Source organism: Strix uralensis, chromosome 7, assembly GCF_047716275.1.
Source record: "Strix uralensis isolate ZFMK-TIS-50842 chromosome 7, bStrUra1, whole genome shotgun sequence".
In the NCBI taxonomy this organism is placed as follows: Eukaryota; Metazoa; Chordata; class Aves; order Strigiformes; family Strigidae; genus Strix; species Strix uralensis.
Genome location: NC_133978.1, coordinates 35209792 through 35280689, shown reverse-complemented (window position 1 = coordinate 35280689; position 70898 = coordinate 35209792). Strand labels below are relative to the sequence as shown.

The window sequence follows — 70898 nt, the reverse complement described above, 5'->3', positions numbered from 1 at the left end:
ACCTAAGTATTTCAGGAACCTATGGTGTCTGTGCAAGATGGGCAGTTAGTGCTGAAGCGATGCCACAGTGTGGTTTTCAGACAAAATTGTGAAAAATTAATCAGTTTGAATAGATCCGGTCAAAATGAGGGAACATTTTGTACGCCAGATTTATGGGTTTTGTTAGAAGAAGTGAGATTTATTGACTGCAACATATCTTTTCAAAGCACTTTTAAGTGGGGACGTGGTGCTTTCCAATCACTAAATGTTGTTCATGTATGGGGTTTTTTTTCCACTGGCTCTTTTGACTGAAATGCAAAGCTAGTTTCTTGATCCCATGATACTTTTCAAAGTATTAAGTACACAGCTGAAGAAATATGCACCATGAACTAATTAGCTGGTGAAAACAAGCCTATTTTTCTGCTTGTGAACTGTCTCAGCAGAATGTGACTTCTACAAATACAGAAGCTTACAAATCCTAACACTTTGCTCATTTACTGTGCTAACAAGGAAAGACAAGAATCCTTTGATTTAAAAGAAGAATAAGCCTGGGGCTGAGGGCTTTTCCAAACCTTTCTGATGATGCTCAAAGTCCCCAATGACACTCTGTCCACCTCCTGTGCCAGGGACAGTACCAAAGACAGCAGGTCTTCTCCATGGCTGCTCAAGCCCGACGAGCCTTGGTAGGCCACAGGGCTGTGTTTAATTAGTGTGAGAGCAAGACAGAGAGACAAATGCAAGCTCCTTCTCATGTCCAACAGGCTCATCAAATCAAATATGTTACATCCGTTGCACTGGAGTCCTGGTGAGCTACTACGTCATCCAGAAGGAAAAATATTCACATTTGGATCATCCAGATGTAAACCCAGGAGCTTATTAGTGAAATTGTGATTGAAGACGTTGAATCACATTCAGTTACGTCTTCTAACAGTTGCCCAATTGCATATCATACAACTTCAGTCTTGAGGTACTCCACTTAAATGCTTTTGCACTGCTCGTGAAAGCATCAGTTGCTCTGTAAAGGCTAAACAAATACAAAATTGCGTTTCAGTAACGTATTTTTCTCCAAAACAATTCTGAAAAACACTCACAGATAAACCCATTGCCATTAAAACTGTGTATAAAACATGAGTTTTTATTCAGGGTGAAATCCTGGCCCCAAAGAAATCAATGGGAGTTTTGCCATTGACTTCAGTGGGGCCAAGATTTCTCCCTTGATGCACATGATATATTTTTCCTGACATTTAGTATGATGAAACAGCCCTGGTTCTGATTAGCCCAGGGTATAAATAGTATCAGTCAACTGGAGCAAAATTCAAATCAAACCTCAGGCATCTTTGCTGATGCCGCTTTGTTTCGGAGTGCTGTGTACGAGCGAAGAGACCCAAATGGCTATTTGGAGTCAAGGACCTCATCTGAATCACTTTCTGCGGATTTGCATTTAACCATAAATCAATGCACGAGGAGCAAAGGGTTAGTAATCATGGAGGCATCTATTCATATGTCTAGTGACATACATTTTTCCAGCGTGAATTCTTCATTAAAAGAACCCTTGATGTCTCACAGCTTGTTACCAAATTGGGCCTTGACTCTTAATATAATTTAGATGTGTTTAAAATGTTTCTCAAAAAAGCTGCCTCCACATTTATGAAAACTATATACAATATTAGGAAGAAATCTGCTGCTTGTTTTGACAAGTTTTATTTTTTAATATCTTATGAATGAGCATATGAATATATTTTAACCTGTTGCTTTATGTTTGAATCGACGGTACTGCAGGAAGAGGGTAACACAGCTTGTCTTCTGACACCGTTCAACAAATTGCTTGCACATTGAACATCAGAGAAAAACATTCCTAATCTTTCCCTAAAAATTGGATTCCTTTTTTTTGGGATGGGATGGTGTCATCGGAAAGCAAAACTAATGGAGAGGCAGTGGCAGAGATGAATAGATGTTAAATCTAAAGGGAAACGTTGCAATCATGTCATTTACTTTACAGAGTTAATCCACATTTTCTAGGGCCTAATTGCGTAGTTTCCCTGGCCCACGCAATGCCGTCCGTAGACCATCTTCCGGACGGCTCCAGCATGGATGGGAACTCGCCAGCCGGAGGCAGAGCGTCCCCCCGGCAGTGGAGGGCAGTGGTACTGCCCCGCCACACTGCTCGCCTCTCCTCAACTCCCCCTTATCACCGCCCCTTCATTATCTGCCTCTGCAACACGTGTGGGGCTGTGATATTTCATGAGACATGATAGAGAATAAGGACCTGTTATTTGCCTGCTATTCAGGCAAAACTCCCACTGGCATCTATGAGCCCTTAAATAGTACAGTATGTTGCAAGTGGAATTGTTTATTGTGTTCAGTCAGAGCCGGCTACAGCCAGCTCTCACTACTGACTCAACTACATGAAAACTCACCCTCCTGTCATCCCACACTGCAATGTTCACTGGGCCCAGTTCTGTTTCCACTTAAGTGCTGGAATAAATGGAGTCAAGACAGCTCCACCATCTCCTTCTTCTGAATCCCGACACTCTTGAAAAGCAATGAGAGCGCCGGGAAGATGGAGGCGGTGGGTCAGGCGCTGCGTTGGTGCGACGGGCAGCGTGATTTACACAGCCCCGTCAGCAAGGGGTGACCTGAGTGCCTGGGATCTGCTTTTACTGCAGCTCGCCCTTCTGAAAACCAGCACATCAAAATCATCGAGTAGCTCAAAGTGAATATTGGCAGCAGGATTTGGTCTCTAGTGGGCCAAACAGATAAGACCTGCTTTGTGCTCCAGGAGCATCCAGGCACAGCCCCTCACTGTAGATTTATCCCCAGACATCTACAAACATCTAACAGTAGCTGGAATTAGGATTTACAGGTATTGTTGCAATTTACTTGGCTTTTTAAATTCTCCTTGCAGCCTTATTCACACACACTACTTGGGAATGCTGCATGCAGCAGGTTGTATTCTTGTTTTAGCAGTGTTAAAATTCATCTGCTATCTCTTTCTTGCTAAGTGCAGGTAGATACACACTCTTGAGTGAATAGGATATGCTCCACTTGTGAAGTGTAGAAGCAGGTCAATAGACAACTTTCAAAAGGAACCATTTAGGATAATTAAGCAGCACATACACACCAGCAAGAGTTTATTTTGTATTGGAAGGCGTGTGGTTAGGGAAACAATAGCAGTTTTTTCCCTGGAGAATGTTAATTAAATTGAACACCCTGGAAAACTGAACTATTCTTACCACAAATCTATAAATCAAACTGTTCTGTTTGCTTAATATAATGCTTTGCTATTCTAGTCACACTGAAGTGGGCCAGCCGCACAATGCCAAGATATTTCCATGATGAGCACATTAGAAACACTGATTGACTATAGATCTTACGGATGTAAGGCCAAACCCATATCTCATTTACTCCAGAATAACTAAGATCAAAATCTGGCCCACGCTGTTCAGATTAGTACATAAATAACATGAAAGGTTTGTGAGCTCTCTAGCAGATGCATTATGTACTTGTTATTTGTACTGTAGAAGTCCCTGGCAGCTCCAGTAATGGACCAGGACTTTGCTGTGCTAGCTGCTATACAAATACAGAGCAAAAGGATGTCTTTCTGGTTTACCAAACTAGCTTGAAAATACCTGTGAGCAAATATTCATCTCCACTACTTATCTTACCTTAATGAGAGCAACACTCTCTGCCAGAGGGTACCAGAGGGCAGGCATTAGCAGCATGGTCTACTTGGTCCCCTCTTCTCAGACACTAAAAGGGCTCTTTTCATTAAGAGGGATTCTAACTCTGAAGCTCATATTCCCAGTTTTTATACTCTGGCACCAAATTTTCAACAGACATAAACCAAATTTCCCAACCAGACTGAGGCTGGCAGTTGGGGATTTGGCCAGCTCAGTAGCAGTCCCTGAAAGCATCACCCCCAGCAAGGCTCAGTGTCGTGGTGGGACTTCAGCTCAGATCTGTATCACAGGCCATGTCAAAACACACTGTACACATGGGAGTCAGTGCTCGTGTTCTTCTCCTTGCAATACTCTGGCTTGATCCAGAACCTGGTAAAATATTTTCATGTTTTCTTGAGCGCACTGTGACTCAGGTTCCTATGAAAAACACTTGCCTTTCCCATTTACACATAGTTGTTACTCATTGGAAGAAAGGTCATTTTAGTTCCAGCCTGCCAACTTGCTATCTACACCTCACTTAGATGCTAAATAGAGTTTAAGTAGGGAAAAGATCAGAAATTTCAGGTTCTGAAAGGAGCTTTGCATGAGCCGAAGAAATTAGTTTAATATCAGGCTGTGTTCTGCAAAAGCAGTGCACATGAGTGAGCCTGTGTCCCTGAGACAGTGGCAAGTTTTAGGAACGGTCACGTACAGATCACTAGCTGTACAAATCAGCGGTGGATCAGTAACTCTGGAAGAGGTTCTCCTTAAATGGAAATGGTCCAAGAGATGCATAATTGGTAACGGTCTTTGTGGTATACAGAAGATTCTCTGGGACATGTATGGATCACAGAGTCTGTATCAGTCAGCAGCATAAAAATAAAGCAATCTAGACTCAAATAGCCATAGGAATGTGGAATCAGGAGGACATACTTGTACCCTGAGCACCTTAAACTCACCAGTGGCATGTCTGTTGTGCCATTATCTGAAAGGGTCCTCACTGCATGGTCACCTGCATGGCACCCCAGCAGTGAATGTAAAGGCTTCTGGCACCAGTCGTGACTCATTTATCACAATGTGTAAGGCCTGTTCATTGAAAAATTTAAAAAAAGGCGACTTCTTCCACTAGTGTCAGCATGACAGCTAAAAGCTCTGCACAAATTTCTGCATCCTTTCCCAGGCAAAGCTCACTCACTGCCTTTCAATCATACCTCATCCATGGGCCAGAAGTGGAAAGGTTTCCAGCATTTGACCTGATGGCTCCATTCAGAAGAGAAATCTTATCTTGAATTAATAACTCTGTGGTGACAATGGATAGGCAGGTGTTTTGTGACACCCTAAGAAAAAGTGCCAGTGTGAAACAAGGGCTATAAATATGTGCACAGCTCTCACAATTACTGATCTTCATTTGTAAGGTAAAATGTAAAACCTTTATTTTAGAGCATGTAGATTTACTGGTCCTTAATGTACAGCCCAAATATGCTACATACACCCACTGGAATGGTTTTGCTGCTACTTGATTGAAGTTATTTCTTGTAAAAAAAGACAGTTCTTCAGCATTAAAATAGTGTCATGAGATGCACATAGATGGAACTTTCCAAAACATGTTATTTAGGTTTTTTAAGGAAGTTATTTTTAATTCTGTCATGTATTAATCTTCTCACAAGATTCACAGAAGTATATTATATTAAGGGAAACGTCTAATATAAATCACAGTTATTCAGCCGGCCATCAGTCACATTGCAGGAAAAAATGAACACTTCTTTCATTCTCTTTCTTTGACCCCTCCAACATTGTTCCTACTGAGCTGAACATTTTTGCTGATTGTTATATGTAGCAAATACAGAAGCAATTAAACCCATTTGTGTAATTTATTCATTCATTTGAACTCGAATCCAAGTGTGTTCTAGGTAGCTCTTGTCTGTGTGCATGTGTGTGAGAGAGAGACAAGCTCATCAGCAACGAAAAAGTCTTAAACTTACCTGCTTGAAATATTTATGAATAATGAAAAAAACCCTGAATCTCCTTGTGTGTGACCCAGCAGCCATTTCAGAAATGGTTTACTGTTGAGTAAGGGCCACTGGTCTCAGCCCTATATTTGTGGTAAGATCACAAGATCATTTTTTAGGGAGGTCTCCTGATAATCCATTCACTTAAAAAAAAAAAAAAAAAAATCAAGGAAGGCTGGAAAGCTGCAATAAAATAAAGTAAACTCAAACACTTTATGTGTCCTGCTTAGCGCCGAAAAAATACATGGTGCTGGTAGTTCCATGGGTCCCATCTGATTGCCACTTTCTATAAAACAATTTTAATCTGGGGGAGTCATGGTTTCTACCCTGAGCTCTTCAAAACACCAGGTTCCAGGTGACCTGTTAAAAATCTGTTTTCCTTTAAACTACCCAAAGGCCTATCTCTTCTTTCAGACGCAAAGTAACCTTGTGAAGGAATTGTTTTTAAACAGTTGGTTTCAGCCTGTTTAAGTTTCTTTTTTACACCTCCAGCCACTGTGGATGTTTGGTCGGGGATCCAAGGGTTGTACAAAACCTTCCACCCAAACAGTCCCGCCTGCAAGAGCAGGACAGCAACTCCTTCCACATTTATTATGAATGAAGGAGGGAGGTTTATGCGAGCCAAGTTTCTGGAGGGGCGAAGGCCTGCATGTACCTCCCAAACTTTCCGATCACACAGCTGCTTTCTGGCTGGGAAGTGCAAAGGCAGAGCTGCTGAACGGTGCTCCCTGCTCTGCAGAGCCCCTCTGGTTCGTCCTTCCAACAGTCTGGTGCCAAACCTTGTGTGATCCAAATGAAGGAAGGGAAGGAAAAAATCCAAGAAACCTGGTAGAACAAATTAAACCACGGACGATATATTACACTCGGCAAATGGACTAACAGTCTGACTGAACGAAGATAGGGTTCCCCCAGAAACTCTTCTTTCTTGACGAGCTGAACATTAACAAGCTGACCAGGTCTGAGATAAGTCAAAGACTTTTTCTCCATTCTGCAGCTTTTTTTTTTTTTTTTTCTCTCCTGGCTGAGTGCTGGTGGCAACAGATTAACAGGTCACCGGACTGGGTCTGAGAATTGCTGCCAATTACCTCGTCTCTGCTTGTTGCACTACAGTCTAATGGCATCATTTAACATGCGCTTCTCTCCCAACACCCCAGCTGGTGACACCCAATAAAAAGTGTGATTGATAGATAAGTCTGCCTGCGTATACCCAGGGGGGGACCGGGGCTCATCATTTCAGGGGCAAATGCCCTTTCCCCTTCCTTTCAGCTTCTTCCCCATCCAGACAGCGCGTCCAGGAGCCTGCAAAGACTCTGCTGCGGCGGGGGGCAAGCCCTCGGGCCATCCAGCCTGCTCAGCCGGCTGGCCGGGGACATGGGGACAAGCGGGGCCGAGCCCGCCCGGGGAAACCGGCCCCGACCCGGCGCCTCCCTCCCGCACCGGCTGCCAGCCGCGGAGTTTGAGCCGCTGCTCTTCCCCCTCAGACAGCAATTACGGCGAGAAACATCTGAATCAACACAGCATCATTTACTTAAAGAATTGACAGCCCTTCCACTTGAACTGGTTTAAATTAGTCGACGCCACATTCTTTTCCTCCTGTGTGTTTTGTTTTCTGCCTTTTTTTTTTTCTTTCTTTCTTTTAAATAGGAATATATAATTGCAGTAATTCACCCAGCTGAATGCGAAACAGCCCAGTGGGGGAGCGGGGGGAGAGAAAAGAGCCGAGGGCAGGGCTGGAGGGGCCGAGCGAGGGAGGTGCGCACCCGCGGGCGAGCCGGAGCCCAGCGCTCCCCACCTTCCGCGGGAGGCTGCGGAGGGCTCCGCAGGTGCGGAGGGTGCCGGCCTCCACCGGGACACATCCCCCGGGCGAAGGCTGGCCGCGGGAGGGCCGGGGGGGGCGGTGGGGTCCCGGGTTCGGTTGCGGCCGGGATGGGCAGTGTTTCCTAGCCCCGGCTTCCTCACGGGGACTTACCTTCCGGACATGTGCAGATGGAAAAGCGGGGACATTAAAATCAAATTATATACATATATAAAGACAGAGACCTTCCCTGGCAGCAGGAATGATTAAACGGAGCAGCTCGGGAAACCTCCTGTATGAATATTTCATGTGAAATGATGCGATATCCCCCCCCCCCCCCCCCCGAAGGTACAAGAGCCCTCCTTAATTAAACGGGTGTAAACGTTGCCTTTTACTCCTTTTTCATTTAAGTCACGGGGACAAGCGGGGAGACTGCCCGAGTTTTGCTCTTATACCCGAAAAAGAAGAAGCGGCCCCGTCCCACGGGAGGGGGGACCAGCCGGGCCGCGGGTCCCACAGCTCTGGCCGCACCCGCGGGGCCGGGCGCGGGGACAGGGAGCCCGGGGGGACGCGGGGGCCTGGGGCCGGGACGGGCGAAGCTCCCGGGAGAGCAGAGGAGGGCAGGGACCAGCTCTGCCCCGGCATCTGCCGGCCCCGCGTCCTGCCGCCGCGCATCTCCATCCTTTCCCCACGATCCCCCCAGCAAGCTGGGGGGACGAGACAGGAGGGCTGGAGGCCGGCGTCCCTCCCCGTTTTCTGCCGCCCAGCCCGGGGCAACCCCCTGCCCATCTTCTACCCCCGTGCCCAAGGCTGAAAAGGCACCGGAATGGCTCCTCCCGGCAGAGCTGCCCCCAAGCTGCGCTCCTGCCCACCGACGGCCGAAGCCGGGGAAGGTCGTTTCGGGAGGGCTGCGCCCTTCTCCCGGCAGCTGCGGGGCGGTTGGCGGGTCCCTGGTGGGGCACCCGGGGCTGAACCGCCGGGAAACTTTGATCTGCAGCTGCAGCGGTTTCCATGGCAATGCGCGGGGTGGCAGCGGAGGCGTGGGCCCCGCCACGGAGGACAGGGCTGCCCAGCCCGGGCAGCCCCTCTCCTTCCCGCCTGCCCTCCTGAGCCCAGGATCGGGCCCCTGGGTAGGAGAGGAAAGAGGCCCCCCCGCCGTGGGGCTGCCCTGCCCGCCTTGCCCGTGCTGCCCATGCTGCCTGCCCTGACCGCCCTGACCGCCGCCGGTGCTCGGCGCTGCACAGGCGGAACCGCTCCTGCCGCCCGGCCCAGACTCTCCGCTTTGCCGGACGGGGGTCTTGGGGGCTCGCCTTGACTTGCCGGGTCAAACCGACAGAACAGACCGACCCCAACCTCTCAGGACTTTGCCACAATGGTGGAATGAAAGCGGATTTCCGAAAGCCCTTGACTCTCCCAAAGGCAAATCGGCGTGAATTTCCCAGCCGGTCCGACGCTGAACTCACGACCCTTCCCCACACTCCGACAATGTCCCTGCGACACTTTCATTCAGTCCCACACTGCGACCTTGGCTTCTCCTTCCACACATGACATTTTCCTCCCTTCCTTCCTTCCTTCCTTCCTTCCTTCCTTCCTTCCTTCCTTCCTTCCTTCCTTCCTTCCTTCCTTCCTTCCTTCCTTCCTTCCTTCCTTCCTTCCTTCCTTCCCTCCTTCCGTTTTTCATCTTTTTCTTTCTTTCTTCTTTTTCTCTATTCTACTTCTCTTTTTCCTTCTTTATTCCTTTCTGTCCTTCTTGCTTTCTTTCTCTTTCTTTCTCTTTCTTTCTCTCTTTCGCTTTTTTCCTCTATTTTTCCCTTCTCGCTTTCTCATTCTTTCTTCATATTTTTTTCTGTTTCTTTTTCTCTCCCTTTCCTCCTTACAGATCTTAGTCCGTGCTTTAGCGAGGATCTGATTTCCTATTATTTTTCATTCTCCGGGAATTAAAATAAAATAACGCTATTCTTATGAAAAGACCTTTTCGCGTTTTATTTGAACAGTCGTTACTCTTCCAAATCCCGTCTTCTTTTTTCCTCCCTTTTCACGACTCTGAGCCGTGATATTTGGCAGCCCACGGGGAAGCAGGTACGGCTCGGGTTTACAGACCCCAAAGGCAACGTTTGCCGGGACAAGGAGGGTGACACAGGAGATAACTCTCTGAAAGAGGCTGTATCATCATATTTGGATCCTAAACATCCCATCACGGCAAACGACGTCTCCTCTCGACATACATATGCCAAATAAAATAGCAGTGATCGTGTGGATTATAAATGAGTTCACAGAAGAGTTTATCTGGGAAGATCTCACTCTCACAACCCACAAGAATGCACTTTCTTCCCTGCCTCTGATACCAACTTGCTGATCTAAAGATAAAATAACAGCCGTGGCTGTATTCTCCGGCCTGATGGAGAAAGTCGGGACTTCACGCTTTCTGTGAGCACAGCAAAACCACAAAAAGGTTGTTCAAATACTGATAGAGCCCTGAGTGAAACCCGCAGAAACACGGGAATTCAGCAACTTCTTACTACGCAGAGGCTTGGATCAGCTGCTGCTTCCAGACGTTCGGGACTTGACAGATGAGTTTCCACATCTTATCTGAGTTTGTTTGGGGCCAGGTCACCAACACTCATTCAGTCAACACTTTCACTCGGGGAGTGAAATTGTTTTGAATTCCTCCTGGTTTTGTGGTTGTTGGTTTTTGTTTTTTACTTTTAAAATAAAAACCACAATTATATAGGGGAAAAAAAAAAAAAAAAAAAAAAAAAAAAAAGCCAGTGAAGCCGAGCATCGCTGCTCTCTTGGGCTGTTGCTTTCCTGCCTGGGAATCGCTGAGACTTTCCAGAGCTCCGTGTGTCAGGCGGGGGAGAGCGGAGCTGGGAAAGATGGGGCCACCAGTGTATCCTCTCCTTTCCAGGGAAAGACCTCTATTTGTAAAAAGGTTATTTAAGACCAGACAAGAGGCTGGCTAAGATCGTAGTTTCCTGGCGGGGCTGTGGGGCGGCTTTCTGCCCCCTTTCAAGCCCCCAACGAATATTTTCAGGCAATGCAGGAGGCAGGGAGATCCTCCGCTCCCACTTTATAGCCAGGTTGTAAACGCCTCGCGGAGGTTCACTCACACTCCGACGGCTAATTAAGAAAACATTAAGGGTCCAGCTTAAACCAACAAAAGCCAGGCAGCTCCGAGCCGGGTGACTACTTGCCACCCGGCGATTGCGAGCCCCGCTCCCCGCTCGGAGCCGCCGTCCCTCCATCTCCGCCTGCAGCCGGGACCGGCAGAGTGCCCTCCCCTCCTCTTAGGGAGCTACTGCTTCTCCTCTCCTTCCAAGAGGAATCGGCACCCGGTGTCCAAATCCTTCCCCGCTCTGCCCCTCACCCCCCTCCCGGCTCAAACTCAGCCGGGACTCGACGTTTTTTTTGGAACACCCACCCCAGAATGGCAAAGGAAACAGGCACCCCGCGGGAGGGTGTCACCGGAGCGGTGTGGAGAGCATCGCCGAGGGGGGCGTGGGGGGTGTCCTCGCCTCTGCCCGGCCGTTCCCCCCCCACCCGAGCGGAGGACCAGGCGTTTCTACCTGTCCGGGTTAACGGGCCGAGTTTCTTCCCATCTCCCAGGGATGGTGCAACCACGAGCGAGAGGACCGTGCGCCTCCTTGGCTTCCCCCAGCTCCTACCTCTGCCTGCTTCTCATTAATTAACTGTCCCAGGGAAAAAATCGCTCAGTTTTTCTGTCTGTCCAGCCTTAGGGAAGGAAGAAAGATTAATACAGGGGAGGCGACGTGTAGAGCATTGGTGGAAAAGCGTGGATTTTGTTTTAAGACATCGAAAAGGAAAGACAGAAAAGGATGGACACTACCTTCCAATACACTTTAGTTAGCTGGTGACAAAAACTCCGGACATGCACTGAATGCATAATTACCCCCAACTGAAAATTCCCTATCTAATTTGATATTTGGTGCTCAGCAGAAGCTAGCCTTCGTAAATAATATACAAAGTAAGAAACCTAATCCAGCAGGCTAGAATGTTTAATTCATCATTATGCGAGCTAATTGGAAGGTGATTATATGGTAATTGCTCATTAGTGGTGTATATTTATCGCTGTACCTTATGTCAAGGCCATGGGAATTGTGTAGAGTCTGTTCTCTCATTTCAGGGATCAGTTTCAGCAGCAGGAGCAAAGCGGGCGAGATCAAGTTCCTCCTGACGTCAGGTCCAGCCGTGGGCGACGGAGAGCGGGTCTATAAATGCTCGCCCAGAGCCCCCGAAGCATCCAGGGCTCCAGCCGGGCCGTGTAGGGGAGCGGGGGGCTCCCGAGGCAGCAGGGCCGAGCGGCCCCACGACGGGGAGGAGGAGGAAGAAGAAAAGGAGGAGAAGGAGGGAGGCAGAGCCCGCGTTGCCCGCTCCCGGGCCGGGGATGCCACCTGGGAGACGGGCTGAACCCCGGGGGGACCCACGGAGATGGGGCGGCCACGGGTGTCCCGTTCCCCCCACCCCCACGGGGAAAAGGAAACCGAGGGGGCAGCCGGCGGGTCGCCTTCCCTGCAACAGGCGCTAATTGCAAAGGGCCAATTAAAAGCGAGCTAGGGAAGGTGATTAATGGCCCTTTCGCTTTCAAGCGTGGACCGCGGCCTGGGCTTCCCCGGCCCAGAGTGTCCCCGCAGGAGAAGGGATGGGAGGAGAGAGGTTAGGGCTCGGGGTCAGGAGGTCCTCTAAACTCCCGCGTCCCCCCCGCAGCGGGACCCTTTGGAGGAGTAAATCAGTTGCTGTATTAGCTCTGAGCAGTTACCAACCGCTGATGGACACGGGAGCAGAGGCTGGGACAATCCTGGTTATCCAGGAATCCGCTCTTTGCCTGTTTCCGACGAGGCAGGCAGATAGGCTGGGCGTTAATTAGGGGGGACCGTTAATTTCCGCTGAGCCCTCATAAGTAACAGCGCGATCCATCAAAGGGGGGGGAGGTAAATAAACAACGTTTCCAAACACAACAAAGCGAGGACTCCAAAGGCCTCTGGCCTCACCCTGGTCGAGCGGCAAAGAGAGGGGTTGGCGGGTGCGCCGGCGTGGGGGTGCAAATCACACGGCGTGGCGATCGGTGGGAAACGGCCACGGAGGAGCCGGGAGCCGCCGGCTCTGTCCGAAGGGAAGGGGTTAAAAATCCAAGGCCGGAGGGGCCAGATCCTGAACGCGGAGCCGAGCCGGGAAGACGCTGCGCGGAGCCGGCAGAGCTGCAGCGAGGTCAGGATCCGGCCCCTCCGCCTCTGACCTCGCCGTCGGTGGGGACCGGGCCGGGCCGGGGAGGGGGCGACACCGCGGGGAGCCCCCCGGCCCCGCTGCTTGGCGGTGACACGCCTGAGGGGGGCCGGGGGGGGCGAGGGGGGGCGGGGAGGGGTGGGGCGGGTTGCGCCGCCCTTGGTCGATAGACAGAGTAAAGGGATGGAGACGGGAGACGGCGCAAAACCAGCCGCTCCGATTTGCGGTCACCTGCCAGCGCCCGTGCGCGGGGCAGCGCGCACCGCTCCTCGCCCGCGGGCTGCCCCCGCGCAGCGCTGCCGGCGGGCAGGGCCGGGGGGCGGCCCCGGACGGAGAGGGGCGGGGTGTGGGGGTCTCCGCTCGGCCCGCAGGCCCCTGCCCAGCCCGGGGGTCCGCCTAGCCAAATCCCCGGCGAGGGGCGGAGAGCAGCGGATTTTCCGCGGGGCCCGTCCGCCCTCCGCGGGGGGGGGGGGGTTGTGCAGCAGTCCTCCGGCAGCTGGCCCCGAGACTTCCTTCGAAAGAGCGGTAAAAATCCACCCGGGTCTGCAATTCGCCACCCGAAATACACCCTCCCTCCCCCACCCCTCTCAGTTATTTAATATAAAATGTATTTTTAAACACCCGCTCGGATAGCATCTCGCCAATATTTATATTTCCACGTTGCCTGGCATCCACTGTCCCACATTAGACTCTGCCTCTCTCTCCCTCTCTCTAATCCTGCCACTTTAAATAGATGAATTAATAAAGCAAATGAGGGTCTAATAAGCTGACTGTCCTGCCTATTGAGGCAGGGGGAGAGAGACTAGAAAGTGCGCCAAATTTGTTTGCAGTGGATCAAGGCTAGCCGCCTTTGCTTCACTTTCTTTATCTTAATTCCGACTTGAAAAGATATAATTATCTAGTTTGAACAGAGCTGCTATCAAATCCTTCTCTAGGCAAGGCAGGGGAGAGCTGGAGTGGATTGCAGTGTTCTGAGCCGCTTGGTGCAGCCGGAGATAGGGAGTAATGAAGTTGTGGAGTCCTGAGATACAAAGGGCATTAACCTCATTAGCATGAAACCTTTTCTTCTAACCATTGTGGGACCCTTTCAGACTCCTAATCCCCCCTATTTTCAAAGCTTGGTTTGTAATAAAGCTTTTAGGGTTTTTTTTCAAAGCTAATGGCATTCTCTGAAGATTTTATTGCTGTTACGCTACATAGGACGCTTAATTTTTTTCCCTTTCTCCCTCTCTTCCCTCACTTTTTTTTTTTTTTTTTTAAAAAAAAAAAAGTATATGGTTCCTGCAGAAACAAGCCTTTTATCAAGATGGGAAACAATTTCTAGAAAGGCCCAAGTCTGCTGTTCAGCCGCGATCCATTTAATGTTTGCCCATTTGCATGGGTTTGAAGTGGAGCACAAGCCAACTTGGGCGAGTTAAGGTGAAATCTGCGCCCTGCTTGGTTTCAAGATCTGCACCATCAGCTGTTCGAGGAGGGGGGAAACGCAACGAGAAGTTTACCTTGGGAATAGCTCTACTAAATAATTAGCCTAGGTTTAAATGGAAGGGACTGCATTGCGACATGCGTCCTAACCCTGCCTGGGCCTCTCTCATATTTGTAGCACTACTGAATGGAAAGTCACCGAGATTGTATAAGGAGCAATGTTAAATAAAAATAAAATCGGATTTTTTTAAAAAAAAAAATTTACATAGTACCCGATAGAGCCAACACGTGCACAGAATGTCTAATCTTAACTTTTCAAGGCAGGATGTTTAACAAAGCTCGTATTTTCGCGATGCATTGTAACTTCGCCTTATCACAGTGTAAAGGGTAGTCAGATTGTCCTAAATTATGTCCAACTAGCCCCCCTGGATCCACGGATTAAGAGATTAAAGGAGACCACTGGGCAATGCCTCCTCTTTCCCCTTCATATTCCTGGTATGATAATTGCCTAAACTGATTTGCACTTTCACAAAAGCTTGCAGGATTCTTTGTAGCTCGAACAGAGCAGACGAGGTTTCTCTATCAATGGAAATAAAACTGATTAATGCAGTCTATCAGGCTAAGGAGCAAATGAAGCATGCAAAAACAACTGTGTACCCCCAGAAAACCAGCTACTTTCCTCAAGGACCCAGAGCAACTTTTTTTTTTTTTTTTTTTCCCTCCACGTCTTTAATATCAGAGTTTTACCGTGTGCCCAGGATCCCTCCCTTAGAGCGGCGGGGACAGCAGCAGCTGGGGCGCAGTCCCTGCCTCCCAGGACCTGCTCCTCACCGCAACGACCTGGCGAGGGAATTTAAAAGACGGGGAGGGGGGGGGGGAAGAAAAGAAAAAAAATCCCGTCCCGCTAAATAAAATACATATTTTTGCCAAGACAAGCCTCTCTCAGCGGAGCGGGGCTGCTGCGGAGCAGTTTCACCCTCCCGTTACGAGCCGGTTCGCACTTCAGTTTCTAACCAGGGAAGGGGTTGGGTTTGTTGTTAGTTGCCTTTTTTTTTTTTTTTTTTTTTTTTTTAAGGTATTTATTTACAGCAAGTGGGTCTCTGCGGCTTATTTTTAGAGGTCTATATACCAGCCAGTGAATTCATTAAGAAAACGCGCCTATGGCCGCAGGAATGCGCGGCGCGGCCGCGGGAGCGCAGGCTCCGACCGCAGGGGTTCAGCAGCTAAAAACAAGAGGCGGGGGGGGAAACCTACCGGTTTCCGAGAAATTTGGGGGGAAGGGGAAAATATATTGCTTAAAAATTTAGGGCATATTGATAAATCTTTATTGACAAAATATTGACAATGACATACTTCTTGGAAGTATATAGTGTGTTAGAATTCTAACAAATTAAACACAAAACACAAAAATATTTACATTCTGGTATAGAAGACATGAAGGAAACATTTGTCACTTTTTTTTTAGTAGCTCTATGATCTCGGAATATTATAAGGTCAGTGCTTGAAAATTGCCCCAATGAAAATGGCCATTAGAAAAAAAAATAATAGAAAAAAAAAAATCAATCCGCGATTTTAAGTCCCTTTTCTCTGGATCCTCCCAGCTTGGGAGGTGTACCCACCGCCGAACCTGGTCGCTGGGTTTGCACCTTATTAATCTTAAAAAATAATCAGCATCCGGTTTTGCAATGCGGATACAATTGCGGGGGTGGGGGGGGGGGGGGAATAATTTGATTTAAGTTTTTTTTTTTTTGGCAGCAACAGTTATGACCAGCCCCAACCTCCCCCCCCACCCTTTCCCTCCCGTCCCTCCCCTGCCCCACCGTGTTTGTCCATCCGGAAGGAACACTATGCTTTGTTACTGCTACTTCATTTAGCTTTCACAAACACTTTGACGCCAGAAGTTATCATAAAATGTTTACAGACTGCACATTTCTCGTAAAATAAAATTAAAAAGCACACAGAACCTGTCTTAAAGGGAAAAAAATCACAATTCATTTCTGTCTTTAGGAACCGGGGTAATTTTTTTTCTGTTTTTTTCTTTTTTTTTTCCTTTTTTTTTTTTTTTTTTTTTTGCCCAGACGGCTTTACACATGCAATTCAAGTTTCTGAAACAGGTGTGGGTTTTGGCTGCTTATGGAAATTTCTCTTTCAAAGACGGAAAAAACTGTGAAGTGCAAAATGTCCTGTAAGATGGTAATTTTTCTGGTTTGGTTGGGGAGGGGGGGGTGTTGTTTCTTTTTTTTTCTTTTTAGAATTTTTTTCGATTTTTTTTTTTTAATTTTTTGACGTTATGCTTTTAAAAGTGGACTGCGAGAAACGGAATACCTGTCAATCACCTCGTCCCGGTGTTTTGGCTTTGATTGACAGATGCCCCCTTGCCAGAGCGGTGCCGGCAGTGCCACAGTTCGGGCCCCTCGCGGTCTCGCCCTCGCTCGCTCCCAGCTGCCCTCCCAGGCGGGAATCGCGATTTTGATGGAGATCCCCCTTCGTGTACCTTCCCCGCACCGCCACGCCGGGGTGGGGGGGGTGGGGTGAGCCTTTAACACTTTCTGTTGGTGGGGTGCCTGGCTTTGAAAAGTCCCAAAGTGCCAGTTTTTAATCGTCCGACGTGACGTCGATTTCTTCTGGACTGGCTTGTTTGGTGGCGATTCTCCACCGGTTAATGTGATGAGTCCCTTTTTTCTTCTGCTGTGAGTCTGAACCTTCCTCTTCCAACTTTTGCCGCTTGAACTTTGTCCGTCTGTTCTGAAACCATACTTTTACCTGCGGGAGGAAAGGCACCGGGCGTTAGTCCGACGCCTGCCCGGACGCCGGGGCTGTCCGCCGCCCGCTGCCCTGCCAGGGGCTCTGCCTGCCCCGTGCACTGCCCAAACCATGTCCTGCCTGCTCCGTGCCCTGCCTGCACCGCTGCCCAGCCGGGAGCGGGGCGAGCGGAGCCGCGGCCCGTGTGCCGCCTAAACCTCTACGGAAAAGGCGCAGTCACGCTGACCCACGCCCACCGGGCCCCTCCAGAGGATCCACGCGTGCAGCCGCACCGCTGAGTGTGCGCGGCTCCACTCCCCGCAGCCGCGGAGCGGGCAGCGCCGCAGGCGGGCGGGAGGCACCGCGGGCGCATCTGGCGTGGGGGCGCGGACCTTCCGCGCACGAGTATGGCCTCGCGCAATGCCCGCGCGTGGCGCCTGACACCCCACGCGGGGGAAACAAAGCGTGGCTGCGCGGCGGTGGGCGGTCAGCACGCCGGCCCCGCCGTCGGGGCAGCCGCCGGGGCGGCTCTTGTTACCCGCGCCCGCCGGGGTGTCCCGCGGCCGCCGACAGCGGGAAACCGAGCCGGGGCGGCGGCGGGGAGAGGGGGACACACACACACACCACCCCCCCCGAGCGGCACCCTAGGGCCCGGCCCGGCCCGGCCGGGGGGCAAAGCAGAGCGAGGGCCTCGTCCCTCCTATCGGGGCGGCGGGAGGGGGTCAGGGGGGCGGCGGGAGGAGAGCTTTTCCTCTTGGAAAAGCGGATAAAATTAAAGAAAAAGCCCCGAAAAGAAAAACGCCTGGCGCTCCCCGCAGCGTCTCCCCGGGACGCGCCGTCCAGGAGCGATCGTAGTGAGGCGAAACCTGTAAGTGCCGTCGTAAATATCCCTCTGAATTTGTTCTGCGCCGAATAAATCAGACTTAACCATCCGGCAGCTGACTTCAGTGCTTTAATTACAGATAGTATTGATCTGGGAGCTATCTCCAGGGCTGGCCACACTCCTTGTAGCGGCCAAAGGTAAACATTTTTTTTTTTTTTTTTAAAGCAGTTTAAACTCTGGTTCTGTCTGAAAGTGCCTGATAAAGGCCCCAGCAAGGGGGGGAAAGGGAACTGGAGCATTTTAATAAGCTGGTTTAACCCGCTTCGCTGCCTCTTCAGAACAGAGACCTGCCTGGCCGGACACACATCTCTGCCGCATTTTCATATTCTCCAAAAGTCCCCCATTAAAAAGCTGAGCGGGGAACAAGGGGTGAGTTTAATTTGCTTTTAGTTTGCTAATTGAAGGGGAGGACGGTTCATTTCTGCACGCTGATCTCCCAAAAGGGAGCTCATTTGTAGGGGACTGGGGGTTTGACATCCGGACAAAAGACCCCAACCAGCTTCGGAATCAAGCAGCACAAAGACCACCTTAAATACAGCTTTCCAGTGGAAATAAGCCTGTGACCGGTCCCTTGTTCCGAGAACCTCATAAAAGTGGCGATCCCTTTTTATTGTTTTGTTAGGGAGACATTTTAAAACAAAAGCTCCAACCTCTTTATTGCTTCCCCCACGAAAAGGAGTTAAAAAAAAAAAAAAAAGAAAAAAAGTGTTACAACTTAATCCGCCCAGAGAACGCTGTGTTTACTGGGAACTTTGAACTAGGCTGCGGCTGGGTATTTTGGCTTTTTTTTTTTTTTTTTTTTTAAAGTACAGTGCCACATACTGTAGCAGAGACAATCCCCATCTGGAGCCCTCTCTCCACGAGTCTCCTGGAAGGGCACAAAACAAAAGCCCGACACAACAACAACAACAACAACAACGAGCCCCCCAAACCCCAGCCTTTCTTCCAGCGAGGAGAAAACCGCGTGAAAAACGCCCTCGCAGCGGGCCCACCAGCCGTGGGTCCCCGCCGTCGGGGGGGGACCCCGCTCCCAGCCCCGCTCCCCGCCGTCCCACGCGTGTCCGGCCTCGGTACCCGCCGCCGAGACCCTTGCCCCGGGATAACCGGAGCAGAAACGCCGCTAATCGTCCCTTCAGATAGACTGACCGAAATGGTCTCCGATGCGGTTCTGGCCCGCAGCCAGCCAGCGGGGGGGCGGGGGGGGCGGGGGGGGGGATTCCTTGTAGTTAATAATTTCTTTGCTTTTATTTTTCATCTTTATGTCCTCCTGAACCGGCCCCTCACAGCCCCGCTGTCGGACTCGGGACAAGAAACGACTGAAAAAATCATCCGAGAAACTGTATTTCTGCCATAGGGTCCAAAGTGGGGGTTCTCCCCTCCGCCTTCTGGGTTTTTTGGAGGCCTTTTCCCTAACATTCAACCACTATTTGAGGGTCACACTAGTCCCACGGAGAAATAAATGACCAGGAACCGCCTTTCATTTGCCGATCGCAGATCTCGCCGCTCCCCTCCTGGCTCGGGCCGGGGCTCCGGCCGGCTCCCCCCGGGGACACCCCGACCCTGCCCCAGCCCCGCCGCCGCCCGCGCCCGGCCGAGGCCCCGCCACCCCCGGCACAGGCGGTGGAAGGCTCTCACGAACGGGAGAGGGTTTTAGAACACCCAGTCGAGGGGGGGACGCCCCACTCCGCTCCACCGGCTCGGGGCTGGAGGCCTAAACACCCCCAGAATTTGCCTGTATTTTTGCCCGCATCTCCGGGCCGGCCGGGTGGGTTTTCCCAAGGAAATCCCAGTACTTTCTCTTTCCCAGCTGCCCGCTCCCTGCTTCCCCCTTACCTGAGTTTCCGTGAGGCTGAGGCTGTGTGCCAGCTGTTTTCTCTCTGCTCCTACTACATAATGGTTCTTCTCAAAGGCATGTTCCAGTCTCAGTAATTGGGATGGGGAGAAAGCTGTACGGATCCGTTTGGGTTTCCTGGCCAGTGCATTGTGCAATAGGAAGCTCTCCGGGCTGGTTTCATTCCCTGGGCAACAGGGTAGAATACAGATTAGCAAAACACCTTCCCCAAACGCACTCGAGAGGACTTTTTAGGGCAAGAATTTTTGTCTCCCACTATTATCCGCAGGAGAAACCTGGCTATAGTTTCTTTTTCATTTTCAGCGCCTTTTTGTGTTAAAATTTCCTTAGATAAATATGTGGAGGGAATGAGCAGGGGAAGGAGAGGACTGGGTGAAATTCAAATGCTAAAACACAACCAGGAGAGCACTACGGAAGGAAAAAAAAAAAAAAAAAAAAATGCAAAAGAATTGGCCAGAGCCCGGCTGCGGTGTCTGCGGCTTCACCCCGCAGCTGCCCCCCTTCCCCTCGCCCACCGGCAGCCTCACATCTTTCCTTGTTTGTTTGTTATTTACATCCTCCCGGCGGTCGGTGCGGCCCCGGCCGAGCCACCCCCCGTCCCTTCCCCGGTCCCGGCCGGCTGCCGCGCTCCGGGAGCCGCCAGCCCGCTCCCCGGGCCTCTCCCCGCTTCCTTCGCCCAAAACTCCGGCTGAGGCCTTTCTCCGCCCCCCTTCCCCTTCGTTTTGCCGGTCTGCTCCCCGGAGCGGGGGTTCCCGCCTCCGCCGTGCCCCTGCCCGCTGCCCGCTGCGGGAACCAGCGGGGAAATAAAGAAACAAACTTCGGGCAGGCCCCGGGGCAGCCATCGCAGGCGGCCTGCTGCGGGGCGGGGGGGCGGGGGGGTCTCAGCCGGGGCTTTTTGGTGGGTCTCTCCCTCCGGGTTGGCCCTGTGCCGCTTCTCCGGGTCGGTCCTTCCAAGGTGGGAAAGCCACCGTAAGTGCTTTAAAAATCGTTGCAGGAGGAGGGTGTGTTTGAAATCAGGCTGTGGCTCAACACCAGGACATTTCCGCCTTTCATCTACCGCTCTTTACCAATCGCCTGATGACTGCGACAAATAATTTGGTGAGCGAAACCTGTAATTTTATTCTGAGAGGGTAATAATCCATTTTGTATCTCTGTCCGCCTGGCTTCGGAGAGAGTGGCTCCTTTTCCAACCCGAGTGCAACGGCTCGGCTGCAGAAGGCCGGGGAACTGGATATTGCAGGTGGTTTGTTTTCGTTCGGAAATAACAAATAAAAATACAAAAAAACCCACCCAAAAAAGCAGATGGATCCCTCCGAGCGGAGGTTGATTTGTGTGTGTGTGTGTGTGTAACGAAAGAAGCAGGAGCTGGACCCATTACGGGAGAAATCGGCTCACCCCTCGGAGGAGACGCTGCCGGCTGCAAAGGGTTAAACAAGGGGGATTTTATTGATTGTGCGCCATTGGATTTGGTTATTTTCCTTCAGCCGGTTATTAATCGCTTGGCAGCTGGGAGTCCTTGCCTGCCCGCACGGCGGGAATCGCTCCCTCTGCCCCGGCTCTCCTCCGCAGCCCCATCTCCCCGCGCTGCTCCGGCCCTGGGTTTCTTTCTTTTTTTTTTTTTTTTGGTTGGTTGGTTGTTTTTTCCCCCTTCTCCTTTCTCTGGGGTTCGTTTCATGTTTCCCCCGTCCCCGCTAACAAGGGGAGCGGCCGGGTTTGGGGCGGCGGCTGCTCCCCGCGGCCCCGGCAGCCCGGCCCCGGCCGCCCGGCGGGCACGGCCGCCTTCCCGGGGGAACCGAAACCTGGCGACCCCTCCGTTCTCCCTTGGCAGGGCGGCTTCCTTCGGGGGCTCCTCCGTAGCTTTAAACCCACCGGAACAAAAAAAAAAATATCCCCCTTTTTCCCTCCCTGCCTCCCTGTTTTTAATCGGGACGGGAAAGCCGCCGAAGTCCCAGCCGGCCTTGCCTTCCCGCCTGCCCCCTTCCTCCCGGGGAAACCAAAACAAACCGGGAAAAGAAGCAAAGCCAAGCCAAGCCCAAGCCCCTCGGCTCTGACAGCTCCTCGAGTCTGGAGGCGGGGGGGGCGGGCAGGCACAAAAGACCCTCGGCCCGGCCAAGCCGAGCCCGCGGCTCCGGGCAGCGCCCGCCCGCCGTCCCCCCGCACCCGCGCCGCGGGGACCGGCCGGGAGCAGCCGGGGGATGGAGGGGTGGATCGGAGGGAGAAGAAAAGTTGCACGTACCTTGGAACCTGTGGCCCAGATACCGGTAGCGGTGTATTAGCCAGGGGTAGAAGGTGGAGGGATCCCTTTGCTGCGAGGCGAAGAGCGGGTGCGTGGAGTGCGAAGCGGGCAGCGGGTGGGCGGCCAGGGCGTGGGGAGGGGGCACGGGATGGACCGGCACGGCCGGGTTAGGCGGGTGGGAGACGGCCTCTGCAAAGACCAAGTCCGGGTTGGAGTAGACCCCCCTGCCAGTGGAGTGGAAGCCGTTGAGAAAAGGGTTCATCGGACTGGAATTGGCATAGCTGAGCGCCGCCGGCCGGATAGGATCCTCGGAGCGAGACGCGGGCAAGGGGCTGTCTTTGGCCACCAGCGACTCGATGGTGAAACACCGCTTGGGTGTGGGCTGAAACATGCTGCCGCGGCGAGAGTCCCCGACCAAATCTCTGCCTGGCTCTCTCTGGTGCGCGGGAGACGATCCGGGGAAGTTTGCAGCAGGGAGTGACTTGAGGAGGGATAGATACACACATAAATAGACAGGGGCTGGAGGAAAAGGAGGCAGCGGCAGCCAGCGGTACCCAAAAGGGAGACACACACACACACACGCACCACGCACACACACACACACACACACACACACACACAAAAGTTGCTGGGAGAAGTTTCCCTCCTGCAAGGAAAAGGCGGTCGCCCCCCCCCCCCTCCCTCCCTAAGTCCAAAGACAATCCATGGATGTGATCGGCCCCTTCACAAGTTGTGCAAACGATTTGTTAGTTCATGAGCCTAATTAGTGCTGGGATCACATAAACAGCTTCCTCTGAAGCCTGGTAAATGGCTTGATGATTGGTCGCTATTACTCGCCTTGAGGTTGAAGGGGGAGACTCTTTAAAGTGCGTCAGAGGGGAGGCGAGCGCCGGGCAGCGCCATCGGGAGGGATGGAGCCGCGGCGCGGCGCGGATCGGAGTGCGGCGGGAGCGCGCCCGCCAGCGCGGGGGGAGCGCACCGCCCCGCGCAGCCTCGCCCCCGCGCAGCGCAGCGCCGCGCCCGGCCCCGCTCCGCGCCGCTCCGCCGCCGCGCTGCCCTCCCTCCTTCCCTCCTCCCTCCCTCCCCTGCCGCCGCCCGGCGACTAAGGTAGGGGGACGGCGGGGGGGGGGGGGACGGGACGGCGGGGGGGGGGGGGGGGGGGGGCGCAGCGGGGTTGCGCGGGGCGGAGGGCGCCGCATCTCCTCTGGGGGGGGCGGGGGGGGGTTTAGGGCTGCTCCGCCAGCGTGACACCCCTCTCCCTGCCACCTCTCGGGTGCTCTCAGCCCGGCGGGGTTACCTTGATCAGCCCCGGGGCGTCCCGGAGAGATGCCCCGCTCGGGAAAGGTTTCGGCCCGGTGAGAGAGCGGGTCGCCCTCCTCCTCCTCCTTCGAACTTATTTACTCCCCCCTTCGCCTCTCCGCACTCTCCGCACCGCGCGGTGCGGAAAACAAAGCGGAGGGCAGTCGCATTATGCAAAGCTGAGACACGCCGGGCTCTCGCAGACGGGACAGGGGAGCAGGTCTCCGGTTCCAGCCTTGTCCGTATTTTCGCGATTACCTTTGGGTCCGGGGATGATTTTAGGGCTGAGTTCTCCTCCTCCCATTGGCTGGGGCTGCAGAATAATTATGATCACATCCTAATACTCTTGGCTGGTGCTTACTGTTTATTGGTAGTTAAGGATCTATTATCTATTCATCAGCCTCCCATTTTTGCCAATTACATTCTTCTAAAGTGAAGTACCAGCAGGTATTTTGCACATTTACAATTAATGATAAAAAATCTGGCGTACTTTAAATCTATTACGCCTCTGTGTAATTTATCTTGAAGATGCGGAATTGCTAATGTAAATTAATGTTTCTGTTGAACCAAGGGATGGGGGGAGTCTTAAAACCAGTCTAGCGTTTCTTGCCTTCGTTCCCGGACTTTGTTTTCTATTTTCTTTCCACTTTATACACAAAGAATCCGTTACTCCGCTGCATTAAAATATGCTAAAAAATCGCTGTCTAAACGGTCCTCGCTTCTTTCCAGCGATGGGCGAGCTGAACTCTCTTCGCCTTCCCCCCTCTCCCCTAAAAGCGCCTGTTTGCAGCTAGCCGATATTTTTAACACAATACCGAGACGACGGACTAAATATAAGTGACAAAGCAGTGTTGGGCACGCAGGGATGCCGGGGTCTGTGCGCCTTTGTTAGGGGACGGGTTTTCCTTTGTGTACCCCGCGCTGTGTGCACTTTGTGGAGGGAGAAGTTCACTTTCCGTATGAGATGTAAATCTGTTCTCCAGGCGTTGGGCGGCTGTACGTATAGACATCTATACCCACACGTGCATACGATTGCAGAGACAAAGTGAGAGAGATGTTTGTACGGCGTAACTCAAGTCCTCTGACAGATTTTGCAGCGAGGTGCCGTTCTCCCAGGTCTCACACGTTCGGGAAAACCTCTCCCGCCCGCAGACACCCGGGCAGACACGGGCGCAGGGCTGCGGCCCCGCTGGGCTGAGCTTGCTGCGGAGGGGAGAGAGGGGTTCGCCTCCAGCCCCACTCGTGCCCCTCTTGAATCGCTAGTATTTCCACTTTTGAAGTCCCCTCGCCCCTTTTCCGTGTAACTTTTTCCCCCCCCAACCGGCGGTAACGCTCTTCTCGCAGAGATCTGGGGGTACTGACATGAGCGAGGCTGGGAAAGTGCCCTGAATACGACGGGTGTTCGATGTGCTGCTTTCCACTGGGGTCTTGGTTGCTGAGCACTGAAGAGGAAAAAAAGAGAAACTTCTCCTAGGAAGAGCCGTGTTCTGCATCTGCGTATTTACACTTCTCCGGGACTGTAGAATGAATCTGAATTGGAAAAACTTCAACTCTTTCTTTTTTTTCCTTTTTTTTTTTTTTTTTTTTTTTTGTGTGTGTGTTTCCAGACATCCTGACATAATCACAGGGCTCCTTTGAAAACTGCATCAAGTAATTCAGCAGTTGGGGAGGGAGGAATTATAACCGTGTGAAAAAAACAAACAAACAAACAAACCCTCACACGCGCAGAACGAGGATAACCTTCCAAAACGCTCGATAGATTTCCCTCTACCCTCTTTATAGTCGGGGAAATATCCTTTAGCGTAAAACCCCTTCCCGAAGGGGGGGTCCCGTCGCTCTGGAGCCCGGCGGAGGAGGCTGCAGCTGCAGCGGGAGCTCTCCCCGGCCATGTCCGATTTCGCCCGGATGATCCCGGCCACAGCAACCTGGAGGTCCCCGCGCCGCTCCGAGCCCTGCTCGCTCTCCGTGCCTACATGTATACGTGTACATATCTCTGTGTATATATATATGTGTGTGTGTGTGTGTGTCTGGATACATACAGGCAGAGAAACCGCAAGTAGAGCCTGGGGAGCACCAGCTCGCTCTGGGTTTTGTCAGAGAGAAAACAGGCCGGGGACAGTCAGAACAAAAACCATAGGGGACTCGGGATGAGATTTCCCAGGATTTTCCGCTTCCCCCTAAATTTCTGTATCACTCTCCCACTCCTCGCCGCGGCCGTTTCTCGTGGGCGCCTCCCGCGCAGCCCCCGGCCCGTGCGGACCCGGTGGCCGGGGCCGCTGCGCTCCGGCCCGGGCTGCCCCGGGAGCATCTCCCGAAGCTCCTCTCTTGAACTTTTCCTACCCAGCGACTTGACAGGCTGCTCTCGCTGTCCTCTTGGCGTCTACAAGGAGAAAATCTGGCAGGGGCTCCCTTCCCAGCAATCCCCGATCTGCTCCAAGCGCACTTAGCGGCAGCCTCTTTCGGAGGGAGGGGTGCGCTACATTCGCAGTCAAATTACATGGCTGGCCTCAAAGGCACTAGCTTCGGATTTCCAAACTAATACTCATCTTTTAAAAGCCGAGCCAAGAAGAAAATGCGAGGAAGGCCTCAGATGCGGGAGACCTCGGGGTAAGACGGTTGTTTACGGGCTAATCCAAGCTGAACTTCCGCGGGTGGGGGGGGGCGGGGGGTGGCGGTGAGGGAAGTTTCAGCCTCCCCTTAACTTTCTTTTTTCCAGGGGGTACCCGTCTCCCCCTTCTCTCGCCGGTGCCAGGGACCCGTGCCCACAGCGGGGAGGAGAGGTGGCCCAGGCAGGTTGTGTCCGGACGGGGGGGCTGCGTGAGTTAAAGGAGAGGGTGAAATGCCTAATTTAATCCGTTTCTGGACGTCCTAAATCCCAGTCAGTATGTCTAAGCGTGCTGCGAGCCCTCCACAAAAGCGCAATACGTGGCGGGAGAGACGGGAGCCGGGGCCACCAAGCGCAGCCCGGAGCCGGGCTGGGCTGCGGGGCTCCGGGAGAGCCCCGGGCTCCTGCCCCGCCGGGGCACCCCTGGGGCCTCCGCCGAGCAGGTGGATTTCGTCCGAGGGGGTGTCGCTGCCCGGCCCGGCTCCCCCCGAGCCCCCAGAGCCCCTCATGAACAGGGCCTGGCTCTCCACGCAGCCAAGGCTCCCCGAGTGGGGTGCGCACACGGGGTGATTTCCACGGGCCTCACCACGGAGGAGACCAGCCCTGAAATCCTCACGCCCCTATTTCGGCCCTGCGCTGGTGCCACCGGGGGGGCCCATCTCGCCGGCGGGAGGGGGCTGCGGGGAACTGGGAAACGGCCTCGCTGCCCCGGTTCCCTCCCGCCGGCCCCGGGGAACAGCAATCCGGGACCGCCGCTTTAGTTTTTAATTTTCGACTCTAATTCAGAGCATCCTCTCCTCTCGCTCCTGACCCCCCCTCGTCGTCCCCCCCCCCACCTGGCCGCGCACCCCCAGCCGGCGGCCGGGGGCTGCCTGTCTGCGCTCGGCGCTGCACAAGCCCGGCCCGGTCCTCGCCAGCCGCTTTGTTTCGCACGTCTGTTTTCGTCTCGGGGAGGTCGGATTTGCGGTTCCCAAATGACGTTAGTAACGCGGGACACCAAGAAAAAGAGCGAATCCCCGGGTTTACACACGACGCCGTAATCCGCACCCATCAGTGCCAGACTCCGGCTCATCTGAAACGTCAACATGTGCGGAGGGAGCGGGAGAAAATACCGGAGCTGCGTGCGGGAGCGGTGAGCACCGCGGGAACGGCAGCGCGTCCCGCCGGGACGGACCCATCGGCCCCGACGCTCATCCCTGCACGCATCTCTCCCTGCCCGGTCCCTGCCTGTCCTTGCCCGGTCCCCGCCCGCTGCGCGGGGCGCGGTGGCGGCAGCCGCGGGCGCGGGTCCCGCTGCGCATCCGCGGGGCGGCAGCGCCCCCTGCCGGCCGCCGGGCAGCCCCCGCCCCCCCCCCCCCCCCCCCCCCCCCCCCCCCCCGCCGGCAACGGGGTCGGGCAGGGCCCGGCGGTGGCCCCGGGGTGCGGGCAAGCGGCCCGTGGGAGGCCTGCGCTGGCCCACCGCGGGGAAAAAAAGCCACGGGGCGCCTTTGGGACGCTTCATATAGATATATTTATTAAGCACATAAGGGTTTTCGGGTTTGTTTTTTCTTTCTTTGTTGTTTTTTGGGGTTTTTTTTGAAGGACACAGAGTGCACGCACACACCTACACGCACCCCCACGTGTGTATGCACACGCGTCTACGCACTTTAAATCCTCCCCGGTGCGATACCCGTTGGCACAGCGCTCATTCTAAGCCCCGGGATTTAAATATCCCCCAAACAGACCAGTTGCACCTCTCAAAACTGCAACTGCCGGGAAGCCGCCGCGACAGCTGCCAAACGATGGCTCCAGCCCCTGCCGTTTATTTTCACACCTCATTCAAAACCGTGGCTTGCTCCACGCCACGTGTGGCAACTTCTCGCCGTCGTGCGCGGTGCGCTATAGACGAGAGGCGATTTTGAACCGCGCCTGCCTTCCCTGCGCGGCTGGCGGGTTGACCTGCCGGCTCCATCCCGAAAGGGACCGTCCCGTTGGGGCTCCCCTGGCTTGGGAAAAGCTCGGGGTGTCGGCGGTACCGCACACCGGAGTGTTACTGCCCGTTTCCCGCACCCGGGTGCTGAACTTGCAGATAAAACAGGCTTTGCCCAGTACCAGCTACCCGGGGAGCCCCTGAAATTGCGGGGTTCTGACCATACCTCCTCTGTAAAAACCCGTGTCTGCCACGAGGGCTCTCCCTGGATGAAAACTCGCCAGACCCAAAAAAATAAACTAAAACAGAGGCAGAGCTGCAGACCAGGCAGAGGCTGCAGGTGTCCGGGCTCCGGACATCCCACGGGAAAGCGCTGGTCGTCTCGTATGGGAGCGAAAAGGTGCCCGAGCCTCCACCGATGGGGCCGAGGTTGCGTTTGCGTGGGAAGAGCGTGGGGGGGAAGCTCTTGCACCTGGTGTTTATTTTTCTTGGTGGAAGACGATGCATCCCGAACCCGAAACTCACCGTCCGTCACATAAAACCCCGCTCTCCACCTGGGCGGGACGTTAATTGCCCCGAGCGGGGCGGAGGGGGGACACGGGTGGACCCCGGGGGTGCGCAGCATCCGCTGCCCTGCGCGGTGAGGCGCGGAGCTGCCTGATCTCACCGCCTCTGGTCTCCTCGCTCTTTCCCCCGGCTCCTCGACTCCCCAGTTAGTGTTCCCCATCAGTGCCGCTCCTGTGCAGCGCAGCTGGGTTTTTCTTCTGCAGCCGGCAAGAGGGCGCGGAGCTGCCGCCCTGTCCGGGTGCCCCCACAGGTCCCACACCGGAGCCCCCGCAGTTCCCACACCGGAGCCCCCGGCAGCGGCCGAGGCCGGAGCGGCCCGAGGTGGCGGGGGGACTCCCGGGACGGGAGGTTCACCCCCGAGAGGGGGGCTGTAGTTACAAACTTTCCTAAACTTTCCTCCGGACTGAGCGCACCGCTGTCGGTACAGGGAGGGGGGTAAAAAAAAAGCAAACTAAAACATTTCTTCAAAAGCTTTCTTTCTAAGGAAAAATAGAAAATCACACTATTATTTAGCCCTAGTTCCGTTTGGCAGTTTTTGTCGTTACTGCTGTACTTTTAGTTTCTCATTCAGACATTACATTTTGTTAATTATTCCTTTTTAACGTGCTCCTAGAGGGCCCGATCCTGCGGTCCCGCCGACGCACGTTTGCTTTCCATTTCACGAAGCGTTTTGCTGGGCAACAGGGAGGGTCGCCGCTATTTTCTATCGGATCGAGGACTTTTTAATGCAACCGGCGGTGCCATGTGCAGAATTCCCGTGCTGGCCTCCCGCAGCGGGACGCCCCTGCCTGGCCCCGCCGGGGGGAGTCCCCGGGAAACCGCAAACGGGGCGACCGGTGCCGCCTCACCTGGCAGCTTGGGGCCAGTCTGCAGGAAAGTTAGCTCTGCTGGGAGTCAGCTCCCTCTCCTCCCTCTGCTCAACGGTCGGATCGTTGGGGGTTTTTTGTGTTCACTCTCGCCCATCGTTTGGGGAAATTCGAGCTTGCAAAGAGCAGAGAGTTTTCCGGGGCGATTCGCTCTGCACCCCCCACCAGCCCTTCCATCCACCCCAGACATCTATATTTGCATGAGGCAGGAGTTTGCAGTGAAAGAGACGGAACCACTCTCAAATAATTCTCCAAGCTTCTAAAGTATAGTGATTCATTATTAGCACATTAAGTGACATTTAGGATACCAATTAATAAGTATTTCATTTTAAATCATGCATTTTTTTCGAGGACTTGAAGTACGTAATTGCTTGCAGTGGCATCTTGGAATAGAAACATTAGTATCCCCCTCTCTGACACGCATAACCCCGCGGAATGCCTTCCCTAGCTGATGTGTGTTCCCAAATATTCCAGCTCGCAGGGATGTGCGCGCTGTGGAAGTCATACAGAGTGTAATAAAACAGAGCTCCTAAAGCAAAAGCGGCGGCTTCCGTGGATGTTTCAGGCCCCCGAGGCCCGAGGTGGCTTTTTCTACGCGCTTGATGTATGTCAAACAGATACGTGGGGGCTTTTGCTTAAACTGTGTGTGTGATTCCATCGGGCTACCGCTCCGTTACGTTGTGTTGGATGCTCCCATCCAACAACTGCGTTCAGCCTTAGAGTAGTTCCGAACTAAAGGCGCTTTTACAGTCTAATTATTTTTTTTTTCTTTCCTGGAAGGGGAAAAAAAAATAAGGAAAAGCTCGTTTCGGAGTCTTAGAAAACTTCAGCTGGGTGCAGCGCGGAAAGGAGGGGATACCTGGGGCAGGGGTGCCGGCCTTTCCCCGGCTCACTTCGGGGGCCGTTCCCCTCGGGGGGCCGCAGCTCGCCCGCCCCTCGTCCGGCTCTTTTCGCCGCGGGAACAACGCGGAAGGTCAGGCCGCTGCGGGGAGTCACCGCAGACGTGCGGCGCCCGTCTCCGCGCACCCTGCTCCGCGGGCGCGCACCGGGCTGCGAGCGGACATGGACCGCGGTGCTCGGCGGAGCCGTTGGCAGCCGCCAGCCCCTCTCTCCGGAGCACCGAGGCCCAGCAGCCGGTGCCGGGGAGCAGGGCTGCGGGCAGTCAGCAGGACGGCGGCCCCGGGCCCCGGCCGCGCCTGCCCGGGCCGCGCTTTGCCCCCGGGACCGGTGAGCTCGCCCGGGCTCGGTGCAGGGCTGCCGGCGGCAGGCAGGGCGCCTCGGGGGCTGCCGCGGCTCCTCCTACCTCCCCTCTCCGGCCGTTCAGGCGGCGGAATAGCAGCCGGGAATGGACAGTGACCCCCCCCTCTCCCCACTCCTGCCAGGGCCGGGCCGTTTGGTGCTGCAATCCAGCGAGAGTCTGAACTCGAGGGGTAATTTTCTCCATATGGGGCAAGCGAGCGCGCACACGGCGGCTATCTCCCGAAATCGCCCACCTCCAATTGCTTTTCACTTTCCACAGACAGTTACAAGGAGAGGACAAAAAATAATAATGATAACAAAAAGATGATAGGGTAAAGAAAGTGGTTGGGTTTTTTTTAGTCGCAGGTCGCGGAAGGCAGCCGGAGCTGCGGGCGGAGCGGGAGAGCCGCACCGCGCTCCGCCGAGGGCTCCGGCCAGGGGCCGCGGGGGTCCCGGGGAGGGATTGCTCCCCACAGACGAAGGCAAGGGGTCGGCAAGGCAGAGCAGGAGCCTGGACCTCCTTGTAGGAAGGACTGCGTGAGGCTGCGAGGGGTCTGCTCCGCACGCAGCGCCGCAGCGGAGCTTCGCTGCCGAAAATCTGCTCCGCAGCCTCCCCGCGCCCAGCGCAGCGCAGCCAAGCCCCGGGTAGCGCTGCCCGCAGCTCCCCGCATGAGTAGAGCAAAAAACGGGCAACGGAGGCACCGTGGCAGGCAGGCAGGCAGGCAGACAGGCAGGCAGGCAGACAGGCAGGCAGGCAGCGCGCCCCGGGCCGCCGAGGGGGAGACCGGCAACAGGGAGAAGGACCACCCGGTCTCCCCGTCCCACCTCCCCGGGAGGTGAGCGCGGGAGAGTTTGTCCCCCCTTTTGCTGTTATTTCAGAAGAAGAGAGAGGGGAGAGGAAGAGGAGAAGCGTGCGGAGGGTTTGGGGAAGGCTCCAGCCGGGCCGCGGTGTGACATGGCGGAGAGGAGCGGAGCCGCTGCGCGGGCAGCGGAGCGGGGCGCAGTACGTGACCCTCCGGGGGGACGCCCGCAGTCGATATAATGTATTTTTCATTTTTTTTAAGGTATCAGTGAAACTAACAGATTTATTTGCAGTTCGCTCTTTCCAGCCCAGCGAACAAGTCCACGCACCAAGAGGCGAGGATGTTTTACGGAGGTGGCAGATGGTACCTCGCCTAGTTCCCCACTCGTATCACGACGGGACCCAACTGCTCCACGAAGTGATCTTCCAGATTTAGGGAGGTTCCTTACAAACGAGCAAACCCGATGTGTTCATTTGTCTGTTTATTTGTTTGTTTGCAAGAGTTGTGCCGTTTGCCCGCTTGCGCTCTCACTGCGCGCTGCTGCAGGCAAGTCCGCTCCCGGCGACCGCCGCAGTGACGCTGAGTTGAGGAAATACTACAGGTGTTACTGCGGTGTTTGGGAATTAATTCTCCTTCCTTCTCCCCCCTCCTCCGTCCCGGAGTTATTTCCTAGCCTACCCAGATAGCTGGGAAAGGGTCCCACATACCCCGGAGCTGTAAAGTGAGCGCTGAAATACTTGATCTCACTGATCTTTGGAGAATTAAATCTGGCCTCATTTTACAGGAGGAAGCGAAGTCAATCTCGGAGGTTTTGCGAAGAAAGGCTGTTATTTCCTAGCGGATAGGCGTTTAAGTTGTTAAATATTAGTTTTTAATTACATATTGTTCTTTTTAAAAATAATATTTATACTTCGGTGCGTGCAGGTATTCAACTGAATTTTCGAGCCATCGTCTAACTGTTCTTTCCACGACTGATGGAAAATAGCCCATTGTACGAGCGCCCAGCTATGTTTCTTTAGCAGACGGCGCTTGGCGTGTTCACCATTGTCCTCCGTGCCCCTCACCGAGGCCGCCGGGCCCCGTCGGGCCCGGGGCTTCACACGCCCCGCGGGCGCGGAGAGGGCGCCCGCGGTGAGCCCGGCTCTGAACCCGCACCGCTCCGCGCCGGGGCTGCGCGGGGTGTGTGTGGAGGGGGGGCGGCTGAGACGAAACTCAGCCGCGGAGCACGGGTGGGAGCAGGAGAGGAAAAGCCAGAGAGCGAAGAAACTCGGGAACGAGGACTAGTGATGATGAATAAACCCTTCGGTACTAAACGTAGCCGCCAGCCCCACGGGGATGGACGAGCTGCCCCACGAGGTCCCCGCGGCCAACCGCACCTCCCGTCCCCCCGCGACAGGGATCTGGTGGCAGGGTCGCTGCAGGCGCCTCCGGCCCTTGAGGGGCTTCGTGGGCGGCCGAGCTCGGAGCTCAGCCCCGGCTGCGGGGCTGGGGGGGGGGGGGGGGGGGGGCGCGCCCCGGCCGTGATTTACTGCACATGTGGAGGAGGGGGTGTCCCCCCTCGGCTCGGGTCCGAGGGTGCTCTGTGCAAGGGGCTGATCCGGCCCCCCCCAGCACCCTCAGCTCTGCTCCTTATATAGAAACACCACTGCTGCTTTCTTTTCGGCCGAGCCCGTTTGTAAAAACTTCAAACGGAGGTTTTGCGCCCCCCCCCCCACCCCCAGCAGTCTTCCCCCATCTGAGGAGGCCATTCTGCAAAATGGAGCCTTCTTTCCCCCCACCCCGCCGCCCCCAGCCCTCCCCATCTCCCCTCTCTGCACCCCGCTGTCTTTCCCCCCTTTTCCCCGAGCAGTAGGATTTGTACCCCCTCCGGCCTCAGCATCCCCCAGGACTGGGCCACTGCTCCCCCATGCAGCCCCCAGAGCCACAGAGCGGGGGCGAAGGTCCCTTGCAGTGGGTCACACTCTGCTTTACGGAGAGGCACAGGGACCTCTGGCAGGACAGGTAAACCCGCTTTAAAACCAGTGCTACAGACACTTTGCACCGGAGCTGCCTGGTTTGGAAGTCAAGTTTGTGGGTTTGGAGCGGGTGAGAGACTTATTCTGGCGTGTAAATATTTCTGCTCTCCATAAACTGGCAGAGTGGACTAAAATGAACACATGTGGTTCAGCATCTGTTTAGCTAGATGCATCTCACAGAGGAATATTGGCTTTTCACCTCCAGGTCCTAAATGGGAAATAAAAAGAGGTTGGTGTCCTCTATTCTGTTTGCAATTGCCTATCCCAGGATTAAAGAGATCTCCATTTTACTGGCTGTCTTTCATTTAACTGTTTGGAGACCAGAGATGGAAAATATTTGCCGAGAAGAAAAGAATAGCTGCATGGGATCATTTGCAATTCAGTGTGAAAATATTCTACCAAACCCATTTCTATCCCAGTACAGTTGAAAAAATAGCACATAGCCGTCAACAGCCCATTCCGCTCTGCTGGGCAGCACGGAAAGTTTTAGGCAACTAAATTCCTAATGGGAGACAGCAGCAAACAGCACAATCCTGTCTTTGACTGAACTATGTGGCAGCTTTAATTGCTAGAAATGTTAGTAATGGCTAAAATACTACGGTTTTGGTAAATGGGAGACTTCCCATGAATGGTAAATGGTATAGCCTGTATGGACAGAAACCAAGAGAAGCATTAGCTTCAAGTGGCACACTTGGAAGCGCAGAGGAATGAGCACTTGGAAGGGAGTCAGGATAAAAGCAGAGCCGTCCAGCGCCGCACGCAGGGTGTGTGCTTGAGAGAAGCACATCCACAAACAGCTGCTTTTCAAATTGACGCTGACAAAGAAATGAGCGTCATTTATGTTTAAATACCTTTTCGTTGTCACCGCCACCGTGGGCAGAACATTTCATATAAAAATACGCTTCGTCAAGCATGAGCAGAGCTGACCACCCTCGAATGGCCCCCAGAGCCTTGGCTTAGTTCTTGTGGAGAGCTCTGCTCCTGAGGCTGGGAGCAAATCCCTCAGGCCCGAGTTCCCTGGCCTGCTCCCGGCTGTGCTCACCCCGGGCCTGCGGGGATGCCGCAGTTGGACAGTGCCCACTTGTGGCTGACCTTGTTTGAAGCAGAAGATGCAAAAAGGCCCTGCAGGGAGAGGTCAGCCAGAAGACTCTTGGAAAATGCAGTGCTTGGCTTGTCCAAAGCTGATTCTTGCTTGCTTTGGACACCCCAAAATGGAGAGCGAGGGAGGAAGAAGGGAATTACAGGCATCTGCGTATCCACTCTGCATTAGACCTGCATGTGAAGGATCCCGCAGGAGCCCCAGTGCTCATGAATCCCATGGCCGCACTGTTCACTGGAGTCATGTACAGCTCAATGGCACTTTGATACTCTGGCATCTAAAAGCCTTCCTGGAGGAGCGTTTTGTTATGGATTATTTGTTTGCCTTGCAATAGGACTCCATTATGACAGGCTCCTCTTAAATGCACAGATGACAGTTCCTGGCACAGGGGTCTAAGAGGGCAAAGTAAGTGTCTGTGTCTTGAACAAAGCAAGAAGGGAACGTGTCAAAAGTACAGTAAGCAACAGATGAGAAACGGTGAAGCTGAGCACAAAAGCACACTCCTAACTCCAGCGTACTGATTATGAACTCTTTTCTGCTCTGCTAAAGTCAGTGGTAAAAATGTCTCTTGATTCTCAGAGCACAAGATGAAACCTTATTGCACGATGATTTAATGATCACATTTAGCTCTCAAATAGTGTTTCTCACCTTGCTTTTCTCTACAGTCTTATACATTATTTGGTACAGAGACAGAACCATCAGGGATGCCAAAAAGCAAATCACAGGACAAGCTGTAGAAGCAGGACATGCAGCCATGGTGAAGGTGTCTTGCGTACACAATTTAAGACTTACATTGCAACACTTACTCTCTGAGCTACTGCATCACTATGAACAATGCTTCGTTAATACTTCCTATAGAAAATCTCCTTTCATACTTAGAACAATTAAATAGTTAGCAAGTCATCAAAAAATGGCCATGTGAGCTCAGAGGAGGGAGCTTACTACCAAATTCCCTTTCTGAAAATGATGCTGTATAACCCATACTTGTGGTCAAAACAAAGGAAGAAAACTGAGGCCTTAGAGGGAATCAATCACATCAGATTTATTTAGTTTTGTATTTTTCCTGATTTTCCCAACTTTTTCAATAGACTCTGAATCCTCATCTGTTATTCTTCAATTAAGTCTCAGACAAGGGCTAAGGAACTATAGCTCCAGCTACAGCCTCCTACTTCACCTTAATCAAAACTTGCCAGTAGCCAGGGAAGCTCGCTGAAACGAATGGGAAAGGTAAAATGCTTGCAGATACATATCCACTCAGACCTATCCTTCCTCTTCAGCCGCATCAGACTGGAGACTGCACCTTAACCAACGATGAACTCCACCTTCAGCTCCAAGCACGTTTCTTGCTGTCAGACATGTTCTAGAGAAGATGCAGACTGTCATTGTTTCTGAGCAAACTATTCCCTTAAGGCTGTCTGTCGAGCAACTTTCCTGAGCCATAAACATGTTCTGCAATTTAGATCAGAAACATTAGCAACTACCAAACAAAAACATAAAACACACGCAGACAGCCAAAATAGAATAAATAACTGGTCAGGCCTCTGCTATGCAAATACTTTCAGTTAGGTAAAGCAGTGCTACATTACCTTCAAAAAGTTCATTAAAAGGTCCCCTGGAGCTGTGTTTTTTACCCACAGCAGTCAGTTTTCAGGTCACTCGCCATGCAACCTGCCAGAGATTGTTGGGCGCCAGCTGTATTACTTGGCATTACTGTTTGCATTACTGTTGTGCCAGGCAAGCAGACTCTGCAGCAGGAGACAGAAACACAAAACAAAAGGATGGTCCCTGCCCCAGAGCACTTCCAGTCTTAATCTAAGATGTAAAAAAGAGAGGGGGAAAAAAAAAATAAAAAGGGAAAGAAAACAGCAGGTGGAGACAGGGAAGGGAAAAGAAAGGATGAGACAGGACTGATTAGTGTGATACTGAGCGGCCTCAACACAACAGCTGTTATCTGGCATCAAATTCTTCGTGTAAGTGATGGCTGGATGGGGCCTATAGGGAACTTGCCAGCACATTTTACCACATGAGCCATACGTTCTGTGTCACAACTGCCAAAAGCGCTTTGGGGTTGTAAGGATGGTTTGTGGTTGTGGCTTGGCAAAAATTATAAGGAGGCAAGAGTGTGTGTCTTTCAAGTGTACTGATATGCCAAGAATAAAGAAAAAAAATTAGCAAGGCTCTCAAGCCCAGTCCCTGTGACACTATCATGAAAAGAAATGTTTATTTATAACAAGAGAGCAAATTTGTGAATCACAAAACCTAACTGGCAGCCTCAAGTGATTTGGAAGAATCAGTTTGAAAGTCTTTCCCCTCCTCCCCAATCTATTCAAGCTGCAATTGCAGGCTAAGTCACTTTGCGTTGATTAGCAGCCCACACAGAGCTCTGCAAGCCTGATTTTTGAAGGGAGGCTGGGAGCAGCATTTGGGAGCTCCTGGTTCCTGCAAGGGACTGCCAGATGTTCACAGGAGGTTGTCACATGGTCGGGGTAGGAGCTGAACTGCCCCATTTTTAATTTTTTTTTTTTGCTTGCGCGTATCTGGCACAATGCGCACCTCAGTTTGGAAACCTTGACCCATATTAGGTTACACTTCTAGTTAAAAAATCGTTCATGTCAGTTTGAAAACCACATCCTTCAAAACATAATGTACTTTAACATTCTTTCGCTCCCCCCTGCCCCATGGCCTCTAATTTAGTAGGGTTTTAAGAGCATCATGTGCTTGAACTCTGAGCTGCTCCCAGGCATCTAAAAAAGTAATTGGAGTATTTAGGCTTTAAATGGATTCTCTTTTCAATCTAAATAGTATCACACATCAGAGATGTCAGTATGAGTGGTTGAAGAGAGATTAGAAATTCTCCTAAACAGTCTGGTAATTAAATCATCTATCCATCCACATATTTGGTTGAAGAAGCTCTGACTGCCCTAGGCCCCATCTCCTCTGTGCTCCCACCACCTCAGAGTATGAGATAGAAAAAAACAGTCCTGCCTGAAGACACTGGGTGTCAGTCCTGCTATCAGCTGTTCATTTGGGATTTCTCAGGACCTCTCCCTGAAGGAATACTGCTTTCTCAGTGGAGACTCCTGAGCCCAGACCCAGGCAGTTATTTTGGTGCCCAACTCTAGCCAGCAGCTGATGGAATTAGACACTAAAAAACAGTCAGAATTTATGCCTTCATCTTTTTATTCCTCACATACAGTATCTAGTGCCTATCATTCATTGCAAATAGGAATATGGTACGTAGTGGCTAAATTCTGCTCCAAGTTCAGACCTCAAAGCAGTCATTATAATTAAGCCATATTAGTTACTTATTTTTTTAGTTTCTTTTTCTGAGCTCACAAGTTTTTATCTTCTCTTAAAAGAGGCATGAAAAACAGCAGGAATGGCCCTGCCTCACATGGGGTAACGGCTGGTACCACTGCACAAAGTGGCTGAGGATGCACTTGCACTCTGCCCCTCAAGTGTCCCCCTGCCACTGGACAGGTTATCACTGGAAGGACATTACAGCAAGCATCAGATTGCTCAGCAACATGGTGGTATCCTGCACATACACTTTCTGGAAAGTCTAACCTGCCAATATTTACATAGCAAAGATATTTTAAATAAAATCAATCCTTTATCTTTCCGCTTACCTCATTCTAGACCCGCATATTAAGTTTAAAACAGTACACACCTAAAGTAGACTTCATTGATTATGAGTGGCCCAGATGATCACTCTTCAATGTTCTTAACTATATCAGCTTAATTTTCTTTCTTTACTTTACTTACAGAGGAGCTGATACATGGATGTTCTCACTTTCTGTTAGTGGAATAAATATGGACAGCTGTATGCAGAATCAGTCCTGACACAGAAACAGAGATAGGCCCTTTTCCTACTCCTTTCTTTCTAAAAATATCAAAAATATGAAGAGGTCAAGAACTTAGAAGGCAATGCAAAAGTTTTCCTGTACTATCATTGTACTTAGTAATGTGGAAATGGTAACAGCAGCTTTTTTGGCAACTGCACCCTTCTTATTATAGTAATTGCTACAATAACTCAGAAATATACCATCTCAAATACACATGCCTGGCTATAACAATAGATAATAAGATTTTAAAGACACCAGTACTGAATCTAATCATACCAACTAACTCTTAGCAAACATTTTGTCTTAAAAACCTGACAGGGTTCCTCTACTTTGTCGTTATGCCTGTGTGGTCCCCCTTCTGAGCATGACAGAATGAAATGTTAATCCTAAACAATGACATCTCCTGGGTGGATTTTACATTCTGCAAGATCAGTTTCTTTACGCCTGAGAAGGAGTTTGGTGACTCACACCAGCCCAGTAACCAGAGGTAACTATGCAATATATACAGTGACTCCAGCAGATTCCCCAAGGGCACTTGTTCCACACCCTCTGCCACGAGTCTCAAAGCAGCCATGTGCTGCTGACCAGATTTCAGATATTTCATATAAAAGACTGAGACTCACAGTTAGCATGTCTTAGCCACCTGGGCTTGGGGCATGCACATCATCGAGGGAGAAAATTCCTGCACTTTAAGTGCAATTTAAAAATTAGATTAATGTTTTTTTAAACACTCCCCTCCCTTGTTCTGAGGTAACAGCACCAAAGCAGTCATGCCCAATGACTCTGAGGGTCAACTGAAGGGGCATGATGAACCATCTCCCTTCCAAGTGTCTGCAGTCTCTACATTTGCTGTTTTATTTGGACTTTCTGAAAATGATCTTCAATGAACTGAATTACTTTCAGTTGTAAATCTAAGATGGAAAAATGCAATATTAGGCATATCTGGCTCACCATCCCTCAAGTAATATCCATATGCACATTCCTTCCCCTTGCCAATCTCTGTTTGCTCATGATTCTGCTAGATTTTAAGCAAAGGACCTTGCATATGGTAGCAGCACTCCACTGGTCACAATTCAAGGCAGCTGCAGTTTTCTAAATGAAATACAATGTGGAAGTCCTTAAAATAAACAGAGATGCTCGGACTTTTAAGTACAGAAGTGTTTGAGATTCACTAAATATACACAACAGCTCATTCTTTGTGCTTCCAAAGCTCGCTGGAGGAGGCAGGGCTTGTCATTTACTATAGTAATTATAATGATTCATTATTATGATTATTAATTATAATCATATAATCACAGTAATGATTAATAATTATAGTCATTACTATTTCTATTAGAAGAGATCCTAGAGGCCCCAGTCAGAATAGTGGGCCTCATTGTGCTTCATATGGTAAGGACAGATGATTAGGGGCACCCTAATGACATGGGGACTGTGGTCAAGGACCCGGATCCTTCAGATCTGAGCACTGCATTTGCTTCACGCAATAGGCACACTGTGGTGCGGCACCACGCGGGGTGTGGATGGGGATGTGCAGTGTTCTCAGGAGTGGGGTGTCAGAAGGCAGATGATACTCCAGGGAATGGCAATGGGACAGTGACTGGGAAAACACAAAGCGATAGTTACAGCTTAGAGAAGGGACCTGTGGCTGCAGTGTTTGCAAAAACAGCCTGCTTCTATGCATCTCCTGGTCCTCCACTTTGTGACAACCTTGTGCTTGGGTGAGATGGGGTACTGTGACTAGCACTGCCTAACTTCAGTGGTTTCCAACTCATCAGGCTATTTTCGCCTAGTCAGCTCATGTAGATGTACTTCTCTAGGTGTTTTCCTGCCTTGACTTGTGATGGACTTACTCCCTTCTCCCCCCTCTTCCCCACCACTGCCTCCCCATCATCCACGTGATTTAAACTTGGGACTTCGAGATGTAACAATACCACCCATACTTGTGTAAATGTTCATTACATCACATTATACCATAACTTCTGCCAAGCAGGGGACAACAGTTTGTCTTGTCTGCCTAGGCACTGCCTGCAGTAATTGCTGAGCCTGTGACCCTGCGTAGTACACTTTGTTCACTCCTGGAGTTTGCTCTCTGTAGCAGTTTAACACAGTGCATGCTAATGCAATAGTCTAATATTGCATACTCAGAAGCCTTCTGAAGCCCAGGTACTACCAAAATTACTGGGCCTAATCATAAGTGTAAAGATAAGTGTGTGTAAGCCTTTGCAAGATTAAGCCCTTGGCCTTTTGTTCTGCCTAAACGTAAATTGCTGCTTTCTTGCCACCTCCTTGTACGTGTTTGGCTTTGAAGATGCAAAAGGTAGGGAGCTCTGCATCCAGTGCTGCATTTTCTCTGTTCTTCTCCAGTCTGCTCTTAAACTGAAATTTCTCAGGTCTTCTAGTCTAGTCCCAAGTTTCTTGGTTAGCCAGGAAAAGCTATTGGGATTATTTTATTTAGAGACTACAGGGCCGATTCAACTAATGTGTTGTGAGCCAGTCTGACTTAATGAACTTTTAAAGTGTCTATACTAGCTCAAGTGACAGAAACAAGGAAAAAAGTCCTTTTGTAAAATGGGTGAAAATCCATTACTTCAAAAACTGGGGAATAAAAAAATGATGATGCTTTATACATCTCCCCCCAACTCCCCCAAACAGGGGGAAGCACAAGTGATAATAGGCTTACCTTGTTATTATCAAACATTGAAAAGTTGATCTCCTATTGCACAGGCAGATCTGCTGCAAACGTCATTAGGAGAATTAATGAAAGTACATTTGGCATGTGCTCAATGACACAATGCAAAAGAGAAAAACAAGAGCAGCCCTGGAGGTGTGTTGGTTCTTTCAGTAACGCAAGAAAAGGGACTGGCTGGCACTCAGGTACAGATGTCCTTGTTTCTGGGGGACAGTGGTGCTGTTTCATTGCCCAATGTGATGCGATTCTTCAGGGAATTATTTTGCTATTAAAAAGTTTTACATGCCTAGGTATTCTCAGTTAAAACTTCCATGGAAAGAAAATCTGAGGCTGGATAGTGAAGTTTGGAAATGACAAAGTTAAAGCTTTCTTATGATCCAGTCCCTGATTACGTGATCACATATGTATGCTTAACAGGGAGCGAGGCAGAGTTGGATGCTCCAAGTGAGTGAGTTATGGTGGAGCCTTGTCTGATTCACTACAAAGGTTGGATGGTATGCACTCTATGAGACATGTGGCCGCACAGCAAACAATGAGCATAAAAATAAAAACTGAACAGCTGCCTCATTTGCTAAGCACGTCCATCTTGTACATTGAGCAAGTCTGGGTTCCTGCGGGGGAAAAAAAAAAAAGCGTCTGATCGTATTAGCTATATATATACACTGCATGCGGATACATCAATATCGGATGCTTTATAAGGCTGGGATATGTCCTGGACTCCAGACAGATATAAGAATAAAAGACATCTTAGAGAATATTGCATTTTTTGCAACATGTGTTGGCTCAAAGGAATTGTAAAGGAAGTAAATTAAATACTACTAAGAATGTATATATTTATAGCACTTTTCATAGAAAGATCCCAAACACCTCCCAAAAAATTAAGCTTCACAACATTGCTGTGATCCAAGTAACAAGCATCGTTTCTTTCTAATGTGTGAAGTGAATCAGGAAAAGACCAGGTAATTTAACCAGACCATCAAGAGCAAGAATGTCTGAATTTTAGGCTCACATTTTAACTCTTAGACAAACTGTCTTCTATGAAAACATCCAGGGAAGCTATTGATTTTCATGCTTCCTTGCCCTTCTCCAGCAATCCAGCACAGTGCTCAGGCATATGGTTAATTTAAGGCCATTGATTGTTGGCCTGTGTTTCTGAAAAACCTTTTGGCATGAGGTACATACAGTTTTGAGCAAAAAGTAGGTTTATAAGAGCATTGGTCATTTTACCAACTGTGCCTAGAATTTCCTGGACGTTATGAATGTTCAGCTGAATCCCCAGTGTCAGATTGCATTAAAAGACTGTCCTCAAAAAGGAACATTCCAAATTTCCATGATCTTTGCCAGTTTCCAACGATTTGACGTTTATTTGAGCTATTGTGCAAAGTTTTCTGTTGAGTCAGATCATTCAGAACTAGCTGCTGGGACCACAGAGTGTCAGCAGAACATAATTCATTTGTGGCTAAAGGCAGCACAGTTTATCGGATAGGTAATGCTTCTTCATGCCGAGATATGCCACTGGGAAATTTAGTGGGTTTTTTTTTTCTGTTAAAAAACCAGGAATTAAGCATTCTGTGGCCCCTTTGATTGCTCACTGGATCTCTTTAGGAGGAGAAATTTCTGCAGCATCTTTCTGGGTTGAGAAGGGAAAGGGAGAAGCAATATATTGATTTTAAAGAATGCCCCCAGCACCCTGTTTTCTGTGTTGTCCATGCTACCTTGAGTCTTTGTTGACTTTTTGGCTGATTTAGCTTTATCTTTCTGCTTCCTACATGTACACACACACCTGCTCTACCTCTGCCTTTTCAGTCTATTCCTAGGGGAATTCCCTCAGACTGCACAAAGTGCTCATACCAAGCTGTTTTCCCTCATAATAGAAGAAATACCCACCAAGATTATGCCTTGCTTTTGTGGCATGAACTACAGTTGAATAAAACTTCCCGGCTGCATAGTGAGATCAGGTCTTTGAGTACACGTATGCTTTATGTGAAAACAACTTGCCCATAAAGGTAAAGCAAGAAATTTTTTTTGGTGAACTGTTCTCGAAAGTAAGTACACATGGAGCTCTAATTGGCTTTTATCTCTGTAGATGGGACATCTTGGCTTCAAGATAGAGCTTGCGTGGCTTAATTGCTTAGATTCTAAGGTATGGAAGGCAAAGACTCTCTGTGCTTGTGTAGTACCTAGCAGTACTGGAACCAGACTGAAGTTCCTCAGCAAGACCTCAATGCAAATAATGAATGCAGCTACATAAGAGGACATTGAGTGACTCATTCTAAACCACAAGATGTTTGGACTGCAAATAAAGAAAGATATGCGGGATATAATCTGCTGTTGAGTTTTAACACAATTCCTGTTAACTCTGAGCTCAACACAGCCAGAACAATAGCAGGCTATAGATTTTGTTTCCGTCTCTGACATTTACTAAGCACTGCAAGACTAAAACATTTTGAAGGTTATATCCAGTGTCCTGCGGAACGAATGACAAATGTCAACTCTTACACTCTTGCAAGATCTGAGCAGGAATAAGACAACTCTATAGACTGAGGCAAGTTTATTATTACAAATACCTTATTAAATCTAAATGGTAATGGCATTCCAATTAGCTCATTGTTAGGAATCTTTCATGTTTGACTTTCATTTAGACTGATTACGGGAATAATGCAGACCCTGTATAAGTAATTGGCACAAAATAAAAGCGTTTGAGCTGCAAAAACCCTCCTAGAGGCTGCGCTCTTTAAAAAGAAAAAATAAATAAAAGCTTCCTATCTTTCCCAGCTCATGAGCTCTCTCTGTTCACCATAATAATGAGACAACCCATTGAGTCTCCTGTGGGCCTGGTGCTATCGGAGCTCCCTTTTTACCTACCCCTCTCTTCTCAGGAGCTGTAGGGGGGCTCCTTCCCTTTTACTCTCCACCATCCTATTCTCTGCTCCCTTCGTCGCAAGCCTCGGCACTGTTTTATTGATCCTGCTCAACTGTGGATTCTTTCACACCCAGATCACAGGCTAGCCTCCGTCTCTCCCACACCCTCCTCCTCCTCCTCCTAACAGCCCTGCAGTCTCTCCAGACGAGCAGCTGGGAACATGCCTTTCTGTGTCCTGGCTCCCTTCTCCTTGCAGAGGAAAGGTGTTTTCTTTTGCAGCAGAGCTTCCATGAGCCTGACAGAGGCTATCGATGACTCCTCACAGTGGGCTCCTGCTTGCCTCCTTCAGAGGGAAAGATACGGGAAAGGACTTTTTCAAGACTTTGCTGTAACCTGGGACAGAGATTTTCCTTTCCTCCCCTGGCAGAAGGAGGTCCAGAGAAAGAGCACCCACCAAGGAGTCCCTTTCTCCATGGGGAGGGCCAGAGCACAGCCCTTGGAGAGCTCAACCAGGCTGGTGAGTCCTGGTTTCCCACCATGAGTTAAGATCCAGTTGAGCAAGGGTGCACCCAGTCCAGAGTACCTGGCTTACAACTGGGTGCGGGCTGATGAGGAAACATCCCGCTGCAAAAGGCACTGGTTTCAGGGAAAAGTATCCAAAACTGTTGCCTGGAGTCTCAGCTTGTTAGGTTAAGAGAAGGAGCAGCACAAGATATTTGGTAAGAAGAGAGGAGGCCACAAGCATTAATCTCTGCCAGGCCTCCCTCCTCCTTCTCCGACTAATCTGGTGCCAGCCCTTTCCTGCTTCTGAGCACAGAGGCCACAGCAGAATGTGCAATGTAAGAATGTTTTCCTGCTCTTCTTTCTGACTACCTCCGTCACACCCTGCTCTGCGCTGGGCCCAGACACAAGCCTGCAACTTCTGCCCCTTCCCACGCCACTGCGGGTGGGAAGGAAACCCATCAGGTGGGCTGTGGGGACCCAAGACATACTCCAGCCATTTCCCCACCACTGGGATCGAGCTGGGAGCAGCGCTCTGGATCACAGCTTCCTGGCACTGTAGACACAGCATGTGTTAGCCGTATGATGGTACGCCAGGAAAGGTCTCTCTGGTGTGGGGAATAGAAGGGCCAGCAGTTCCTACTTGGGAACTATTTGGCTTCTGCAGGGCTCTGGACGATGAGCTAGGAGCTACACGTAAGCAGCAGCAGAAGGGTTTTGGGGAAAAGCTGGGGAAGTAGATGTCAACAGCAGGCAGCTATAGAATAGCAGGTACTGAAAGCTGGGACCAAACTGTCTGAAAGCTGGGCCAGGATCTGTCCTGCTGCTCTCAGAGGAGCAGCTGGTACCCATGGCACAAAGGTGTTGGACTAATTGGGCAGTGGAGCAGGGCCCAGAAAGGTTTTGAAATCCCCATCCTTGGAGGTTCTCAAGACTCAGATGAAGAAACCTGGTCTGAACTCAGTATTGACCCTGCTTTGAGCAGGAGCTTAGACTGGAGATTTCTGGAGGTCCCTTTTAGTAGTAATTGTATGACTGAATATGGGTTGGGAACAGCTACTTTGTTCTCTCCATTTGGTGAAAGCATCTTTTATTGTTGACAGCACTGATGGAAAAATCTCTTCCATTACTGGAACTGTGCAGTGTTCAGAGAAACCTGCCTGTGCTGGAGGTGGTCTCCATGCTCATCAGACAACCAGCCTGCAAAACCGTAGATCAACTTGGTAATGCTTTGCATCTGATCTCCTACAGTGCCTCTGTAGGGTTGGGGACCATCAGCCTGCTGGTAGCATACCCTCCTGCCTTACTCTCACTTGTTAAGGACCGGTGGGTCACTCTCCTGATGAAATTAGGGAAAGATTTCTATGGATTTCCATAGGTGGGTCAGGACATTAAAGTCTCTCCGATGCTTAGTGGACCCTTCATATTGGCTGGATCATGATCTGGTATGTAAATCAATAGTGTTTCACAACATTTGATCTACTGTAAGCTGGTATTACAATCTTGTTAGGAACTAGTTGCCTTTAAAAAAAATGCAAATAATGAAGTAACTGGCTCAAAAAGCTGTGACAGGTGAAATCATGACAAGTTATGGGCACATCCCTAACTAAAGCACACAGCTAAGCACATACTTAATTACTTTTCTGGGCTGAATATGGGTACTTTCTTGAACTGAGATTGAAAATTGCTCCATAGCTGAAACATATAAACAGACCTGCACTCGACAGACTGTATTGTGTGAATGAGAAATATTCCCATGGATGGCTAAGTTTTAAATTAACTCTGATTTTTATGGGACTCTTTGAACCAGAAACCACGATAGAACTTTTAATACTAAGCTGGCAGTAATTTAGGCATTGCTGTATTGACAGGCATATTTATTCTGACTTTGTATTTGTAAATGGTTTATATTTACTTGTCACATTAAAATAACCAAGAATTCACTTTTGCGTGTTTGAGCCGTTCTGATGAGCTATGTACGGATAAGAGCCTTGCTATCTGTCTGCAGTAATAAAGATGAAAAATCTGCTGACATTCCAAACAAGCTGTAAACTAGGCTGTTTAACAAAGTTCTTTTTAATGCTTAAAATCACTGTGTTGTCATTGTAAATTAGGAACTTCAGGTGAAACCTTGGATGCGTTGAAGTCATCTGCAACAATGGATCTGGAGGCGGTAACTGGCTTAATAGCTACAAAATTCTTCGGAATAACCCTACTTATACTTCTGTCTATAAGGTTAACCAGAAAGGAAATTACACAGAGTAAATTTTCTCTGTTTAAAACCCATAAGCCTTACAAATTATATTTACATTTAATTAAAAAGTAGACACATTAGCCATTTTTTCTGCACTTTTTTTCTTTTTTTTTTCAGATTCTGCACTGGTTCAGAATTTCTCTGCAAGATGTTTAATGATAATCTTTTTATAAATAATAAGATAGTTAGACAGGGTTGCCTTTAACCCCAAGTCTTGATTTGTAATTTTAATAAGTTTCCAAACATATTATTAAGAATTGTGGGGGAAAAAAAGAAAAGAAAAAAGGAGAGAGAACAAAGAATTGAGGTGCATTAATAATACTCAGGAGTGATATTGTTTCACCCTCAGAGTTGGATGAATTCCCTGTGTAGCCCTTGAAATTTACCCTTCTTATCTGTTTCAGAATTAAATCATCTCCTTATCTCAGCTGTATATCCATACTGTACTCTTTATCACAGAATATATGCTCTGTCAACATCCTAAAAGTTATAGCCAGAATGATTAGTGATTTTGGTATCTGGATTTTGACATGAGGCTCCTCAGAGAGAGCCTTATTTGGGTTGTGATTTCTTTGTTTATCCCATGACTTCTGCTAAGAAACATATTTAATTGTGGGAAAAAAAAATAACTGGAGGCTGCTGAACATTAGATTCCCAAAGCTGACATGAATTTCAAGCACTGGTCAGCTACCAAGACAACTCTGTCCTCTGCATACACCAGTATCGACCCATGGTCTCTGAGGGAGCTCCAGGAAAGGACACGTGAAACAAATCCCAAGGAGACCTTTTAGATTGGGAACAAAACCTTGTTCACGGGTGAAAGCAGATCATCAGGACAATGCTGTCCCTAAGCCCCGCATTGCTAAATTAGCACCATCTGAACCAAATTAAACCTTTTTGGGATCAAGGTAATAAAGCATGGAGGACATGAATATATTGCTCGTAACAAGCAAGTTCAAATGAGAAAGATGAGATAATCAGGCCAGGGGGAGGTGAAAGAGGGAATTCTGAGGATTATAGTTATTTGGAAATCCAGCAGAGGGAGGATCCCTATGGCTGAAAAACACTTCCACACCTAGAATTTGTGGAGGATGAGGTTTTGGTGGTGACTAGTTCTTTGATGTCTTTTCCTTTCCCCGCCTTTATCTAAGCTTCACTTGAGCCTCAACCAGCAGCTTGCTCCCAGGTGAGGTTAATTCCTAGATGCTGTGAGGAGCTATCAGCCAACTTAAAACACTGTTTAATTAGCAGTGATATTACATTTTCAGAATGGAAGCATAACATACACAAAGGGCTGGTGTTATGAATTCCAGTAACAGAGGATAATCTTCAGAGAGACAACAACAAGATATATTAATGCAGTGCCCAGACATGCCCATGTATTGTGCTTAAAGCTGTCCAAGTGATGAGTGTGTATGTGGGATATTTGACTAAAGGCTCACATAGCACAAAACAAAATAAAGCAAATAGAAGAAGGAAGAGAGAGGTGAAGAGGAAGGAAAAACTAAGACTTAATTCCCCAAGCCGCTATGTCACCTGCAAATTTGGTCATCAATAGTCTTCCACGGGAAAGGCGGTTGCACTGGGCGAGAATTAGAATTAGGAGGTTTTCCTGTGTGTGGTGTGATGCAATAGCACAAAGAAATACACATCATAGTTGTCTTACAGGTCAGAAGCCTGTACTGGTAACATGTACATACTTAACTATACGTAGTTCCCAAATGAAAGTAATTTACCATAAAGTCAAATTTAATCCCCCCCTTTTTTTTTTTTTCTGTAGCTCCAGTGCTACTTTGGAAAAGCCTAATTAGCTGAGCACTATGAAAAGTATTGTTTTCTCCTGCACCAGTGGACCCCCTTTTTTAATATTGGGTTTAGAGAAACATGTCCAGTAACAATCCCACCTCCCTATCCCTCAACATCCACCTGACAAAACTAGACTAGTTCAGAGTAAAGAACCAGTGAGAACAAACCTGAACAGTCTGTGTATGAAAAACATAGCTGGATGGTTTGAGCAGCTTCAGGCCTGACACTGAAGTTTTCCTGTGGCAAAAGGAACTGAAGGGCACGATGGCATCATCAAATCTTTCTTTGCATTAATTACAGAAAGGACAGAGTTTTTTGAAGATTTGACCATTAAGTCAAATAAGAATATTTGGATAAGTTAGGATGTCTCTAGCTGTTGGTAAACTAGGCACAAATTAAGCTACTATCAACCAGGAAAACCAACACATTTGATAAGAAGTATTTTAACAAAATAGAATTTCAACAATAAAATACCCCGATGAGTTTTTTTCAGGTTTCTGCCCTTTTCTCAGAAGAGCAAACATTGCATTACCACGTTTTAGAAATCCTTACTGCTTTGTTCCCAAAATACCCTGAAAAAATTCACACACTTTCCTCTCCTCATTTACAGCTTGAAGGTCCGTCTATGTTTTCCACAGCAAATTACGAAACTGGCACTATCCTTATCCTCCTTCCTTATGGAAGGGTGGCTTTGCCCAAGATCTTCAAAGGGGAGTAAGCCACTTGAGTATATTTAGGGATCCGGTCCAACTGACTCATGAGGAGTTCAGCAGAGGAAGAGGTGGCACATGCTAGACATGGGTGATGGAGTACTTACCATGGGATTGTCCCAGGGTTGATGTTAGTGGTGAGAAAAATGCATTGGATGAGTCACAGCTTGTAAGGAATATCTAGATCCGCAGAGGTACCTAATTCTATTGGTCCCAGATCCCTGGAGCAGTACAGGTATATAATGCCCATTGATTGCAGAGGGGTTAAGCACTTTAACACCCTTATCTACAGTTTTGAGAACTGAGCAGAGATCTCTGACTCCAACCTCTGTAAAACAAAATAGGTGACTTTAGGACAACCCAGAAGAGAGGAACAAGGAATGGTATGGAGTCATCAAGTACAAATAACCAAACGGAGCACCAGGCTTGCCAAGGTCCTGCTGTATGGCTCACTGAAGTCAAGGAAAAGATCCTTCATTATTTCAGTAGATCAGCCCTGGTGCTTTACTCCCCAGCTGAGCGGGCTGGAACACTGCCTGTCTCCTGCCTCTGCCCAGGGTGAGTGAAAAGCAGTCCAGAGACGTTAAGGTAAATTCATCCTTTGATTTAAACAAGGTTTGGCCAGGGCCCAGGCTGGCCCAAAGTGAGCCTCTGGTTATATCAACAGTTGTAAGTAACTTAGCCTGTGTCAAAGCGCAAACGACATCTCCGTCTGCCACGTGCAAACCCTGCAACAGTAAAGATGTCATTAGATACTCCACATCTGAGGCAGACTACTCCTGCCAAGCCCAGGCCCTGCAGAATTTGGCATCACTTATAAAGATTAATCTATTAGTATTTATTATCATTACAGTTTAATATTATTCTCTGAATTGCAAGCAGGGGAGTTGAGGTTGTGGGTAACCTGTGGGCCAATTAAATTTCAGGAGGAGCAAACTTCTGGACTTCTAGAGCTATTTCTCTTTGCTTTGCACAGAGTATTCCTGTCTGGCTGAACGATACGTGGAGCTAGGGTGACAGCCTGTGGCAAAACAGAAGAATTTCAATGTCTTAATCCTTTTGATTTCCGCTTGCTTTTGATCTTTTTCTCCACTTCCTGCTTCTCAGGCCGGACAAAGGTGGTAACATTGCTGTTGCTACCATCACCCCTGGTTTGAAGGATGGGAAATTGCTATCCTTTCTCCCTCTTTTTTCTCCCTCCTCTTTTGTTGGGTGTTTTTTTTTTTGTTTTTTTTTTTCTTCAGGTGGTGTATTAACTAACAGCCCATTTGACAAAAGGGTGCTATTCCTGGCTGTGCAACCTGAAGGAAATAATCTTGTGTGCATCTTTGAAAGTGTCACTCCAGTGAGATGGCTGGTTGGCTCCTTTTGACTCCAAAACAGAGGAGTGATGGAGCAGTCTAAATCTCAGTACTGCATTTTTTCATGTCTTGCTTCTGGCCTATTCCTCCTTCTATGTCATGGGCCCCGTTACAGCCATCTCATGTTGAGGTCTTTTTGTGGGCAGGGCAAAACACAGCTATCTCAAGAGCAAGGCAGCAGTCTCTGCACTCCTAATCACACTCCAGACATTTTTAATTCCTGAAATGTTTATTCTAGGTCAGGGTTTTCTTCTGCTGGTGGTTCTTTCTCTGTAGCAGTAGAGTTAAAAAAAAAACCCAACTATATTCATTCTATACTCTGCCCGAATTAATCAAATAAATTTTCTTTAAAGCGACACTAAATGAGTCACAGATGGTATTGCCCTTTTACAGGTTGCAGAAATCACCCATTACAGTTCTTTTAATTTATCAGTGAGGGAAAATAAGATGGCCTCTTGCTCCCTTTGCAATAATAATCAGAAACAGTCTATTTGGAGTTTAATTTACCCCAAATATGTATTGATAGTTGCAATGAAGAATATGTGACCTCTTTGGGAGTCACCAGTGGATGGAAGGTGGATAGCTTTTATAAAACCACCTTTAATAAAAAAGAGTGTTATATTGAGTATGTTTGGTGGTGTATTTAAGCATATGGTTTCCATATCAGGAGCTAAGATGGCAAACACATGCTTTACCTTCTGACAAACCTTTCTTATACTCATTGCTCCTTGCAAAAAGAAATCTGCAAGGGATTTTTTTTTTTTTTTTTTTTTTTACAACTGATTATATGGAAGAGCCGAAGAAATGTCACGAGGAATGTAAAGCTTGTGTCTCGTTTGCTTATTTTTTTTTCTTGCTCGTGCAAAGAGAGGAGGGGATGAAATGTGCCCGTAGGCTCAGCCTGGCTCCCCCCGCCCCGGTGGGATCCCTCGGGAGGGGACCGAGCCGGCTGCCCCTGCCTCGAGCGGATCCCGGGGGCTCCCCGCCGGGTCCCGGGGGCGGATCCCTGCGACTGGAGCCGCTCCCCTCCTTCCCCTTTGCAACACCCCGCCTGGGAAAAGCATCCCCAGGTCCTTCCCGAGGGGGGGTGGCGGGGATGCCGGGGCCGGGCAGGACTTTGCCGGTGGGTCCCGGGGCCGGTGCTGGTTGCCGGAGCCCTCCGGAGAGGGGCTGCCTCGCTCCGCCAGTGATAAATCTAGCGGTCCCCTCGCTTTTTCGTCACTTGCCTAATCCTGTGCCCTTCTTTTCATGTGCGGTAATTGCGAACATCTGCTCCCGGAGTCCGGGCCGTGCGGAGTTTGCAAAGGCAGAACAATGGCAACAGCTGTTTCATTTCGCCTCGGGCCAGCGCTTCCTGTTCAGTCTGCATCTGCCCTTCTGTGTCCAATTTATGTTCCTGGGTTGTTTCTCTTTTTTTTTTTCTTTTTTTTTTTTTTTTTCTCCCAGTGACCCCGCTATACGTTGAGGAGGGATTTGGGGGAGCGCATGCTCCAGCCCGTTTCTGGCCCAGCCAGCCCTGGCGGGACCCTCTGCCCACCCCCGGGTTGCACGGAGAGGAGGGGGAGCAAGGGAAGGATGGGGGTGCCCTGCCTCTTCAAACGCAAATAATAACAAATGTCGTGGAAAAAACCCCCAAAACACCCCGATGTAACATAAATGAGCTGTAAGGCCAGGGTGCGGTGCGAAGCAGGCGGCCCCTGAGCACAAACATCCCCATGGGCAGTGGGGTGGCCAAGGTCTGGCTGGGGCTGGCTGATCAGCCAGAACCAACCCCAGCTCCACAGCCCCCAGAGAGCACACCCCACAGTGGTGGTGGCCTTTGGGGGTGCTTTTAAGCCCCCCCGCCTGACCCCCAGGCTCCTCATCCTTTGATTTCCCTGTCCCCAAACAACCAACACCTGGGCAAGGGGAGGCAAATGGGCACAGCCCTTCCAGGGGGAAGGAGAGTTGGTTTCAGGCTGGATCCCACAAGTGTTTGGGGCCAGGATTGGGCCTTGTTAGGCTGTGGGCTTGTTTAAAGTTCTGGAGCTGACCAGGATGATTCTTTTGAATCAAGTTCATACTCAGGGTCTGCAGGATCAGCCCTTCATACTTCACCTTTTAACATAAATTCTTCTTTTCTCCCCTCTTTTTTTTTTTTCCCCTGAGAAAGCAGCTGTATTTTTTTCTGAGTCAATTGTACCTTTCTGGATTGGATAAGGCATATCTCATTAGAGGGGGAGAGACATTCAATGTGAACTTCAAGCTGCCTCCTCCATGCCACAGAAAAGAAATCCCTAATCAGCACAGTAGATATTTTGTATAATTGCTCTTTGACGTTTCCCCTTTCCTTGCTAATTAAAGTGAAAGAAAATGGTGGTGAAATGTTCCAGTGTGTTTTTCTAGGACAAGAAAAACTAAAACTCTCTTTTGTTTATAAATACAGAGTATTTTAACACTCCAGAGAATCAGTTGTTTTCACAGGCACGCTGCTGAAATTTGTTTTGATTTTTCTTCTGAGCCAGGCATTAAGCACATCTGCAGCTAGGGATCAGCTTTGCAGGTTGGTGGAGGTTACCCAGTCACCCCAAAGCCCGTCCCGGGGTTGTGACTGGTTATGCTGCATACCTGCTGGAAAGCACGAGAAGGGCTGTCTCCTCCTGCACCTTGAGAGACTTTTTTTCTTTCAAGAATGAAAATTAAAGCAATAAAAAGTTAGTAAAATGCAAACAGTAGCAGGGATTTGTAGCTACTGCTGATTATTTCTAGTGTTCTGGAGACTACGATGATTTTTCCCAGTTTTGCTCTAGTAGAAAGGGGTTATTCTCTCCTCTCTTCAGGTCTGTGTTTTAAAGGCTGAACAATTCATCCACCCACAGACACACACCCACCCTTCCTGAGATCCAGGCACAGAGATGGCCTGGTTATTCTTCTCCCCATCACCTGAATCACCAGCCCTCACGTGTATCCCCCACTTGAGCTCTTGCAGCCCATGAGGAGCTCTTGCACCTCTGGAGCAGCCCCTCTCCCGGGAAGCAGCAGTGGGCCTGTCCTGGAAACCCTGACACCTTGGTGGGGCCTGGAGCAGCCACAGAGCAAGCTCTGCCCCTGCCCTGCCCCCTCCCATTCCTCAAATAGGAATAGGAAAAAAAAAAAGACTCTTTAATGGATTGGCAGGGAGGGGAAGTCTCCTCTCGAAGGTCTTTCCCAGCATGTCCTGCTCTGATTTCTCTTCCTTTAGGTTTTCCATAGGGAGTGTCGTCCTAATCCATCATACAGTGGACTGAGTGGCTTCTTGGGGTGCTCACTGCCATCCAAAGGAAGACTGCAATGTTGCTGGCTTTGGATTTTCTCCCAGGTCTCCTAGGTTGGATACTAGATTTTTTTTAATAAAGGTCTGAGAGGGATGGGAGGGAATGACAATATTACGCTCCTCTTTTTTTGTATTTAGGAAACTCAGCTTTTGGAAACTGCACTAATGGTCACAGTAGCAGAAAAAATAGAAAAAATACTTGCAGATGTGCAAGTAAGTCCAAAACCAGAACAACACAAAAAAGAAGAAAGTCTTGAATGTATGATTTCTTTTAAAATCTCATGATTGTTTAAGCCAGACTTTTGATTTTAAGTAGACAGTTCTGGATTTCTAGAGCTAAAATCACCACAGCTGTTATAGTGGTTGCATTGACTACCCTTCTCTACCATCAGCACATGAAGTTTGTGGTGATATTTTGTCCAGGTAGAAAGGCATCTGAAGGATTTTAAGAGGAATCACCCTACAGGAACAGCTTGGACATACTTACAAAGTGCCACGCTCCTCAAGAAAGGCAGTACCTGCTTATCGCTAGCAGTTAAGGATAGCTTGCTGAAAGGCTGCCAGCAATTTCTTCTTAGGGGAGATAGCATTATATATGTTTAGTGAGTGTATATGTATGGGGGCTGTGTGTGTGTATATATTTCTAATATGTATTTGTTGCTGATTCCTGGTATTTATTTGGGGAAGGCTAGGTGGCACTGAACAGCTATTGCTATGTCGACTCTCATTTGTCACGTTCCCTGTTTATGTGAAATGCTCACCCTATTTGGGACGTGATCACACCCTCTGCTACTGGGGACAGAAACCTCCGAAGTCCTACCCAAGACACCTGTGAGAGGGAATGGAACAAGGAAGGCTTGCCCTGTTCAGCCCCACCGCATCTGTGCCTCAAGTCTTGGTACTTTGGGTGTCCAGAAGGTGCTTCTGGGTGATAGTGGATGATACGGGGTGATACTGGTCACCACTCACCTGTTTCCAAAATCCATTAGGATTTCCCTACTCAAGGCAGTGATGATGCTCATGCTCCCTGTAAGCCCCCATCATTGCGGTGGAGAACTGGGCAGATATCTCCAAGGAGATTATTGCCATCGTGGTGAACGAAGGTGTCGCATGTGACAATGTGGACCATCTGCAGACCATCTGCAGGTCCTCTGGGACCAGGGGATTATTCTCACAGTTTCAGAAACTTTGTCCATAAGAGGTTCATGTCCTCCTCATGAGGGAAGCACTCCCTGTTCTTGCAATGTGAGCATCTTGTATTTTTTACTTAATAATAACCTTCTGCAAGCTTTTATGATTTTTTTTCTCAAGGTGCTACTAAAAATAGCTCTTTCCCTCTCCTCAAGCCCTTTTTCAAAGTGAGATATTTTTATTTTTCACCCTGAATCTAGCCTTGCATGAGAGGCCAGGAAGAAATGTGGTCACCTGTGTGTCCTATCCTCATTCCCCCACTTGCTGACCACAGGGCTGATTTTGCCTCTGTTGTAGTTTTGTTTCTTCTGGATGACACATTAAGGCCATTTGGGTCCCAGGAGGTCATCTAAGCCCAAGATCTCAGAGGCAGCCCTGTGTCACCTGGGACACATCTCTGTCCATCACACATTCCCCGTTAGGGATCAGGGCATGATTTCCTCTTGAAGCAGATAAAATCCTGAAGGTCCAGGTCCTGCCCTTTGCCACAAGGCTGCTATCCACCTCTTTCCTCCAAAATAATCAGAGTATCTGAAATACTGGCTCCTCTATTTATTTGGTCTTTTTTCCTACAAGCAGGTTCATGCCAGGGGAGATGCTACCAGGGCATCACTACCCATTGTCTGGATGGGATCTCCTGCATCATGACGTTAATACTTGGCACCTCTTTGAGCCAAGTGAGAACTACTTTAAAAGTCTTCCATCACACAAAAAATAGAGATGAAAATGTGCTGGTTTAGCTAAGGAAAATGCACTGTAATATGCATTTCACGTGGCCCTGATTTGAGAGGTACCTAGGGTATTAGTTCATGTTGATGTATTCACGGGCCACACACAGACAGAGGTCTGCAGCACAAGTCTCTCCCTCCTGCCCCGTTGATGATGCCCACCCCAGGCTGGAGGACCACACTCCCTCCAGCATGCCCAGTTGGGCATTTTGGTCCCAGCAGCCCAGTGCTGAGCCACCTTGTTCGATCACACCTTTGTTGTGATGACATCAGATCACATCATTACCTTCTGGGAAAGACCAGAAGGGTCTTGATCACACAAGGGAGCCAGAGTAACTAGTTGCTGACAGATTTATAAGTTTTAGTCCAATTAAAATGCTGTTTATTGCCTTTAGAAGGGGCCTGTTTGTTTCCAATTTTAGAAGCAAGTTTGGGAAGTGACTATCTTGGCAGTGAATTGTGAGTATGGGACCTGAAATTTTCCACTAGAACTATTGTTATTATTAATTAATAAGTATTATTAATAAGTATTTGGCCTTGGGCCTCATTTTGCCACAGCAGGCCAGGAATTCAGGACACCACCCAAACAACAACAACAACAACAAAATGACTTTGCTGTGAAAGGGCTCAGCTTTGCTCCTCTCACTCCAAATTACATCTGCTTTGACCAGGAGTGGATTTGTCTCCAGTTTTTCCAACTTATTGCTTTCCACTGTTCCTGCTGCTCTTCTTCTTCTCAGCTTTACCATCAGCACGGCAGTAGCCATCACTCAGCAAGTACCCTGAGGCAGTTAGTGATAAAAATAACCAAATGCATATAGGTATACATACCTATATATTTATATTGCATAGGAAGGAGGCGAGTGCCTGCAGGTGAGTGGCCTCCAAGGGAACTCTGAAAGTCAATGCTCCAGCTCAGGAGCAGCTAATGCTGATTTGATATGTGCAGTTGGTGTTTGAACCTGTCGCTCCTTGTTGCCCTGGCACAGCTTCTCCTCTGATTCAAATTTATGCATTTTATTTACTCATGTTAAAGAGGGGGAGAAGTTTTGAGGAAAAAAAGTGCAGTTGCGTAAATGATCATGTCTATCTCTGGATAGCAATGATGGGAACTTTGGATGAATAAGAAGTGTAAAAATAACAGATCTTGTTTGAGAGATGACACTAGAGCTGGAATTGGGACTTACAAGTTCTGTTCATAAATTGGTGCAGTTCTGTTGTGTGACTGCAGGAAAGCCACTTGGATGTCAGCTTTCCTACTATCTGGAAAACCTGGAATATGAAGTTATTGTAAAACTTGGCTATTTGTGAAGTACTTTGAGAGCCTCTGGTGAAAGGTACTGAATAGCTTCATGATTCCCTCTAGTTTATAAAATATACGTTGCTCACAATTTACCAAAGGCAGTGACAGGTTTTAAACAGAGGGACACCCAATCAAAACACAGGATCCTTACATTTCCAGATCTCGGAGAGGTCCACATCTGAACTCAGACCCAAAGCTGGCATCTTTGCAGAAGACAGAATGAAGACTGCAAGCCTTTATGTGAGCCTTGAAGTCTCAAGGAGAAGGCAGGGGCTCGACCTCATCTCCTGCCTGGTTGTTCTTAATCTCCTGCAGGAATGTGACATTCCAGAAAAGCTCTTCTTGGGGCAACAATTGAGGCCACTGCCAAAACCCAGTGAGCTGTACCTTTCCTTCCTCTACCCTGAATCATCCATGATAATCCTTTAGCTGGGGGCTGAAGGCAGAGAAAAAAGAAAAGATAAAAGGGAGCTTGAATCAACACCGACTTCTGTGGTAGCTAAGGCTTTAAAAATGCCTAAAGATCACTTTGATTGCACACTGTTTGGGCCATGTGCCATCCTTTTATTACTTATCCATGTACAGGAGAGCTCAATGACATTCCATTGAAAATATATTTTCCTTTTGGCCAATTCCAGATTTTTTTAGCAAAAAACAAAAAATATTTTAGCTGAAATTTTTTTCCCCAAAGTGATTCCCCCCCCCGCAACAAGTAGAGGAAAGCAGGTATTTTTTGAGAAGCTCTTGAGTTCAGTAAAACGTATGTTTCTGCTGAAATATATTTCAAGGCAATTTTTTGCCTATGGCTAATTTCTTAGCTATGTCTAACATACAGTATCTCCTTAGGAACCTCTCTGCTGTAAACAGGATTATTACTAAAAAATAGAAGAGTGTGAGGATGCCAGAAGGGGAAAATGTAATCTCACCATTTTCTTTTATTCTAGCCAGATCACTTCAGTGGGCTAATAGCCAAGAAGGTTGAAATATTAACAGATCCTGCACAGACCACACCAGATGGAAAAGATCTGAGCTGAGCAAAAAGCTCTTTGTTGAAAGTTGTACTTTTAAGTGAAATCTTTCAAGAAGGGTAGAGCATCTCACCCTTTGGACACGTTTTTGTGATATTTCAAAGGAAAAGTTGTGAATTCTTACTTGAGGTGTCATTGATGTATATTCCTTCTAGTACTTTGAAAAACTTCCTTCTGCAATGACATTTGGTCCTCTGGGTCAGTGGATTCTCCTGACAAGCTGGTGAAATGTCCTCTGTGCTATCGAGTAAAATGCACTTGCACAGGGGTGTCTGCCTCTGCCCTCCCTCCAGGTTGATTTTAGACAAGGTCTTTAGGGACCTAGCATGGGTTGTCACTTTTAGATGGGCAGGAGGAAGGGGGAGGCAGCAGTGATGAAGAAATAGATGTTACGGCAGAATGAGGACTGCTACAGTGACGTGATAACACCATGCAGCAGCCCTGGCATGTGAGCCTCGGTAAACTTAGGGGTTTTATAGATTTATGGATGCTGACAGTCAGTCTTAGGAATCCCTTAACATTATCAAGCTAACTGCATTGCTTGAAGGAATGATTATTTTTGTATTAACTGGATGAATATTAACACTTATGAACTTCTTCCTAAGTAATCATTAATATATGATATTATGCAAATAGTAAAATAGTTAAAGGAGTTTTCAAGCCAGCATGTGGGCTCTGCTACTGACTTTCTCTGTACTCTTGGGTGAATCTCTTACTTTCAAGTACCTCTTACTTCCCTCTGATGAGTTGTTTGTACAGCCTTGCAAAAAAATTAAGAAGATGATCCAGGAGGGCAGTTTTCTTTGGGATTTCAGTGCAAGAGCCCTGTAGACATTTGACTGGAGCTGAATGGAGGAAATGCTCCTATGCATCTGGAGGAATAACATATGGGCATGTGAATAGATATGCCAGCTGCTGTCCTGTTTTATTGTGCTGTCCCTGACATACCTCAGTGTCCTCTCAACAGCAGGGGAAATCAATACCAAGAGTCAAAGCAGCGAGGCTCCGTTTTCCGGGGACAGAGGAAAGAACAACTGCTACAGCAGCAGCAATTCACAGTCCAACAGGAAGATGGCAGTTGGGTTTGGTAGTAACAGAAAAATATTTTCAGGTCAGCTGATGCTAATAGCCCATTGCCAATGTGGCTTTGGGGAGAATCCACTGTTCTGGGCGTGGCATTAATGCAAAAAACCTGTGTCATGCTCAGGGTGAAACAGGATGAATTCTGTTTCCCAGACACATCCCTGTCATGGGCTAAGGTCAGGGGACAGAAGTCATCCCAGAGGCTACTAGCACACTGAGCCGTTAGAGTAAAGACCTTTTAAGTAAAACCCAGGCTCCTTTTTGTGCTTAAAAATTGTGGGATTGAAAATATAAAAGAGTTCCAACTCATAGAAGTAATTTAAATGTGCAGTTGATACCCCTGAGCCCTGCTGGACGTACTCTTAAGGTCACAAAAATCTTGTTGGCAGGTAATTGTGGGTACAGAGCTGTCTCTGACAAAAACAAATCTGGATTAAAAACTAGTTCTTGCTTCAAATGCTTAGGAGTATGGCTTATTGGAGTCTCTCCACAGCCCTCAGGAAGCAGAAAAGCAAAACTCTTTCTGTCTCTCCTTTATGGAAGGGACTCCCTGGACAGACAGGAAGTATTTTCCTTGGAGCCAACAGCTGAATCCCAGAGGCACATGGGCACACATGGAGCTGCTCTGCACCTCCAGCCATCCAGGCAGGGCTCTGCCCCTGCTCTGTGTGTACTGGAGTTCACTGGGGTGCGGCAAAGATGTATGAGGGGCAGAGGCGCATGTTTGGGATGCCCAGATTTAACGCAAGGACATGGCCAGGAGAGTTGCTGTGGGAGGCTGGGATTCAAGAGCATCTCTCAGTGGAGTGATCAAGCACTGGCTCCTGCATTGGATGAAAACAAAGATTGCAAACTCTTATGTTAGACATCATACCTGACCTAGTCGGGCTTTCCTGGCTGACCAGGGCATCTGCGCTGATGTGTTTCATATATTAAGTACCAAACGATGCTGATGATATGCAAAAAAGTTCAGTTTACATCAGTGCTGTGTTGTCTAGTGAAACAACAGCGAACTGAGCTGGAAATGTGGGAAGTTTTCCGAGTGGAGTGGAAACAGAAATCTTTTTTACATGTGGAAAAAACTTGTCTTTTGCGGGCAAGACCAAGGTCCAACAAAATGGGAGGTATGCTGTCTTTAGCCAGGCTCAGCAGAGAATAATGAAAACTGATTTAAAAGGCTCACAAATACGAAGTGATTCCATCCTTTTCCTTTGTACTCAGATACTGTCCACCTCCTCTAGTGTGTTTAACTTCTCCCTTTCCTACATATGAAAGAAATGTGGCTCTATGTATCATGGGCTGTTGGATGTCTCAGGCAGTGCTGCATGAAATGAAAGCCTTATTGTTTTTCTCCTTTTTTTTTTTTCTTTCTTTCTCTGTTTGAATATAAAATGCCAGGAAGATTGGTAAAGATTTCAGAAAAACAAATTGACATTTGGCCTAATAAAATATTGTACACAGTTTTTCCTTTCTGCTTTGACTTGGCAGAAGAGTGTGTGAAAAGCTCAGAGAAGAAATATTCCATTTTTCCTGGAGGGAGGCAGGAAACCATTAACATACAGTGCTGGAGCATAATATCCTGATATGCCCTTTAAAATTAGTTCATAAAGACACAAAAATGTAAAATCTGTACATTAAGATTAAATTCAGAAATTACAAATGTTCTGGTAGGAATAACTCTCTCTTAAGCAAGATTTCTTGTTGTCAGCTCTCACAATTTTTTCATGCCCTATATAACACTTTCCTTTAATGGTCCAGCTGCTGAAAGCCTGTAATAAGGAGAAAAATACCAGATTTTTGTTTTTCGAGCATTTTTTTGAGAAAAGTATCTTTAAAATATGGTAAAAATAACGCTAAGCTTTCAAGTTCAGAAGGGAAATCAAGACAGATCCCTAAACATGGTGCTTTTATTATTAAGCTAGTCCCATGCGTTTGGTGACTTGACTCTTCTCTCTTTAAAACATTTCAGTGCTGGCAATCTTGAAAATTGCCTCTCAACATTTTGTTTTGGGGCCACATGGTAGATTGACAAGTCCCTGCACCCCTTTGCATCCTGGTTTCTCCACCCCAAGAGCTGAGTTAGCCCCCAAGCAAGTTATTATCTCTCTCTCCCAAACGACAGCTCCACCGATGTCCCCAGGGCCACTGGTGTGATGTATGTCCCCAAGCTCCCAGTGCCCTCTTCTCTAGCCCAGTCCCTCAGTGTGACTCATTGGGTGATGCCACCATTCTCCACCTAGTAACTAATGGGGATGGGCTATGGAAGTTGGCATTCCATTGGCAGTTCAAACTAGGATGTCTGGATCTGACTGCAATCGGTTGTTTCCAGCTGTTAAAAAGGCTGGGCTTCTGCAGGAGGTAAAAACTGCAATTTTATCAATTTAATAACTCGGAGGATCAAAACCTCCTCTGTTGCAATGCAGTCATGATAGCTCTCAGCAAAATTCTGTGGCAAATTGGGGGAAAGATAGTAAAATTAAATTTACTATTGAAATAAAAGACAGAAGGCATCGTGGTTTTATTCGTTAAAATCATCCACTTCTCAACTAACTGAAAGTTACTGTTGTGTTGCCAGTTTACCATGAAGCAGATGGCTGCCATTTTGCAGGGCTTTGGCTGTGTGAGTTGATGGTATGGTTTCCACGGGCTCCAGATACAGCATTAACCAGTGCAGAGCCCTGGAAGACGATAAATGGCTTGAAGTAAAAAATGTTGATAATCTTAACCTGCATAACTGGAAATGGGTCAGTGCGTGGCTTTAGGAAGATTTATGGCACTTTAAGTTGGGTTTGTGGAAGTTTTGTTTAGAGGAGTCAAAAAGGGGCAGGAGTACGAATTAGAGCAGCAACAGGTAAGAAGCCCAATGGCTGTAAAGGAGCTGAGCTGTTCTTCCTGGAAAAAAGCAGAGAGAATTAAAAAGTCATGGTTGGAAAACAGGAAGGTCTCTCCTCTGAGTTCAGAGGAGTGCAGACGGAGCGGGGGACTGCAGTGAGATGAAGAGATTTGCTTCTATCAGTTCCCAAAGGAGACACCAGGACTGAGGAGAAAATACCCTGAATGCTGCCCCTGAAAGAAGAGTACAAGGAACCGCTGATGAACTGATCCAGCTGCGCTCTGGGGTTGTGAAAGCGAATCCTGGCGTCTGCCCGGCCGAAGTGCCCAGTCAATAGAGGACACCACGCTGGAACATCTGCCACGCTTGTTTGGTCTTACATTAAAAATAGGGCACAGACAGGAGTGTCAGAAGAAAAACTGCTTTTACTACTGTCTGCACTGAGTGAGTGTATAAACAGCTACTGGAACCCAGCAGAGGAAGGCTGTCAGCCTGGCAGAAGCTCGGTCAGATTTTCAGCTGATGTAAATCAGGAGGACTCCGTTATTAGCGCTGAACTGGCTTACAACAGCTGAGGCTCTAGCCGAGCCACTGAAGTGGTAAATAGTGCTGACAGCAAGTTGTGGCTTAAACAACCTTAAATGAACTCCATTAAGCGCTTGTTTCTGAAGAGAATGTTGTTGAAACCTGGAAATGAGGCTTTCAAAGGTTTAACATATTTGTCTGTTGTAGAGGGTTTATTTTGAAACCAGATGCACTGAGAAGCTCAGCGTTGCTCCACATGGCAGGAGAGGCAGCATGCTAAGGACGGATCCTGCTGTCTCCTTCCTGCTGAAATTGGAAGTAACCTCTGCAGAGTCAATGTCATCACATTAGTGTCAGTGAGATCAGAGGTAGGGCAAGCATGCATAATTCCTTCCAGTGAGATGGAGACGATGACAGGCTAAAACCTATCTGAATAATTGAAAAATGTTGGTGATGTTGCATTCTTGGAAATAAAACTGGCACACGTTCTGCAGAAATCTCAGAGCGGCTGAAACAATTGATCATGGCAGGGTTGGGTGAAGAAACGCAGCAGACTTTTGTGGGTTTGCACGACTCGTAGGCAGTTTTACTAAAAGACAGACTGGGCAGGGGCAGAACTGGGCAGCAAAAATCAGGGCAGTGCTACTTAGGCTGAAGTTTGCCACACAAATTGGGCAAGGGAGAGCTTGAGATATGGGGCTGGCCAGGCCAGCAGTGGGGCTGGGGCTTCATGCAAGAGGTTAGCCAAGGGGACTAACTTGCAACCGGTTCACAGTCTGTAACAATTGCAAGCACTAGCCTCAGGTTAGAATTAGTAAGAGTGCCTTGATTTTTCAGGTACTTGGTTAAGACGTGCCTGAGTCACATTTTTAAAGGAGTGTACCTCACTGCAGCGCCTGAGTGCTCGAGCCACACCAAGAGGAGAGCAGTGGCGGTGGGGTTCCCAGCCCTGCTCAGGGAGGAGCGGTGAGGTTTTGAGTTAAGCAGCCACTGCCTGGAGTAGCTAGGTGAAAGCGGGGTGGTAGGAACAGGGTGTACACCTCCACTGCCAGGTGAGGCTCAACCTCTTCCTCGTACAGCAACTCCAGGGGCCAGGGAAGGCTTTGTGGAGGCAGATGGAGTTGCACGGGTGTTAGATGAGCAGCAATGCCACAGTGATGCCATCCAGGCTTGTCCAGGGAAGGAGATGTATCTTTATTACAGATCACTAATTATACTCTCAAAGAGAAGATGTCCACTGGAAGAAGCTTTCTTCCAGGGCGAGTCTAGGAAGAAGTTACAGGTGACAATACAGACTATAAGAGGCTGGAAGAAGAGAAGGAGCAAAGGTAAAAGTGAAGGGACTCAGGGAAGGTCATGGATGGTGGAGATTTCTAACCACCCGCTATCCTCAGAGTGCTGGAGAAGGTGCAAAGCAGGGAGGATACAACTTTGATCTAAAGTGTGTGCTAAAACACAGCTGGCATCATTTAGTTTTCAGGTGGATCTGCCTAGGAAATGAAATAGTTTTTAGAATTGATTGGGTAAGTTTAAACCCTAACTGATCCATAGTAGTAAGATCACTACTCACCTAGACCTTTATTTCCTTAAAAATAAACAATGGCAGAAGGAAACAGAGAAAATATTTTTTTCAAGTCAGATAACAGAAAATGTATTGGCTTCTAATGCTCTGCTTGACTCTAGTGCTGGTTCACTCAGTGCCACAGCCTTTAAGACAGGCATTGAAAAACAAGCTGGCTGCCTGTAATCACAATAGTGTGGATGGACATTGGACATATTCCACCACCTTATTAAGGCTCCTCACTAGCCCACATTCAATTCCTTGGCCAGATCCAGCAAAGGACAGAGGCATCTCCGAGAAGAATTTCAATAGAATTCCAGAGAATTACAATGGAATTACACAACAGCACAGAAAATAAAATTTGTTGGTTATTATGGCTTGTATTTCTGTGGGTTCCAAAAAAACAATCTCAGTGTAAACATTCCAAGAGCCATTGGAGTCCATTTGCAAAAAAAAAAAAAAAAGCAGCACATATAGAGCTCTACTTGGTGTATTGTTGTTTATTCATTCAACAACCCTTCAAAACCCAGTGGCATCCAGACAGGCTAGAAACATGTTGTTTCCACCTCAGAGAGATTGTGCACTGAAGATTTAGGCTAGAGAAAACACAAACCATAGGCTAGAGGGAAGAGCAGGTGACAGACAAAGTTTCATTTAGATTACAGTATCTGGGGGACAGGGTCTGTCTTTTTGCTCTGTTTATGCCATCCACAACACAATTGGGGCCCTAGGGCTCTTAGGTTTGACTGCAGTAGAAACTATAAACACCAATAACACAATAAGGTCTAAGATATTTTAAGGTTGGCTGTCTGGAGGAAACCATTATGCATCCATCATGTGGCAGTGTGAACACGTGCTCTGTATGCCTCAGATTGGGAGGTTTTTTCAGTGAGTTCTCAAAAATGTTTGTTTTTCAGTTGAAATATGCACAGTTAAAGTGGCATGTCAATTATCTCTGTGTATATTGATGTTGTTTTTCAGACTACAGGAATGTTTATTACTGGGGAATCATAAATATGTGTCATTTTTCACTCCTGCTTTATACTATATAAGGACAGAGACATTTCTTTGATTATGAAAGCCTGATCTTTTTGTTTTTGTTTTTTCCAGATTTCTTGTTGACATGAATAGTCTTTGTCTTTTGTTTTCCCACATTGCTGGAGGATGGTAGCAAAAACATTAATGGATTTGGACCAGCAACACCACTTAAAGACTGGGAGAGGAGAAAGAATGTCTCATCTTTCACTACTGAAGCCTAATACTAATTCCCTACTCAGTCCATGGCACCAACATTGCTGCCAACAGATGCAGAGTTTCCAGAGGCAGATGAGCCAGTAAAGGGTAAAAAGTTTTTCCCAGTATGGTTTAACCTGATCAACCAAGACCAAAAAAGAAATCAGCTCATTCATATTACCATATCACATCCCACCAAAGGTCTTTGTCTTACTGTCATGTAGTAAAGACCATCACGGGGGTATGCATTGCACAGAAAAATATTTTTATCTCACTGTAGGCCAGTACTACAGTTAAATTATTTTTGGTCACATTCAGTGAATAAGAAATCAGAAAAAAGATCATGGCAATCAAATAAAAAGTTGTAAGCATTAACAAATGCCTCCAAATGCAGAGGTTAAGCATACTATTAAAACCAGAAAGCAAAATAGTAATATCAGTTACAAGCTGCATGGGTAATCAATATTGAAATATGATGCCTTTTAATCAGGGGATCTTTTAAACAGCCTTGAGGGGAAAAAAAAAAAAGGAGTGTTTAATTGCAAGAGCAATATTTGGTACTTGGGAAGTTGAAATCCATTTCTGAAACCAGGCTTCCCATAAGAAAGTAGGTCACAGTTAGGATGGTGTTAAGCAATACAGTTCATAGCACTTAGATTACCATTGAGATAAAGGGCCCTGTTTATTTAAGTTATTTCATGTGGCTTAGTCTATTTTCTGTGCTCAAAGTACAATAAGGAGAATGAAGCACCCTACCTAGAGGATTCCTTCCAGTTCTATGGTACAGCACCTGCAAATGAAATCTTCCTGACCACAACCTCTGGACAAAACCAACAGCTATGCTAAAGCTAATACACTGGAGAGGCAGCTATTTCCCCAGATTTCAATAGTTTCCAAAAAAATAAAAGTATCTGAGCAAACTGTTACTTTGCATTAAATTTTCCTCAGTCAAAGTGGATTATTCCCATACTAGAATATGTGGGGTTTTTTAACCTAAGAGCTTTATACAACTCCGAATCACCTTCTGTAGTTTCAGCGCATCTTCCACTGCACGCAGGATGCTGAGGGTGATGTGTTAGGCTGGAGCTCTTGTTCACTCCCTGCCTGTCTTTCTGCAGGCCGTGGGACAAGCTGGCTCTCTATTGATGAATGAGCGCCATGGAGAAGACAGGATGGAGGCAGAGATGTTCTCGCCATTTAGTCAGCTCCTCATGTGTGGTGTTTTGGCACCAATATCCTGAGATGTGTCCAGTTCTTGAGAGCTGCTTTTTCATTGATGTGACCCCACGTGACGGCTCCCTCTCATGAGATTTCCTCTAACTTGAGTTATTATTATATCTGAATTCCAGCTGTAAGCCTCTCGGGACACAGACCCCTAGTGCTCCCTCCTCAAAGCTAGAGGAGGGAGAGCCATCGTTTGCAGCTGAGGGGAAGAGAGGCAATGCAGGGACTGTGCTGTAGGAAAATCTTCAGCTAAACCGTTATCTTCCATATACGATTGCTTACGCTTAGTCTATTCAAGGAAGTCTTTGGGAAAATACCTAAGAGGATTTTTGCTTTCAGATTAAGTGATTTCTAGATGATTTTACCCACAGCAAATCAGCAGGGGGTGAGTTTAGCTGCATTTTGCCTACACCAGGGGAAAAGAGGCTTTCTCTTCTGAAAATCATCCCCTAAATTAATGAAGACATGAATGTACATTACACTGAACCTATTTAGCTTATTAAAGTCTCCTCTCTCAGATCATTTCCTTCTGTGTGTGTCTCTACATCACAGGCTCTTCTGTTTGTAATTTCCAAAGCTAAAAAAAAAAAGAGATTGTATCTTTTTTAGGGGTTACCCTCAGCTTTCAGCAGTCAGAAACTATATGTACAGTAGTCAGCCTAAAATCCCATAGGAAGATTAAAGACCATGCTGTATGCCGTTAATACAATAATGATGACTGTCACTGTACTCATCAAATATAATCTGAGGTGAGTGTCACTATTATCAAGGAAGGAAGAACCTAAATGTGATGTCAATTTATGTTTTGCTGTGTTGGACGTATTACTAAAATCTTTGTTCTATAAAACTTTGGCTAGGACAATTCTTACTCTCCTGAGGAAAATAAAATGTTTTGTCAATGCCAGTTTCTTTGACTCCCATTGTTTTCACTGGCTTTGGGAACAGATCCTTATTTTTGCTTTATTTTTTAATTCTATTTTACATCCTCCTATCTAATGAATAGACTGATGCAAGAAATCAGTGAAGAAGGGAAATGCACTGATGGAAAATAAGGAAGCTACAAAAAATAACACAGAGGCCATTTCAGGAGAAAGCACAAAAATCTTCTGTAATATGAAGACTTTTCTCCTAATGGTTTGAATCCTTATTTGAGTGATGCAGGTAAGGGAAGCTAGGGGGACAGTGGGTAGCAGAGGAAATGCATGTTCTTCTTTTCCTCTGAAAGATATTCAGCATCTTCCTGCTGTTATTGTGCTGAGGTTCTCAAATACCTCCTGCACAGCTTTTGTGCTGCTGAAATAGAAAGAAAAAAGGAAAAAAATACAGGATGACATAAGTGACACATTCTGGCCTGTTGTCTGAAAAGGAGGTAAGCATCCTCTGGCCTTCGCCAACAGTTCAGCCATGTGGCCTCTCACATCTCTCTCCTTCCTGCAGGAGCACACAGTGGACATGTCTGAGGTCAAACTTGCCTTCCAGCTCTAAGAAGACCCACTAGAAAAACAGGCCCTTTCTCAGTCAGAATCAACACGATTTCCTGCATTGCAGAGCCCCGAACTCTGATTAACCACGTACCCATGAAACAGATTTTATGAATTTGCATTGTCAACAAATTAGGTCCCTTCCAAAAATTTCTAGATGAAAAAATATATAGTTCTTTTGCGTTCCTTCAGCACCTGGTGTACGTTGGTTAAACAGAATTAAAAATGAACTATCATAAATTCTCCGGTCCTATAAATTATAGTAGGTGGAGAGTAGCTTTTGGCAGCAGGAATCTGACTACTGGCAGCGGTGGAGAGGGAGATGGTCTAGCCCCACATAGTTGCACATCTCACCCTGAAGAGCTATGGGGCATCCCTGATCCTGCTGCCAGCTCGACCACTGCAGTAACCCATGTGGCACCCCATGGGGTCTTATTGCAGAGCCTGGACCCACAGCTTTGGGGGAAGGACCTTGCCTGCTCTGGACGTCCTCCACAGCATTTCATGTTTAGGGACCTTGCTTTGATAACTTTTTACTTGTTTTTCCTTCCCTTTCCCTCCCCTGCCAGCTACACTTCTGTCAAATCCCCGTTTCCACATGAAGTTTTGCACCAAACTAAGTGAAAGAGCTAAGATAATCTATTTGTAACAAAATACTTTCCTTTTGCTTTAGTAAACTTAGCTCTTCCCTGTAAAAACAAACTCTTTAGTTATTCAGGTGTGACTAGTCACCATATTAAATCACCATACTACCTCCTCAGTGTAATAATACATTTATTTAAAATTTCATTTTAGAATCACTCTTCTTTTGCTGACATTTAATTTTGCACAGGAGTAACATTATCATAAAAGAGCCCAGGTGTAAAAATATTACGTTTTTAGTAATTATGTACTGTCCATTACTACTGAAAACTAGAAAAACTATCAATATTGCTCAAAATTGACTGGAATAACTAAGTTTAAACATTTAAGAGGAATCATTTGAGAGCTACATTGCAGCATAAATGCCTGTGTGCCTCTGCTACACTTGGCCATTTGCTGAGATGCTTTTTTAAGTGAAATTGTAAGCTTTTGCACAGGTAACCAGCATTTTTTAACATTTTAACATTAGCATTGGTAAGACACAGGTAGCAGAAGAGAGCATGAGGAAGAGGAGAGACAAGGACAAGTTGCATGTTTAGTGAACGCCATTTTGACAGGTTCATATCTATGACTTTCAGATGATGTTTTGGTCTCTCAAATGAAGCTCAGGCTCCTCTAACAGGAACAATTATGACTGCAGTGGCTTTCAGTCTTCTGTCTTAATTTGATATATTTGGGGGTCTTTATAATGGAACTTGAAGGATTCTGAGTCTAACCTAAGTCTGTGGCGAGACAGACTGGAATTAATCTCTATGACCTTTGGCAGTGAAGTTTACCAACTAGGTAACTAGTAGGTAACCTTGTTTCATTCATGGAGAAACATAGTCTCCAGTGAACGAGACTATAAGAAATTCTATCAAATGATTCACACCACCCTGATACAGGTACCTAAAATGGGTGAGTCACTATGCATGGCTATTTTTCTCTTGCTCTATAGACCAAAACAGCAACCTGAAGGATTTGCTTAAACATCCAGCTCACACATGGTTAATGTTTGGTTAGAAGAATCCACCCAGTTGGCTTTGACATGTTTGGATCAGACCCAACAAGGGCATGTGCATTTGGAAGTAGAGTCTGATGGGAAAAATTCAGTTAAGCCTTTTTATCCGGAGAAATGTCTGTATGGCTGTTTGTCCAAGTTAAAACTTTTTTGTCAGGGTAGGAAGATCATGTTGGTTCTAACAGTGACTGGGGAAGATCTCTCAGTCCAGACTGGAATTTGTTATTAAAATGAAGAAAAGGCCCCAACCACAAGATAGCCTTATGGTGACCCACTTGAGATAGGGCAGAGCTGGCCTTAAGAGAAGATCTTAACAGGCAGGTGTCAAGGTCACTGGGCTAATACATGCTGTGGTGAGAATCTTTCTCTTTCTCTGGTTGTTCATGTAAAACTTCAGGGCGTCATGTCTTCATTCTAGCACAGACCAGACCAGACCATTTTTACAATAGAAGTTTTCATAGGGTAGAAAATATTAGTTCCACTTTCATCACTCTGAAAGAATATTCCAGAGGGCAGACAAGAATCTGCACCAAGTACCAGCTGACTTTGTGTTTTGTCTTCCTTGCAATGGCCAACATAATCTTTTGTAGGTCAACAAGAGTCAGTTCATTCAGTTTGGATGCTGTGAGATTTAGACATACTCTGCTATTTATTGTTTGGGTCACTGCAGTTGTCTCAGAGCCCTAGCAAGGGACTGAGTCTGCAGTGTGCTGCATCATGCAAAAATGACTAAAAGGACAGCTTCTTGCCCAAAGTGCTTGCAAGAGTTGAGGTTTGTTTCCAGAACTGACCTGTAGTAAGGCTGCAGCAGCAGCACTATGCTGTAGTCCAACCTCTTTCTTTAGGCAGAGATGTTTGAGCCAAGGCAGAAGAGCTGCTGTGTTTCTCCACCTTTCTTAATGCTCAGTAATTGGTGAAGTTCTCCAGAGCTATCGCAACTTTTCAACTCCATGTTCTCAAAGCTTCTTTTCTTCATGATTTTCTCCTCTCTGTTGGCCTTTTAGCACATCTGGATCTCTTAGGTTTCTCTTTATGTGAATATTGCCCTTATTTTTCTCCCCGATTTCTCTCAGAAAATTTCCCCACATTGTTATCTACAACTCCCATCTCTGCCTGGTTGCTATTCTTTTTCCTGAGCTCCAAGTGGTTTGCGTGGTGGTTTCTCCCGTCATGTTTTTATCAGGCATCGTCCAGTAACATTCCTGCATTTGCCCTTTTTTGCCCAAGGTTTTGTTTACCTTCTCTATCTGCGCTGGGTCTGCATGTTTTGGGGCTGTTGGATTTCTCATAATTGCAAGGTTAGGGTATTTTTTTTAAGGGTTGGGTTTTTATCTTACTAAGATATATGTTTCTCTTTTCTTCCTGCATTGGATGGTTAATTTTTAAAACTTTCTTTTAATCAAATGAAAGGAATTAAAAATGAGGAGGGAAAGCCCAAGAATTTAAATTCCAGTCTTCTTTCTACCACAAGGAACCAAGAATTCTTTCTATTTAAGACAGTCACAGATTTTATCATTGTGACTGG

General features: G+C 48.2%; 1 protein-coding gene and 1 long non-coding RNA gene across 3 annotated transcripts; one reads left to right on the top strand and one right to left on the bottom strand.

Annotated features, from left to right (window-relative positions):
- Positions 1–15407: 15407 nt before the first annotated feature.
- Positions 15408–22473, bottom strand: EMX2 (empty spiracles homeobox 2). 2 transcript variants are annotated; one of them, XM_074875385.1, is made up of 3 exons: positions 21819–22469; positions 19564–19748; positions 15408–16868 (listed from the first exon to the last, which is right to left on the bottom strand). In XM_074875385.1, exons 1-3 carry the CDS (start codon positions 22207–22209, stop codon positions 16701–16703), a joined length of 744 nt encoding a protein of 247 aa, XP_074731486.1. In that variant the 5' UTR covers positions 22210–22469; the 3' UTR covers positions 15408–16700. The 2 variants fall into 2 exon arrangements, with proteins under 2 accessions (XP_074731486.1, XP_074731487.1); XM_074875386.1 differs by lacking the exon at positions 19564–19748 and having other exon boundaries at positions 21819–22473.
- Positions 22474–24303: 1830 nt separating this feature from the next.
- On the top strand, positions 24304–66769 carry LOC141945673 (uncharacterized). The gene is made up of 3 exons (XR_012629574.1): positions 24304–25724; positions 53470–53595; positions 64904–66769. It is a non-coding gene; the product is annotated as an uncharacterized LOC141945673 (long non-coding RNA).
- Positions 66770–70898: the final 4129 nt, after the last annotated feature.

Bases quoted from the DNA above. Each gene is read 5' to 3' on its own strand.
- EMX2 (XM_074875385.1), bottom strand. From the start codon at position 22,209: ATGTTTCAGCCCACACCCAAGCGGTGTTTCACCATCGAGTCGCTGGTG. The intron at 19,749-21,818 runs GTACGTGCAACT...CCTGTTGCCCAG, and splicing joins TCTGGGCCACAGGTTCCAAG to GGAATGAAACCAGCCCGGAG. The intron at 16,869-19,563 runs GTAAGGGGGAAG...TTCCTCCCGCAG, and splicing joins TCAGCCTCACGGAAACTCAG to GTAAAAGTATGGTTTCAGAA.